A 60,948-nucleotide genomic window follows, 5' to 3' on the forward strand; every position below is an offset into this window, starting at 1 on the left:
TCAGGTCTGTTTCTCAGCGCATATCGGAGGAGGTGGAGGTGGAGGAGGATGAGGAGGAAGAGGAGGAGAATGTTGGTGAGACACAAGAGGGGACCATTGTTGAGTCCTTTACTGTTCAGCGTGTATGGGCAGAAGAAGAGGAGTTGGAGGAGTTGGAGGAGGAGGAAATGGACAGTCAGGCCAGTGAGGGGAGTGAATTCTTACGCGTTGGTACTCTGGCGCATATGGCAGATTTCATGCTAGGCTGCCTATCCCGTGACCCTCGCGTTCAAAGAATTTATTCCAGCACCGATTACTGGGTGTTCACTCTCCTGGACCCACGGTACAAGCAAAATCTTTCCACTCTCATCCCTGCAGAGGAAAGGAGTGTGAGAATGCATGAATACCAGCAGGCCCTGGTGCACAAGCTGAAACAGTATTTCCCTTCTGACAGCGCTAGCGGCAGAGTGCGTAGTTCTGCGGGACAAGTAGCGAGGGAGAGTAGGCGAGCAGGCAGCTTGTCCAGCACTGGCAAGGGTACGCTTTACAAGGCTTTTGCCAGCTTTATGTCACCCCAGCAAGACACTGTCACCTGTCCCCAGTCTCGGCAGAGTAGGGCTGATCTTTACAGAAAGATGGTGAGGGAGTACGTAGCTGACCATACCATCGTCCTAAATGATCACACAGCTCCCTACAACTACTGGGTTTCAAAGCTGGACATGTGGCACGAACTGGCGCTGTACGCCTTGGAGGTTCTTGCCTGCCCTGCCGCTAGCGTCTTGTCCGAGCGGGTTTTCAGTGCAGCTGGTGGCATCATCACCGATAAGCGTACACGCCTGTCGACTGACAGCGCTGACAGGCTGACGCTTATTAAAATGAATAAAGGCTGGATTTCTCAGAATTTCCAATCTCCACCAGGTGAAGGAAGCTCAACCTGAATAATTGATCCACTCCTCCTCCTCCTCATTTTCCTCCTTCTCCTCCTCTTTGTACAGTAAAGCAGAGGAAAATGGCTATTTTTTGACAGGGCCCACTGGCTCTTGCTATAGTACTTCATGCATTTAATTTTTCTGGAGGGCCACCTACCCGGTCCTCTGTTTGAAACAATTTTTGTGAGTGCCACATACAGGCACTCAATCTATTCCATTTTACTGCAGGGCCACCTACCTGCTCCTCTGGTTTGAAACATTTTTGGGACTGCCACATACAGGCACTCAATCTATTCCATTTTACTGGAGGGCCACCTACCTGCTCCTCTGGTTTGAAAAATTTTTGGGACTGCCACATACAGGCACTCAATCTATTCCATTTTACTGCAGGGCCACCTACCTGCTCCTCTGGTTTGAAACATTTTTGGGACTGCCACATACAGGCACTCAATCTATTCCATTTTACTGGAGGGCCACCTACCTGCTCCTCTGGTTTGAAAAATTTTTGGGACTGCCACATACAGGCACTCAATCTATTCCATTTTACTGCAGGGCCACCTACCTGCTCCTCTGGTTTGAAACATTTTTGGGACTGCCACATACAGGCACTCAATCTATTCCATTTTACTGCAGGGCCACCTACCTGCTCCTCTGGTTTGAAACATTTTTGGGACTGCCACATACAGGCACTCAATCTATTCCATTTTACTGGAGGGCCACCTACCTGCTCCTCTGGTTTGAAAAATTTTTGGGACTGCCACATACAGGCACTCAATCTATTCCATTTTACTGCAGGGCCACCTACCTGCTCCTCTGGTTTGAAACATTTTTGGGACTGCCACATACAGGCACTCAATCTATTCCATTTTACTGCAGGGCCACCTACCTGCTCCTCTGGTTTGAAACATTTTTGGGACTGCCACATACAGGCACTCAATCTATTCCATTTTACTGCAGGGCCACCTACCTGCTCCTCTGGTTTGAAACATTTTTGGGACTGCCACATACAGGCACTCAATCTATTCCATTTTACTGGAGGGCCACCTACCTGCTCCTCTGGTTTGAAACATTTTTGGGACTGCCACATACAGGCACTCAATCTATTCCATTTTACTGCAGGGCCACCTACCTGCTCCTCTGGTTTGAAACATTTTTGGGACTGCCACATACAGGCACTCAATCTATTCCATTTTACTGGAGGGCCACCTACCTGCTCCTCTGGTTTGAAAAATGTTTGGGACTGCCACATACAGGCACTATCCAAATTAAATTGTCTCCATAGCAGCCTCCACACGTTGTCTCCATTGCTACCTCCAAAAGTCGTCCATATAGCTGCCTCCATACATCGTCCCTTTATCAAACGAGGTGTGTCAGGCAGAAATTTGGGTTGTTTTCATGGATTACACATCAAAGTTGTTAACTTTGTCGCCACCCTGCTGTGTTATCCACAAAATATACTGGCAAACTTTTACCATTTAGGGATATTATTTCAGCGCTTCTTGCGCATCTGTTTACATTCCCCTCACCCGCCATATCCTAAACTTATAAGAACGCTACTACACTTGATCTTATACAAAAGGTTCTTAGAAGTGCTGTTTGGGGAGTAGCCTAGAGACAGGGGCTTGGATTGGCAAAAGCTCGCCTGGCTGCAGAGCGCCAGCTCCATCCCAAGATCCAACTAACATAGTTGCAGCACCTTTAATCTACTACTAGTTCACTGCCTCCATAATAATAATAATAATAATCTTTATTTATATAGCGCCATCATATTCCGTAGCGCTTTACAAATCATAGGAAACAAATACAAATGTATTGTAACAGAGCACAACATTTGTATGGAACAACAGGAGTGAGGTCCCTGCTCGCCAGAGCTTACGGTTTATGAAGATGATGGGGTAACACGAGGTAAAAGAATATTTAACGGTCAAGCCATTCTTCTTAGGGAATAGAACAAAATATAATAAATGGAATTGCTGTCGCTTGAACCACTCAGCCGTCATCTTATATACCAGGTCCAGGGTGAATGGGACTGCAGAGAAGTCTGGTGCCTGTTGGTTGCTGGATAACAGATGGGAGGACGACACAGGACGGGTTAGTAGAAGAGTTAAAACTTCATGCAGTTAATGAGTGTTATAGGCTTGCCTAAAGAAATGGGTTTTAAGAGCACGTTTGAAACTTTGGAGGTTAGGTATTAGTCTGATAGTCCAGGGCAGAGCATTCCATAGAATTGGTGCAGCTCTAGAGAAGTCTTGGAGACGCGAGTGGGAGGTCCGCACTAGGGTAGAGGTTAATCTAAGATCACTGGCGGATCTAAGAGCACGGGTTGGGCGATAGACTGAGATAAGAGAGGAGAGGTAGGGGGGTGCAGCATTATACAGAGCTTTATGGATGAGGGTTATTATTATTTTAAACTGTATTCGAAAGGAGACTGGCAGCCAGTGCAGCGACTGGCATGAACTGTAAGCATACATGGTCCCCTTATCAAACGAGCTGTGTCAGGCAGAATTTTGGGTTGTTTTCATGGCTTCCATGTTAACTTTGTCGCCACCCTGCTGTGTAATCCACAAAATATACTGGCAAACTTTTATCATGTACCGATATTATTTGAGCGCTTCTTGCTCACCTCCTTTGGTTCCTCTCTGACACCCATTGGTTTGAAGCCTGAGTCCAATTAGGGTATGTCGCCATGCCACTCTCTAGCCTGCTGCCGCTGCCTCTGCCTCTGCATGCCGTCCCCTATAGTGTCAGGGTCAATTATTGGATGTTTTACATGCTATCTAGCTTCATTCGGTCACTCTGTCATGGCCATGCTGTTGCCCATAATTTCGGCATAATGGTGCGATTAAGCAGCCTCAGAGGCATCCATGCATGCTGCCCCTGCTGTTTCCTGTCCATTTCCGTGGTGTTTCCATCCTTTTCTGAGGTTCCCAGGTGTTTGGCCAAGCTTCCCTGTGCAGAGCCTTGGTCCCCTTGAAAAATGCTCGAGTCTCCCATTGACTTCAATGGGGTTCGTTATTCGAGACGAGCACTCGAGCATCGGGAAAAGTTCGTCTCGAATAACGAGTACCCGAGCATTTTAGTGTTCGCTCATCTCTAGTGACAGGTCCTCTTCAAACTATAATTTATAACTTCAAACTTATAATTTAACTTTCAAAATTGTGTCGCAAGATCAGCACTCACATGCACCAGGAAGAAGAAGGTGAACTCCGGCAGACCTCAGCGGGGGAAGCGACACATGCAGGAAATTGGATGCACGATCTTAGTGAATCGCGGCAGCTCCAAATCCTCGTCAGACATGATGGATCGACGGCGCCAATGGGACGGGTAAGTAAATGTGCTCCAATGTGACTGATCTTGCAGTACCTTGTCCGGCCACTATACAGTATAGCAGACCAGTTCCAGTACATTGCAGCTGATCTGGAGGGTGTTGAACTTGAGACAACCAGATAGTGATAAAATACAATGGGCCATGAATGGTAGGGATGAGGAGGAACGCCTTAAATGTATTATTTGTTTTACCATTTGAACTGACAAGAAGAAGATTGATGTGTATTTCTTGTATCCGAGTATTATCATGGAGCTTACAATGGGTGGAGTGTAGTATGGGAATTACCGGAGCCTTAGTAGGTAGGAAGTCACACATCAATACAAGAATATCTGCCCCTTCAAGTATCCAGTGTTGTCCTAAAATAACCACATTCTGCTACATTGTATCTGCTGCAATAATGTAACATTCTGCCTTCTCCAAACTTTCTTCAGAAGCAGAGAGAAGTGTACACAGGGCTGTATAAATATTATTCTGCGCTATATTCTGGATTAGTAACGTGGGGATTATGTGCTGCTCGTATAACAGGGAGTGGCGAGCGGCAGGGGCTGAGGATAAAGTTCACTCATCTGGTGTAATATATGTGTCACGGGCGTGCTGGGAGCTCAGACATGGATCCCATTACACGTGTAATTATCCCCGTGTTGTTACTGTCATGTTGCTTATGGAAATCCACCTGAGGAGGCGCAGATCTCTGCACATGATATTTACATTAACACTGTACAGGCAGTCCCCGGGTTACATACAGGATAGGTTCTTTAGGTTTGTTCTTAAGTTGAATTTGTATGTAAGCTGAAACTGTATACTTTATAATTGTACATCTAGACAAAAAAAAAAAAATTCCCCAGTGACAATTGGAGTTTCAAAATGTTTTGCTGTAATTGGACCAAGGATTATCAATAAAGCTTCATTACAGACACCTTACAGCTGATTATTGCAGTCTAGGACTATAGTAACATCCAGAGAGATCACCAGAGGTCACAGTGGACAGAGGGGTCCGTCTGTAACTAGGGGTCATCTGGAAGTCGGGTGCCCTTAAGTAGGGGACTGTCTGTAGTATTTTTGAGGCTTGTCCCATCAATGATGAGAGACCTGTATGTGTACAGAGCCTCCGAAACACATAGGGCCAGATTTACTAAAGCCGCTGCGCCAGTTTGCTGTCCGACTTTGCAAACTGCTTGCACAGGTACTTAAGAAGTGTCCGCGCCACATATGAGTCCCACCTGGTTCATTTGTGTCCCGGCTACACTATACCCGGCGCAACACAAAATTCTGCACTAAAGGGGGCGTTCCGGTGCTCAGCCGGACTGTGCGCCACATTTATCATGCGGAGTCCGACAGAAGTGTGTTCCACGGCCCATGTTAAAGGTGGACCAAAAAAAAAATAGCTGATGGTATGCTGTCTAATCAGGTCACCCTTTAGATAAATAAGCTTTTTAAAAACCTGTAAATGTACCAGAGGCTCTCTGATGATTACTAATTATGCATGGCCCCACGGCCTGACAGTCTCCGCCCACACAGCGGTCAGAGAGCGGGTGATGTCACTGTCTCTCCTGCAGTTCTTGTGCTATGAGTGGTCAGAGCATTGCATCCATACACCCTGCTATAATCGTGCAGAGCTCTCTGACCGCTGTATGGGCGGAGCCAGCTGGGTCCACGGCCATGCATAATAAGTAATCCCCAGAGCTCATTTACATATTTTACAAAGCTTATTTCTCTGAACCTGTTTAGACATACTAAAACAAGCCTCGGCACGGGTCGGGGAGGTGAGTATTTAACATGAACCATCAACTATTCTGATGGTAGATGTCCTTTAAAGCGTTTTTTCACGCCGTGTTCTGCACGTGCAAGCGCAATGCGTTTTTTCACTGATCAATTGCGATAGAAAAGATAGACCTTGGTCCTGTGTTGAAAACACCAAAAAACGCGTGTGAAAAACTGAACAAACTCTGACTGAAAACTGATTGAACTCTGATAAAAATGTCAGTTTTTCACTGACCAAACCCTGATCGCACCCTGATCAAACTCTGACGTGATCTGCAACGCAAGTGTGGAAGGGGCCTAAGAATTTTAGTTACAATTTTGTATTTAACCTAAAAAACACATCTCAACCCTCATCCCTCAGTCCTGGCCTCCCAGCGTCCATTCCCAGCTTTCCATGTGAGTAATCTCTGTAGGAGTAGCACATACCAAACATTTCAGAACGATATGGACTCTACATGTTACATCTGCATGATACACGCGGTGATGCATTTCATGGTACATGTAGATGTCTATAAGCCACTCGTGTGCACAGTATATACAGTGTATGAAACACGGCTGCAGCCGATATAAAGGTGATGCTGTTTCATTAAAGGAATATCTTATATTTATCACAAATATAAGATGTAATGTGCGACTGACATATACAACAAACATCAAACATGAAAACTGTCCAATAGAAATACTTTCCTTGTTGCCCTTACCAACCCAACAGAGTGAAGAGCTGAATCTATTGGATCAGAATCAAAGTTGCTTCAATTGTCCTTAAAAATTGGTATATAGCCCCCTCCAGTCCACTAATACACAGATTTTCCATGAAAAAGGTTCTAGTTTCATTAATTTTTTTATTTTCCGTCACCTGAAAAATCCTACCTCTGTGTATGGAGTAGTAGCAGTAGGACTGTGAGATTTTTATTCTCGTGTAGTACTGGCAGGGCAGCCATCAGGAAATTCGGGGCCCCATACAGCAAAAGTGTCTGGGCCCCAACACACCCCAAAACCGAACAAGCCTCCTGCCCCCCGCAGTGACCTTTCACAAACAGGGTTTGAGGCCTGTTGCTACGACAAGGCACACTCTTCTGGTAGATTGCCAATAGGAGTCATACTATTGAACGTCACGTGCAATTTTTCACATTTTCATAAAAAAAGCTAAATCCTGCTATTGAGGGACCTGCTCAGGTTTCAAGTCACTTTGAGAGGCCTAAATAAAGTAAAACCCCATAAATTACTCCATTATAGAAACTACACCCCTCAACGTACGTAAAACAACTTTTATGAAGTTTGTTAACCCTTTAATTGGTTTACAGGGGTTAAAACAAAATCGGATGCAATTTCGAAATTACATTTTATTTGGCTAAATTAATGTGTTTTTCATAAAATGTACAAATTCTCAGTGGATAAAATTCCAAAACGCTCCTCAAAATTTGATCCCCCATCTCTCCCGCGTATAACAATACCCCATATGTGGTGGTAACCTGCTGTATGGGCACACGCCAGGGCATTGAGGGGGAGCTGCGCCATTCAGAGCAGATTATGCATTGTCACTTTTTATTGGCTATACAATCTTTATTTTTTTGGCAATTTGGACATTTAAGGGCTTATTTTTTGCGACATGAGATGCACTTTACAAATACTTCATTTAAGTGGGTCTATAGCTTTTCGATGAGATTTTATTAACTCTTTAATGTATGGAGGAAAAGAAAATTGTCAATTTGGGGTTTCTTTTTTTTTATATTTTGGGGGTCGTACACCATACACTAAAAATACTATAATATTTTCATTCTATAGATCACTACGATTACGGTGATACCTCATTTATATAGTTTTTCATTTATTTTTACAATTTTACTGTAGAAAAACTAATACAGAGGAAATCTTATTTGTTTCTGCATCGCCATCTTTTCGGGAACTTAACCTTAATATTTTTTGGTTGACAGAGCTAGTTTAGGGCTTATTTTTTACGTGTTGAGTTGTTCTTTCAATTGGTACCATTTTGGGGCACATAACTTTTTTTGATCACTTTTTAGAACATTTTTGTAAAGGGATTTTATGAAAATTTATATTTTTGGCGAGTTTTTCGGGTTTTGTTTTTACGGCGTTCACCGTACGGGTCCAATAATGTTTCTGACTTATTGTACAGATTGTTACGGACGCGGTGATACCAAATATGTGGGGGGTTTTGGTGATTTTCAGGTATTTTTACTTTATTAGATGTGTATAGGGAATGTTTGTGTTTAGGGGACTTTAACTCTATTTAATTAATTATTTTTATTAAAAATTGTGTTTATTCAGTGTTTTTAACTTTTTTTTCTTTACTTTTACAGGTTAGCTTGAACAAGTGATCCACTGATCACTTGTTCAAGCTATTCTTCACCTAATACAGTGTAATACAGATGTATTACACTGTATTATGTGAAACACTGAGCATGCTGCGCATGCTCAGTGTGTCACAGCCGGGTCCTGCCAGGAGGCACGGACCCGGCACCCGGAAAGAAGATCGCGCAGCCCCGGGCACCGGCAGTCCCGGGGCTGCGATCAGAGCAGCGGGACCCCCCCGGTAAGCGCCGCGGGGGGGGTCCGAATCCTGTTAAATGCCCCTAGCTGACCGCGGCGTGTTAGGGGTTAACACCCGCGATCGGAGAAATCTCCGATCGCGGGTGTTAGAGGAGGGTGTCTTAGAGTCCGGGCCCCCCTAGTGTCTTAGAGTCCGGGCCCCATAGGGCAGTACCAGTTGTACTGCCCTATCGGCGGCCCTGAGTACTGGGGATGTGTCCTCACACTGCTGTGCTCTGTGCAGCCACTATTAGGCAATAGACTTGGAGATGTGTGTAACCATACATTTGTGCATGTTGTTAGTCGCAGTAGGACTGTGAGATATAGATTTTTATTCTAGGATTGTACTGGGAATGTGTCCTCACACTGCTGTGCTCTGTGCAGCCACTATTAGGTAATAGACCTGGAGATGTATCATACCTTTGTGTGTGTTGTTAGTCGCAGTAGGATTGTGAATATTGCATTTATATTCCAGAATTGTAGCTTTTCCAAAGACAATAGTACACTGTAGTTCATCCTCACACTGCTGTGCTCTGTGCACTGAACTGCTGTACAGCCCCATACCACTAGTTAAGTAAAAGTTGTATTGGATAATTAATACCAAAGCATTCAGTGAGAGAATAGGGGAATGACTATAGAGCAGGTCCATGCAAAGAGCACAGCAGTGTGAGGACACAACCTTGGTGTAAATGTAAAAGATCTACTATCCTAGAATGTAAATCCAATTTTCTTTTACCCAGAATTACATTCTAACACCTTCCACTTGGCCTTGGTTGGGCAGACAGCACCCAGCACCCTTTGGGAACTAGACACGAGAAGGTGAAGCGGTACCTGTGGCCCCACCCATGGGACACTAAAATGGGAAGCAACATGATTTTTCTTCATTTAACCACAGATTTTGCTAGAAAAGGTATGATACAGGACACTTGACCTACAAGACAATAAGTTTAGTGTATACAAGACCCAGGAGCTAGCAATCTGATGTCTATTTGCAGCACTGACGGCACTGCTACATATTAGGTAAAGGTCACTTGCTTTTTATAGGCGCAGGTCTATTGTCATCCCAAAAGCTGCAATGTGAGGGGTAGGTGCCAGTAAGTGCATCACCCTCTCAGGAGGCCATTAGGACATCTCAGCCGCTGATAAGGAGTCTCAGGTCCTCACCAGGGACCACTCTTCTACACATTCCTCCAGGTTACAGGTTAAAGTGGATGTTAGGGTTAAATGTGGAGTTAAATCCCTGTGTCCCTGGTGGTCTGTGTGTATGTGCCGCCCTGTGCCCGCCTAATCTGTCTGCATTCCTCAGATAACAACTCCTGAAGTCCCTGGCACTGGCTGGGGGCTGGTAATGCCTCAGGAGTCCTAGCAGATTGTCTCTGTAGTCTGAACCTGCTCTACACAGAGCTGTCTAATGTCTCTAAAGAGAGCTGTCTAATGCGTCCTAGTCTAATGTATCTAGGTCTAAAGAGTGCAGTCTAATGGATATCTAAAGAGAACAGTGTTATGCATCCATGTCTAAAGAGGGCAGTCTAATGTATCCAAGTCTAAAGGGAGCTGTCTAATTTACAGAAGTCTAAAGAGAGCTGTCTAATTTACAGAAGTCTAAAGAGAGCAGTCTAATTTACAGAAATCTAAAGAGAGCAGTCTAATGTATCCAAGTCTAAAAAAGCAGTCTAATTTACAGAAGTCCAAAGAGATCGGTATAATTTACAGAAGTCTAAAGAGAGCAGTCTAAATTATAAAGAGAGCAGTTTAAAGTATCCAATCATAAAGATAGCAGTCTAATATATGCAAGTCTAAAGAGAGCTGTCTAATGTATCATGTCTTTCGACAGTGGTCTAATGTATAAAAGTATAAAGAAAGCAATTTAACGTATCCCAGTCTAAAGACAGCAGTCTAATGTATCTAAGACTTTCCACAGAGCAGTCTAATGTATCTAAGACTTTCCACGGAGCAGTCTAATGTATCTAAGACTTTCCACGGAGCAGTCTAATGTATCTAAGACTTTCCACAGAGCAGTCTAATGTATCTATGACTTTCTGCAGAGCAGTCTAATGTATCTAAGACTTTCCACAGAGCAGTCTAATGTATCTATGACTTTCTGCAGAGCAGTCTAATGTATCTAAGACTTTCCACAGAGCAGTCTAATGTATCTAAGACTTTCCACAGAGCAGTCTAATGTATCTAAGACTTTCCACAGAGCAGTCTAATGTATCTATGACTTTCTGCAGAGCAGTCTAATGTATCTAAGACTTTCCACAGAGCAGTCTAATGTATCTATGACTTTCTGCAGAGCAGTCTAATGTATCTAAGACTTTCCACAGAGCAGTCTAATGTATCTATGACTTTCTGCAGAGCAGTCTAAAGAATCTACAGTTAGTCCAATGGAAAAAGTCCTTGTAAATGTATCTTTAAGCCTCCACAGAACAGTCTTATGCATTTTAGTCCAAAGAAAGCTCCGTAATGTATATGAGTCTCTACAGAGCAGTCTAATCTATTAATGACATTCCACAGAGCAGTCTAATCTATTAATGACATTCCACAGAGCAGTCTAAAGTATCTATCAGTCTCTATAGAGCAGTCTAATGCATTTTTGACTCAATACAGAACAATAGCGTATATATCCAAATCTAATAAGAGCAGTCTAATTTGAGTCAATAGAAAATCTAATCTAACTAAGTCTAAAGACAGCAGTCTAATATATCTAATTATGAAATCTAATAATGTGTCTGAGTCCCCACAGAGCGGTCTAATGCATCTTCGAGTCTTTACAGAACAGTCTAGCATATCTATGTCTAAAAAGAGTCAAATGTATCTATGCGTCTCTATAGTCTAATGCAGCTCTGATTCTAAACAGAGCAGTCTACTGTATCTGTGTGTAAAGAGAGCAGTCTAATTATATATATATATATGAGTCTCTAAAGAACAGTCTCATAAATCATAGAGAATGGTCTAATGTATGTTCAGTATTTCTAATATAGAAGTGTAATGTATCTTCGGGGAGCAGTTATTACTCTATAATGTCTCATTACATTTGTATATGTCCCCCATGATCTGTACAACGCTGCAGAATATGGTGTTGCTATATAAATAACGATTTATCTACTTGAGGCTTTATTAATTTATTTTCTGGAGAAATCTCTGGAGAATCTCTGAGCGGGTAGAGAAATACATTGGGTTTTATGGTGCGCTGTCTCTTTAAGTGCTCCTTGATGACAATAGAGGATATTTTGGGGTCTATGGACACAGCTGACGCGTCCCATTAAATTACACGTTGGGTCGCTCATTGTTTGAGGACAACGGCCTCCATAAATCTCCTCGCTCCTAATTGTTTTCTCTCATTGATTCCGCTGTAATTGTTCATTAATGGCGGCGATTGGGGCAGGAATCTATTATTCACTTTGTTAGCGGCAGAATGATGTTGGAGGCTCAGCCACTCGTCTACGAGAGTCTATTCATCAACGTCCTGAAGGTATGTGAGCAAATCCACATGGACATTCCCAGTGTTTGCAGTGCGGAGAGGTTAGGACTAAATAAAATCGGAATATTTCTAATAACAATAAGTGTTAAATGTTTTAATTCTTGGATATCAGGGCTATAAAGAATACAGCATTTAAAGGTGATGTCACCCATTCTTAAATTGTAGTAATAAAGGAAAAGAGTTTTTTTGTGCTTTGGCTAAAAATCTGAATATTAGACAGGGTTCAGTGTGGAATTATATGGACCATACTATAGGATGAACTGCAATGGTGGAGCAAGGAGCCATTGGCTTCCCTCTACGATGTTGTGCCTTTGCCACTGCTGTGTATGCTGTGCCATATGGTGCGGGGTGGTGCTACAGAAAGGGAGGTATCAGGTGAGGGGAGGCATATGGTGGGGGCTACAGAGAGGGTAGCAAAAGGGTGGGGAGTGCAGAAATGGAAGTATAAAGTTGGGGAACTTTAGGCATAATGTGAAGGGCTAAAGAAAGGGAGGTATAAGATAAAGGGCTATAGGAAAGGAGGGATAGGGTGTGGGGGAGGCATGAACAAAGGCATAAGGTGGGGGCTACAGAAAGGGAGGCATAAGGTGGGGGCTACAGAAAGGGAGGCATAAGGTGGGGGCTACAGAAAGGGAGGCATAAGGTGCGGGCTACTGAAAGGGAGGCATAAGGTTGGGGGCTACATAAAGGGAGGCATAAGGTGGGGGCTACTGAAAGGGAGGCATAAGGTGGGGGCTATAGAAAGGGAGGCAAAAGGTGGTGGCTACTGAAAGGGAGGCATAAGGTTGGGGGCTACAAAAAGGGAGGCATAAGGTGGGGGCTACTGAAAGGGAGGCATAAGGTTGGGGGCTACAGAAAGGGAGGCATAAGGTGGGGGCTACTGAAAGGGAGGCATAAGGTGGGGGCTATAGAAAGGGAGGCATAAGGTGGGGGCTACTGAAAGGGAGGCATAAGGTTGGGGGCTACAGAAAGGGAGGCATAAGGTGGGGGCTACTGAAAGGGAGGCATAAGGTTGGGGGCTACAGAAAGGGAGGCATAAGGATGGGGGCTACAGAAAGGGAGGCATAAGGTGTGGGCTATAGAAAGGGAGGCATAAGGTGGGGGCTACAGAAAGGGAGGCATAAGGTGGGGGCTACAGAAAGGGAGGCATAAGGTGGGGGCTATAGAAAGGGAGGAAAAAGGTTGGGGGCTACAGAAAGGGAGGCATAAGGTGGGGGCTATAGAAAGGGAGGCATAAGGTGGGGGCTAGTGAAAGGGAGGCATAAGGTGGGGGCTACAGAAAGGGAGGCATAAGGTGCGGGCTACAGAAAGGGAGGCATAAGGTTGGGGACTGCTGAAAGGGAGGCATAAGGTGGGGGCTACAGAAAGGGAGGCATAAGGTGGGGGCTACAGAAAGGGAGGCATAAGGTGGGGGCTACAGAAAGGGAGGCATAAGATGGGGGCTATAGAAAGGGAGGAAAAAGGTTGGCGGCTACAGAAAGGGAGGCATAAGGTGGGGGCTACTGAAAGGGAGGCATAAGGTGGGGGCTACAGAAAGGGAGGCATAAGGTGTGGGCTATAGAAAGGGAGGCATAAGGTGTGGGCTACAGAAAGGGAGGCATAAGGTGGGGGCTACAGAAAGGGAGGCATAAGGTGTGGGCTATAGAAAGGGAGGCATAAGGTGGGGGCTACAGAAAGGGAGGCATAAGGTGGGGGCTATAGAAAGGGAAGAAAAAGGTTGGCGGCTACAGAAAGGGAGGCATAAGGTGGGGGCTACTGAAAGGGAGGCATAAGGTGGGGGCTACTGAAAGGGAGGCATAAGGTGGGGGCTACAGAAAGGGAGGCATAAGGTGCGGGCTACAGAAAGGGAGGCATAAGGTGCGGGCTACAGAAAGGGAGGCATAAGGTTGGGGACTGCTGAAAGGGAGGCATAAGGTGGGGGCTACAGAAAGAAAGGCATAAAGTGGGGGCTACAGAAACTGAGGCATAAGGTGGGGGCTACAGAAACTGAGGCATAAGGTGGGGGCTACAGAAACTGAGGCATAAGGTGGGGGCTACAGAAACTGAGGCATAAGGTTGGGGGCGGTTGGTTAAAACTTTTGTTTTTCAAGGCAATCCTTATGAGAAAATTGATTCTGGATTATAATTCTGCACTGCCTGTCAATTTCTGGGCAGAAAAAAATCTGCAATTTTTATAACTCCCATACACTAAAATAGTTCTGCACCAGGAGCCTTTCATACAAGCATTTCTCACGTGTGAGTTTGTGCCTCAATTGCTGAGGAATGAATCCTGCTGAGAGTTGTAGTTGCACAGTTCTGGATGTCCCTATGTTATAATGTGGTTACTCATTCCTGGCAGGAGCGCTGTTCTCTCATTTTGGGCAATAACATTTACATTACTAATGGCACATGAAACCATATGTATATAGCATTATGAATCAAACCAAGCCAAATTTTGATTAATTTAAAAAAAAAATAGGAACAATTTTTCTACAAGAAAATCCCTCACAGCTGTATAAAGTTACACAGAGGAGACAGATGAAGGATGTCCATGTAAACTACATCAATCCTGCAAAAAATCCCTCGTCTGATACAGAATATACTGGGACTGGCGAGAAATATGGCCGCCGGAGTCCATGTAAATACTGATTGTGTCACTATATCTGTGCATCTTATATAGTGCTGCAGTCTTGTAGTCCTCGTATACTATTCATGAACATGGAAGATCTGGATGAGCGGAGACATTTGTTCCCTACAAGAGGTAACAACAGATCACTGAACCGTGTAAAGACACAGCTAAAGGTAATTATATGGTACAATGAATATATATTAACCATCGAAGATGTTTCTTATAGAAAAGGTGTAATTCATTGTAGCTATTAAGCCTCCTTAGTGCTGCGCTGCAGTGACACTACGGATGCCCATACACATTGGATGAATATCAGCCAGACCTGCTGATTATAGAAGGAGCAAACAACCTACTAATGTGCATGGAGACTTAAAGAGAGGTCAGGGTTGTTCATTTTCAGCATGTCCAATCCTTTCGTCTCACAGGACACAAGCATCTACAGGCCGAGCCAGCCATGCGCGGAATAAGTAATGTATTTTTCGGACTATAAGGCGCACCGTATTTTAAGGCGCGCCATCAATAAATGCCTGCTAAAACGTCTAGGTTCATATATAAGGCGCACCTGATTATAAGGATGAATGACCTGTGCACAGTTCAACACAGCTGTTGTCTGTAAGTATGGTTCATATATAAGGCGCACCGAATTGTAAGGATGAATGACCAGCAGGTGGCAGACCTGTGCACAGTTCAAGGCAGCTGTTGTCTGTAAGTACGGTTCATATATAAGGCGCACTGGACTATAAGGCGCACCTTTGATTTCTGACAAAATCAAAGGATTTTTTGTGCGCCTTATAGTCCGAAAAATACGGTAAGGCTTATTTGTCTTATTTAGAGTGTATGAGCTGCTTTTGGGTGATTATTTTGGTTTGTGCGACAAACCCCATATAGATCGATAAATATTGGGAGTCCCCAATAACCAAATTTGAACATTTATCTTAAGCGCTCATTCACATGTTGCATTTTGGCCTTCGTTTTGATTGCGTTTGTAACGCTTTACAACAGCTGAGGAGAGGTAATTTGTCTTATTACATTACTGTTTGCATTTGTTAACGCAATGTTAATAAAAATGTGTTAACAAAACGCATGCATTAATGTGTTTCTAACGCATGCGTTAAAATTGCGTTTCCGATGCGTTTTGTAAACGGAAACGTTAATTGTGATGTAATTAGGCAAATCACCTCTCCTCAGCTGTTGTAATGGGTTTCAAATGCAATTTAAACACAGGTAAAAAAACAATGTGTGAACGCGCCCTTAAAAAACAAATCATCGGTCCCATCTCTTATGAGGCCTGCACATGTATTTACACCTCAGCTGCACTGTGCAGTAGCAGGAGCTCGGTAACCATGCTAGGGGGAAAATTTTTCGACTTTCAAAAGGAAAACTGGCAGATTTTTTTCCCTTGATGCACCTGTATTTATGAAGTGCTGGCGCCACAATGTTGGTGGTTTTCTGACACAGAAATTTTTTTGGGGGTGCCGCTTATGAGTCCGACACTTTTCTGGCGCATCCAGTTTCCAAATTATTTTTTAGCCGCAATCTTTGCCGCACGATTATACCTGCTAAAAACTGGTATACACAGTCCTATTTCGCCTTCATGAATGGGGAAACAGTTCTTGACATTTTAGTCCGTGCGCCAAATCATTAATCCCTTGCACATCAAACTTACATCCCACTGAAAATTACCTGAGTGAAGTTGGCCCCCCCACCTTGTTCAAATCAAACAAAATTGGTGTCAAACGTTTGTGCTACGTTTGTGCTGGTTTGTGCAGCAGAAATTTTTGTTTGTGCCGTTATCGTTTTTAAGATTTTAATGAAAGTTTCCAGAGGTCATCAGAGGTCAACCAGCCCTCCCACGTTGCCCAAATCAAACAAAACTGGTGCTGAACAATTCTGCTACGCTTGTGCTGGTTTGTGCTGCTCAAATTTTTGTTTGTGCTGCTATTGTTTTGAATATATGAACAAAAAATTTAAGTTCAAAAGTTCAGCCAGCCCCCCCCACATTAACCGAATCAAACAAAACTGGTGTCAAACGTTAGTGCTACGTTTGTGCTGGTTTGTGCAGCAAAAATTTTCGTTTGTGCCGCTATCATTTTTAATATATTTATACTTTTTTGCAGAGGTCATCAGAGTTCATTTCTTCCAAAGTACAATGTGTTTGCTAGCTCCCCCTGGTGATCAAACCAGGGAAGTGTCACTAGGTTTGTTTTTTACCAGTTCATCCTAAACACCTCAAACACCTGAACATAGCTTAAAAATTATAGCGGCACAAACAAAAATTTTTGCTGCACAAACCAGCACAAACGTAGCACTAACGTTTGACACCAGTTTTGTTTGATTCGGTTAATGTGGGGGGGCTGCTTGAACTTTTGAACTTTAATTTTTTGTTCATATATTCAAAACAAAAGCAGCACAAACAAAAATTTGCGCAGCACAAACCAGCACAAACGTAGCAGAATTGTTCGGCACCAGTTTTGTTTGATTTGGGCAATGTGGGGGGGCTGGTTGACCTCTGATGACCTCTGGAAACTTTAATTAAAATCTCGAAAATGATGGCGGCACAAACAAAAATTTCTGCTGCACAAACCAGCACAAACGTAGCACAAACGTAGCACAAACGTTTGACACCAATTTTGTTTGATATGAACAAGGTGGGGGGGCCAACTTCACTCAGGTCTGAAAATTATAGTTTCCTGCATCACCCTGCGCCCAGTTTTATAAATGCCTGTCCTAGTAGTTTAGGTTGGATAAAGATGCATCCGTCAAGTTCAGCCTATAATCCTACAGAATTGGACTCCAAGAGGAAGAGTGGATCGTCCTTTTAAGCTAAATAACTGAATGTATTGTATACATTTTTGTGTATTTGTGTATGTTTTTATTTGTTTTGTAAGGTATATCAATAACATTTGTGATGCTTTATTCATTGTTTGATTCTGTGGAATGTATTGTACACCAATCTGTGCAGTTTGCTTAAACTTTGGTGATCTGTCATTGTACTCTAATCCACCCATTTCCCTAGTTACCTTTGTACCCACTCCACTTCGGCTATGTCCTACACATATACTGGTGCTGAGAGGAGAAGTAAATCGTTTCTTGGGTTTATTTATATATTGCAGACCAAGACAAACTTCAGATACAGCTATTTGGTAAACTAACCTACCATTGTCCCAAAAACCGGTGACAGGTTCCCGGAATGTACTGTCAAACTCCATCTTGATGAACCAGGGGCACTTACTTATAGATCCGGGCAGCGTGACTGTGGTAATCTTCTTATAGATGTTATCCATGGCCTTCCTTCTAAAATCAACATTTTAAATTATGCTAATGAGCCTGAAGGATGTTGGGGGCAGCCCCTTCATGCTCTGACTGTAACAATGTCCAGGAAAACGACTCCCCTTTTCCCCAGCACTTTCCCCTCCCTTTGCCTGCTATAATCTCACACAGCGGGAGGGGAGAAGTGCTCCTGCACAGCCTGTGAAGCTACAGCATAAAGGAGCTCTGGTAACACCCTCAGGCTTATAGCATAACTTTAAAAGTTGATTTTAGTACAACGGATAACAAATATAAGAAGATTACCACAGTCACAGAGCCTGGAGCTATGAGTAAGTGTCCCTGGTTATCATGATAAATTTTGATGGTAGATTTTCTTCAAGAAGTTGTTTTTTTCACAGTACGCCAACCTAGCGGTATTAAGTGATTCACTGCACCCCGCAACACACAGGAATGTTAATAGGGATTCACACTAACATCCACATAACTATGATTCACCATGAACTCATACAGTCACATCATGAAAGATTCTGTGCAGGAGAATACGTTGGAGCGTTACTTACTTGTGAGTGTGATGGGTCCAACTCGTATCACTCTCACACAGAGGCGTAACTACAGTGGTAGCAGCCATAGCAGCTGCAATGGGGCCCGCAGTGTCAGGAGGCCCCAGCATCTGACCTAACACTCTAAAGAATATAGGATGTGCACACTTATATACGTAGGTGTATAAATGTGTGTAATAGTGTATAAATCTGTGAGTACACAAATATGTATATTATCTGAGGGGGCCCTATTCAGGAGTCTGCTATGGGGCCCTGTCTCCTAGTTACGCCCCTGTTCTCACAGCTTGTGCTGACTGGAACGCCCGGCCCGAACGCTGACAACTAGAACTGAGCCGACGTGCTGAGTTAAGTTCTGGTTGTCAGCTTTCGGGGCCGGACGCTCCAGTTAGCTTATGCTGCGAGGGTGATACGAGTTGGACCCATCACACTCACAAGTGCATAAGGGGCCTCGGTCCTACAAACACTCAGGTTTCTGTAGACAATGAACTCGGCAGAACAAAGTACCTCCTCACAATGAGTGCCACTAACACCTCTCCTCACACCGCCGAATAAACAGAAACCTGAGTCACATCACAAGAAGGACGTGTAAAGTGCATCGATCATCATATACTGTATGCAGCAGCGTCTACAACACACAACCCATAAATTCAACAGAAACAGGTGAACGGTTATGGAGAAACAGTAACATAGCAAAGCGAGTGAGATTTTACCTGCTGTGGTGTTCTCAGTGAGACTTCAGCTATTTGGTAGACTAAGCTACCGGTGTCCAAAAAAACGGTGACAGGTTCCATAAAGGAAATGTACTGTCAAAATACGTCATGATGAACCAAGGACACTTACTCATAGATCCAGGCACCGTGACTTCGGTAATCTTCTCTTATTTGTTATCCTTGGTCAACTTTTAAAATTATGTTAATGAGCCATAAGGACTCTGGGGGGGCGGTGGCGTAACCAGAGCCCCTTCATGCCCTGACTTCAATGGCTGTAACAATGTGCAGGAGGACGCCTCTCCTAACCCTTGGCCGGCGTGAGAGAGTAATATTTTACCTGCTATGGTGTTCACCTCACAGAGGTTGTCCTGTCTCAGCTGTTAGAGCAGAACTAGCCAATATAGTTCTTGTCAAAACTGCTTGAGAAAGTTCTTGATGGGTCATCAATATCAGACTAGTGGGGGTCACACACCCGAGGACCCCGCTGACCATCTGATATCATCGACATCTCGGCTCCTGAATACTACCAGAGAACAACGCAGTAAGTCCAGCCCCATTCCTTGTATGGTGGCAGGTGGTGGGAACTGCAGTTTAGCTCCTAATCGAGTGAAGTTAAGCCACAAATCCCAATGCTGGACATGATACAGGGAATAGAGCTGGACTTATGGCTCTGTGGTGGATACCAGTTTTGGATAATTTCGTTGGGGGTCCATAAGTGTCATCCTCTCTGTCTTCTGCAGCCTGCATGTTTTTACATACATCCCAGGCTGCTCTGCCCATTCAGAGGAAAACTGTGTGATAGCTCAGTACTCCGTTATCTTCATAAGACTTCAAATGAAATCCACCATCAAAATCAAAAGGATAAACCAGGGACACTTAGGCCCCTTCCACACTAGCGAGTGTGATGCGATGAACTCGCATCACACTCGCAACGCAAGCTGCCGGGAACGCACGGCCCGAACGCTGCACCGCGGGATTGAACTGACATGCTGAGTTCACTCCCGCGGTGCAGCGTTCGGGCCGTGCGTTCCTGGCAGCTTGCGTTGCGAGTGTGATGCGAGTTCATCGCATCACACTCGCTAGTGTGGAAGGGGCCTTACTCATAGATTCAGGCATCTTTGGTAATCTTCTTATATTTTGCTATCCATGACCTCCTTCCTTCTAAAATCAACTTTAAAAATTATTCTAATGAGCCCAAAAGGCCATGGGGCATGTTACCTCTGCTCCCTCAGAACATAAACGCCCAATGTAACAGCCTGTGAAGCCAGAGCACAGAGGGGCCCTGGTAGAGCCTTTCAGGCTCATTGGCATAATTTTAAAAGATGATTTTAAGAAATAAGGATGCAATAGATAACAAATATAAGAAGATTACCACAGTCGCAGTGCCTGGATCTATGAGTAAGTGGATGACACTTAGGGACCCCCATCGTAATTATCTCTGATTATCTGGATCTGTGAGTGAGTGCCCCTGGTTAATCATGCTTCATATAAATGGTAGATTTCCTTTAATTCTTTTCAAACTATGATATGATTATTATATGAATTTTGCTTAAGGGGGATCTCTATAAATATGGAAAAATAGCAGGGGGCAGGGGTAAGAGAAAAAAAGAACAAATACTAACTCTGTTCTGGCTCCTGTTTTGTTCCAGTACTTCCAGTTTCAGCCTAACTGGAGGTCCTGGGTGGTCATGGGCCCCGGTTCATCCAATAAGTGGCCTCCTCATCATAAAACATCACTTCCTATTTTGTGCACTGGTCCATGGAGGCCACTCAATGGATGACCACCCTGAACTTCTGGTTGGGCTGAAACTGGAAGTACTGGAACAAAACCAGTCCATAGCAGCGAAAACCCATTTAAACTATCTTTATGAGGTCCCAGGAGAGCAGAGATAAGCGCTGCCACAGACTGAGCCAACAAACTGACTAACTTGATAGATGTATTTTATTTCACGTAAGATACACATTGGACATGAATATCTATTAGGCTTTTTGTTACATTTTGTGCTCTTACCACATGTTCTATTTGGCCACTGACCGATCACCAGACTCGTAATGTGATCATTTATCACATTTGTCACGCTTGACATTGCCAAGTGATATTATTGAGTTACCTTACACAATGGACTAAAGGTTTGTACTACTGACCACATCGAATTTGCTGATTTTGAAAAAAATTATGTTTTGCTAAGTCAATAAATCACGTGAATTGTTACATTGTATAAACTATACCTTACGATAACAATGGTTGACTGATGCACATTGAGTATTGACTCATAGAGGGAGAATCATTATGCCTTCTCCACCAATTCCTGGCTTCTCTGATTCACATGATACTTTGGGAGGGGGGCAGGTTTTGGGGGAGTGTAAATTGATTAGGGGCGTGAACGCCCAGCCTGCCAAATTTGCTATAGCTTATTACTGGCGGAGTTTACGCCCGGTGTTGAGTCTTACTCAAATGATGACGTTATTTTTTTGCTTTACGCCAGTTTTTTTAGCAGTTTTTTTATCAGTTTTGTTGCCCTGTGTACCATATTTATTATATGTCGGCGCAAAAATTTTGATTGTTTTCCAACACGCATGCCATCGTTTAGTTATACTCATAGTTTATACAGTTGAAAAGAGACACATGTCCATCAAGTTCAACCAAGGAAGGCAGGGATTCCCGTTATCTTTTTTTTTTGTTGCTCAATTTGGGCTTTTTAATCCCAACATTTTTCCTGCAATTCTAGATTTCCAAAACACTTTTTGGCACAAAAATAGACCAACAAAAAGTCAACCAACTTCTAAACTTCTTCATGAATGTGGTTTCACATTTCTGATGTTCATTTGTGCTTTGTACGGTGCGCCAAATACATTGAGGCCGTGCTCCACAATATCACATCACACTTCTGTAAGCTGACTGTATGACATTGCTGGTGGGGGCCGCCTTATGAGTAAAGTGGTGTGGACCCCAGGATGCACGCCCTTGGAGCCCTCCCTATAATCCAGCCCTGCCCTCATGCGGGTAGGAGTTGTAAGAGTAGTGAGCAGAAAATGAGAGGAAGCAGTAATGTTGATTATTAAAGCAGATTGTGAATTATTATTAAAAAGCCTAAAGCAACCCGCCATTAGGTCCAAATGTGAAATCCTGGTGATAGGTTCGCTTTAAAGAGGCTTTATGGGTAGGACTTTTTTTATATACAAGCCACAGTAGGTCATATTGTCACCTTTCTCAGGTGCTTTGACTCAATGCAGCACTGCCCATCACCGCAGAGGCAGTATACAGAGGCTCAGCATTGACGTAGGAGTGACATGGTCCTTATACGGACCACAGCCAGAGGCAGTAGCTAAAGTTGGGCAGCGCCATGCTGGACTGGAGAATAGGTTCTTTGTTATTTTTGAACTTCCTGTGATATATAAAAAAAGCCTCATTCCATAAAACTCCATTAAGAAATTCCCCCATTATGTTTTGGTTTTGTTATTAATATACTATAGGGGGTGTTGTGATAGTAATACTCACACAAGGTGTGAGATATCGAAAGACCCCAGTACTATGTGTAGAACATGAGGGTCCTATAGATGTGCTTAGGCTCTTCATGTTACACCTCTGCTACGTAAAGACGCAACCAAAATCTTTGCCCCAAAGCTTATTTGTCTACTGAAAACATTACAAAAATAATATCTTCACCTCCTATAGAAACACATGTGAAACTGAAACATCAACCTCTGCCTTCATTTCGGAGTCTCAGATGACACAATGTAACGTATTTCACTTTTTTTCTTCTTCCTGGGAATCTCTGACCATTTGAAGTTTAGAAATGTATCTGGACCTCAATTAGATATGTCTTATCCAATTACAGGATATTACCCTGACGGGCAGGAGGGAAGACCTTAGCTGCGCTCTAACAAGGGAGCATTATTTCCCATTACAATCATCCGGCTGACTAAGGGGTTTGAAGTAACAAAGATTTGCTCTTAGCGCTAATCCGTCGCAGCTCATCATTTTGTTAGCTAGAAAAAACATGACTACGCAATCTGTCACAAAACATGAACATCGATGCACAAACTTCTCGATATTTGCTGGTCAGAGAGACGTCCGGATCATGGAGTATAGAAAGGTATAAAATACAATGTAGAGGAGATAATAAAGTGTTGCGCTCCTCACGGGTGACTGAGCTTCTATGTCAGGCTTTGTTGTTGCAGAGGGGTCACCGTCGGTTGATTATTAACCAATTTAAGTTAGGAAGTCATTAAAATCCAAGATTTTTGGCAAAGATAAGATAAAACCGTGTGGCTGTAAGACAAAACTATGGTCCTATTAAACAGGATAAATAAAGGTGTAAAGATGCACACAATGTAAGGTGTGTATCTAGTGACCTCAGGACCCGTGGAAAAATATGGGATGGGGCCCCACTAGAACATAAAGGGCACAGTTATCATCCACTGGGGCTAAGTGTGCCAGCATGTGATGGTACCCCTGATACCCCTGGACTGATAAATCCCAGCAGGGAGGCGCTTGACATTTATATGCCAGGTCTTCACAGGCTATAGACAGCACGTAGACATGAGGCAGCAACACACCGCGCTAGCCCACTGTGTGCCCCCCACTGCCCAACCAGCACAGAAGAAGAAGTAGGAATTGTGACTAAACTACAGCTTGTGCACCTGTATTCAGGTGTGCAAGCGGTGATAAATGTGGCCCCCAGGCATAAATAATGCACATTTAGAGATCACAATAAATGGATAACACACAGTGATGTCACAGTGCATGGATAATACACACAGTGATGTCACAGTACAGAGATAATACACACAGTGATGTCACAGTACAGAGATAATACACACAGTGATGTCACAGTACAGGGATAGTACACACAGTGATGTCACAGTACAGGGATAATACACGCAGTGATGTCACAGTACAGGGATAATACACACAGTGATGTCATAGTCCAGGAATAATACACACAGTGATGTCACAGTACAGAGATAATACACACAGTGATGTCACATTACAGGGATAATACACACAGTGATGTCACAGTACAGGAATAATACACACAGTGATGTCACAGTACAGGGATACTACACACAGTGATGTCACAGTACAAGGATAATACACACAGTGATGTCACAGTACAGGGATAATACACACAGTGATATCACAGTACAGGGATAATATACACAGTGATGTCACAGTACAGGGATAATACACACAGTGATGTCACAGTACAGGGATAATGCACACAGTACTGTCACAGTACAGGGATAATACACACAGTGATGTCACAGTACAGAGATATTACACACAGTAATGTCACAGTACAAGGATAATACACACAGTGATATCACAGTACATGGATAATACACAGTGATGTTACAGTACAGGGATAATACACAGTGATGTCAAAGTACAGGGATATTACACACAGTGATGTCACAGTACAGGGATAATACACACAGTGATGTCACAGTACAGGGATACTACACACAGTGATGTCACAGTACAAGGATAATACACACAGCGATGTCACAGTACAGGGATAATACACACAGTAATGTCACAGTACAGGCGTCATACACAGTGATGTCACAGTACACAGATAAGACACACAGTGATGTCACATCACAGTGGTAATATACACAGTATAGAGAAAATACATGCAGCTATGGCAGAATATAGCATGTAATATCCTGGTACGGCTATTATAAGCATAGTGATATCACAGTACAAAGATAATACATGCGGATATGTCCCTTTAAATCCAGAATATACCATGGAATATCCTGGTACAACTATTATGAACTTAGTGACATTAGAGTACATATATATGGCGAATATACAGTAAGTGAACGGTGTGCCGGTATAATTATTAGTGGCCCCAAAGTTTCGATAATTATTTCTTGTGTCAAGTGGTTTGTCCAGGATTATTATAACTTGGATCTGCGCAGCGCTGCTTAATCTGTGTGCGCTATATAAATAAAGGAATTATTATTGGGTGCTCTCCTCCTGAAATGCTACTACAGCTGGGTGTAGGGTGTGTGCAGCACCTAGTCAACCGTCACTTCAATGGAGTTGAGCTGCAATACCAGACACAACCTATTAACAAGGGGGGTGTTGTTTTTAGAATACAGCAGCCTTGTATTTCCTAGTTTTTGGATAACCACTTTAAAGCCCATTTAGCACCTTGATGCACTAGAAGTGGTCATTTGATCTGGTAATCTATGCAGAATGTATATGTAATTTTTTAAGCGTAAATATAGAAACAGCTCGATTCTGTCTTTGCCGTCGAGGCACATAAATGGATTAACCTCGATGTGCAGAGAAGTGTAATTACATGGTGTAAGGCGCATTGCTTGTTCCTTGCTGCATAAATTATAGTACAAAGTAATAAGTAGAACAGAAAAGCCTGAGGCTATAGAAATAGCGATTATAACAGCGAGTGTATCAGTAAACATCCCTAACAAATCGCTGCCGTTGTGTGATATCTCAATACACCCACACTGTGACCGGGGCGGGTGGCAATGGTGACTGATGGGAAGCTGGAGCGTCATCAATTAGCAGAGGCTTAGTCCATAAATCTAGACATGATATATTCTAATAAAGCAGCAACCTTAGTCTAAGATAGTATAACCTACTTTGGCTCTTTACCCCTGGGGTATTGGTCCAGATTACGAATATTTAAAGGGGTTGTCCAGGATTTGCACAACTTGACGTCTTTCTTATGTAAACAGCGCCACACCTGACTGTGGTGTGTGCTGGTATTGCAACTGAGCTGCAAAGAAATGAATGTAGCCCTAAATGCCTACCCGCTCTTCCCTCGGCCATCCTAGATTGAATGGAATTGTCCTGGATAACGGGGGCTACAAATAGGGGGCCATTATAGAGGAAATGGGGCATTTAAAATAGCGATTAGTGAAAAATGGGGCACTATAACGAAGGGGCTAGAGAAAAAGGGGCATTATAACAAATGGGCAAGAGAAAATGGGGCATTATAACAAATGGGCAAGAGAAAATGGGGCATTATAACAAATGGGCTAGAGAAAAAGGAGCATTATAAGGAAGGAGCTAGAGAAAATGGGCATTATAAGTAAGAGTCTAGAGAAAAGGGGGCATTATAAGAAGGGGGCTTGAGAAAAGGGGGCACTATAACGAAGGAGCTAGAGAAAATGGAACACTATAATGAAGGGGCTAGAGAAAAAAGGGCACAATAAGAAGGCCTAGAGAAAAAGGGGTATTAAAAGGAAGGGACTAGAGAAAAGGGGGCATTATAAGAAGGGGCTAGAGAATAGGGGGCATTATAAGAAGGGGCTAGAGAATAGGGGGCATTATAAGAAGGGGCTAGAGAAAATGGAGCAATATAACGAAGGGGCTAGACGAAAAAGGGGCACTATAAGAAGCGGTAGAGAAAAGGGGATAGTATAAGGAAGGGGCTAGAAAAAAAGGGGCATTATAAGTAAGAGGCTAGAGAAAAGGGGGTATTATAAGAAGGGGGCTTGAGCAAAGGGGCACTATATTGAAGGGGCTAGAGAAAAAAGGGCATTATAAGGAAGGATCTAGAGAAAATGGGGCATTATAAGAAGGGGGCTAGAGAAAAGGGGGCATTATAACGAGGGCGCTAGAGAAGAGGGGGCACTATAACAAAGGGGCTAGAGAAAATAGGTTATTATAATGAAGGGGCTAGTGAAAATGGGGCACTTTAAGGAATGGGCTGGAGAAAAGGGGGCATTATAAGGAAGGGGCTGGCGAAAATGAGTCATTATAAGGAAGGGGCTAGTGAAAAGAGGGCATTTTAATTAGGGGGACCGAAAAAATCATACAGTGTGAGGTTCACAGTAGCACCTTATACATGATAGGGGCCATTATATTGTGTGGGTCCAGTAAGGGGGCATTGTTATACTTGATGGGCACAACTGACTGGGTGGGGTGAGGGACAGGGCAAGGGTGGGGCTTGTAAACCAAAAAATCTCCATGGCGTACACTGCAACCTTTGTCCCTCCTTGTCCACAACAAAAGTTAGGAAGTCTGCCTAATAACACCACTGTACTACATGGGGAGCGGATAACTCTTTACTCAACTTTGGGAGCAGTAATGAGAGGCATCTAAAAAGATAAAATAGTACCCAAAATTTGTATAGGTAATATCAGGACTTTTTAAACACCTGTAACTGCTTTTGGCTTTGTTTCCTCTCATTTTTTTGTTCCGGGTTTAAAAATTCATCTGTAATGACAAGTTTGTGACAACTGGTACGAAAGCCGTAAATCACAGCTCCAGGGGCAGGACAGTTCAAAGACTTTCAGCTACTGCTGAGATTTTTTTCCTTTAATCGCTTTATGAACAGACTTGAAAAGTACAACATCTACCCTGTCATTGGGAACCCCACTAATGAGGAGAATTCATATTTACAGGTGACCTCTGCTCAATCCACCTGTGGGACATTGATTGCCAAATATCACCATTTTAGCCGTCCAATAGAGTAAGAGTGGTTTCATATTAGCGGTTTTTTCACATCAGTGATTTTCCACTGAACCCATTTTGGCTTATGGACACGTACATATATGTTCCTGGGAGTCCATATGTTTAGCATAATGCACAAAAGCTACAAAAACAAATGGGAACCCACATAGGATTTTGCTTTCGTTGTGAAAAACGCAATGCATGAACTTCTCCTGCAGAAACCTACTGAAGTAGCTTTGCGTTTGGATTGCATTTACCAAACGTGATGCAGACACAATTTTACTTTGATAAGTGATAGTAGTAGAAGTCTGTGCGTTGCGTTTGGAAACGCAGAGCAAACGCTTCACATGTGAACGTGGCCTAAGGCAGCGTATGAGTTAGAAAAATTTATCCAATCACAGTACAGAATCCAATTTGTAAACACTCTATAATGGATAAAAGCTGCTCTATGATTGGCTGTTGCACGTAACAGTTTTTGTTTTCAGTCTCTCCACATTATTTCATCATGTCTGGTTTAATTCCAACCTCTTTTTATTTGTTCTGATGAGGAATAATAAGTAATAATCAGATTTAATAGCTATGGGAGAGTTGACCCTGGAATCATTCACGAACTACAACTCCCAGAGTTCCCTGCCAGTCATAAAGCGCCTCTATGTGTCTCAGCCGTTACAGCCTGGGGCAGAGCACCTGTTGCACCAGCATCTGATTCCATATAGTTTGCGGCTGCCGCCTCTGAATGAGGTGAATTGCCGTGCTTTATCTCGGGCAGGTAGTGGGCAGGCTGGGAGTTGTAGTTCAGCAGGACAGGTGTAGTGTACACAGGGGTCATGTGACAGGTGCTGCCCTATCTCCTGTCAGTCATCACCCAGGACTACGGGGGGAGCAGGGAGTGTCCGGCCGGAAGTGACGTCAGCGTTCACCTGCTGCTGGCTGGGCAGAGCCGGGAGGCAGCTAGTAGTGAGCGGAGGGAGAGCGCTGCACGGAGCGGACCGGAGCCCCGCACCTCGGATATAGCAGAACCGCAGCGTGTGGATATTACCGTTACAGGAGGCTGCGGGATGGCGCCGCTGGACTCCGCACTTGTACGGCTTTTGTTCATCAGCCTGAGCTGTTACGGTAAGTACCCGCCGACACCTACCTGCCCTATAAACCGTTAGCGATCAGTTCGATATCCTCGGCTGTGTCCCATTATAAGTGTCTCCCAGTTTTCTTTACATGTCCCGGCACCTCCAGCCGCGGCCACATCTGTCCCATAAGTGGCTCAAAGCTGCGGAAAAATATCCACATTTTTCAAATTTTCCCAAAATGTTAAAAATTGGTAAAACTTCCTCGTTTTGGGGTCCCCTGTCACTTCTTATGGATCGCAGTGATGTATATGGAGGGACAGAAGTTTGATGTTGGGCAAAGTTTTGGTGATTGGGGTCATTGTTGTTCCCTTGGGGTCTCTAGTATGGGAAAGGGACAATTTTTGGGAGGTTTTTAGGTTGTTCCTTTATTATATGAAAGGTTTGGTCTTCCAGGACCCTGAATTTCAGATCCAATATTTATGGGGGAGGTAATAACAAATTTGTAGTATTGTAGTATCTGTTGCAAAACTACAATGCCCATCATGCGCTGTTAGCCCCCTACTGGGAGTTGTAGTCTTGTAGCACTTGTAGAATCACAATTTAGAGGTCAGTGTGATATGATGATCCAAGTAGGGGGATGTCTTCTGGGTTTTGTGGGGTGTGTACCCTACAGAAGTGAGAGGTGAATCCGGGGTGTGCTGAGCCCATTGCAGTATGAGGCGTTAATGTGGTGGTTCTCCTTTCTAATCAGAGGGTCCAGAGTGGGGATCTTGTATTCCCCACAGGATTGGGGAGTGCTGACCCTCCTTACTAATCAGAGGGTCCTGAGTGGGGTCTGCTGTTCCCAACAGGAGTTGTAGGTGGTTCCCATAGATTTTCTGAGCTCACCAGATCTATAGCTGTTTGTGTAGTCCTCTTCCTAATAAGAGGGTCCTAAGGGGGGGAGGGAGGGGGAGTAGCAGTTTTGTGTCTCTATTGGGTCATATAAAGATTTTTTTTTTTCACTATTCCCTTATCTTGTGGGAAGTTGGTAAGATTCTGATTGACTGACTGGGGGTCTCACTGTTGGGACCCTTCCCCCTCCAGAGATGAAGTGAATAGCCCTCCTCATAGATGAGGGTCTCTGATAACGGACTCCTCTGACTCCTGGTCCTATTTGTTTTTGGATCTGAAAGTTACCAGCCCCCTCCTCCTCCTCCTCCAGTGTCCATGTGCTTTCTTCTCCTCTATCTTCTTCCCATCTTCTTCCCAGTGGTGGGGGGTTACCCTGGGGGATGGGGATGGAGACCTGATCCTATTAAACAATAAATAAGAGGGGTCTTAACATGAGCTGAGGGTGAGGGGAGGGGGAGTTGCTGGTATCTGCTGCTGCTTCCTATTTCCTCTTATAAAACATTCATCGTGTGTCAAAAAGTATCAATTATTTATCTATTTGGGACAACGTTGACACTACAGTATAGCGAGGCGACATAGGGGGAGCGGTGACCTGAGATGGGGATCGGCAGCCTCCTGTCTCGTATAGAATTGTGGGGGTCCATAGATGTCGCCCAGGCGCTTAGTTGTGATGTATACGATGGAAAAATGTATTGAGTTGTGTAAAAAGAGGAAATGTGGAGTAATAGGTCCGAGGAAAATGTCCGTGTATCCAGGACAAGTGCGGTCTGCGTATTGTGATGCGCTATTTGCAATCGTGCTATAATAGACGTGTGCTCTCAAAGGGTTAAATTAATATATTTCATTTAAATTTATATATTTTATAATTTATATTGCGCCATTGTGTTCCGCAGCTCTGGACAGATCAAAGGGGGACATTTCCGAGTAATAACATGGTCATATGAAGCAATAATAAGAATAATAGTTCAGTTTTATTGAAGTGAATGTGGTTCGGCTGCAATACCTCCCCCAGTCTATGGAAACACTTGACACTGTTTTCGGAAGAATGCATCCGTGTTCTTCTTTAATGGTCTAAGTGTTCAGACTCATAAGATACTATGTCGCCGTATAGTGCCAAGCGATCAGACACTTCTGTATTGTGCACTGGAGCATTCGCTGATTTTGGAGATTTTAGTCACTGTCTGGTTCATATTCCATCAATCTGTATCATGTCTTGTGGCCTTGACCTTGTATCGATGCCTCTCGGATTATGGAGCCACAGAAAATTCGGTTTCCCCTAGTAGTGGGTTGTAATTTTGCAGCACAAGATGTGGCTCCTTGGAACTTTTTATCCTAACACTACTTGTGCAACAGCAACTCGTATGGGTGTTACAAGTGATCCCCAGTATTGAACTTTTCATCCAATAGGATGATGTCCAGGTAACAATGAACTGCAGAGCCGCAGACCCTACTGGTGCCAGGAATCAGACCCCTCCCCCCCCCCTCCCAGAAAACCCCTTATATGAAGGGTCTAATTAGTTCTTAGGTTTCCTACCGGGTAGAATGACAACATCTTATACCTCAATTGTCACTTGGCTTCTGCATGGTTCTATGTATATAGCAGCTGTAAGGCATTCCTTTCAGGGTTCCAGGAAAGCTGGGTAGTCCATTGTGGAAGCTGGCTGATAATGAGGGAAGAATCATGTAAGGAGATGCTGAGCGGGGTCGTACGATGAGTCTGGCTGTGTCGCCTCTCGCCCTGGTGCTGTGTATACGTGGGTGATCTGTGAGTATATTTAGGATCCTCCTAGTTGGCACGGTGATGTGTTATCCAGCTCGGGCGCCGGTGTTTACCCTTCTCTTCCTCGTACACATCTAATTATTCCTGGCAATGTTTCTCGGGGTTTATCACAGTTCTGCAGAGCACCCCCTCCCTCCTCCTCACTGATGTGTGATCTGTCATTAGTAGGATCACGTACACCTCGTGTTTTACCGTCCACCTCCAGTCTTATCTGCAGCATGAAGAGCTCCAGCTGCTGGAAGACTACAACTCCCAGCCGGGGCTGAGGGAAACTGCATGTTTTATTTATTCCTGCAAGTATATTTTGAAGGGGCTATGGTCTGTCCAGTTGAGCTATAGGCCTCAGGCAGCACCTCACACTAATAATAATAATCTTTATTTATATAGCACCATCACATTCTGTAGCGCTTTATAGAGCTTACAGTCTATGAGGATGAGGGGGTGACACAAGAGCTTACAGTCTATGAGGATGAGGGGGTGACACAAGAGCTTACAGTCTATGAGGATGAGGGGGTGACACAAGAGCTTACAGTCTATGAGGATGAGGGGGTGACACAAGAGCTTACAGTCTATGAGGATGAGGGGGTGACACAAGAGCTTACAGTCTATGAGGATGAGGGGGTGACACAAGAGCTTACAGTCTATGAGGATGAGGAGGTGACACAAGAGCTTACAGTCTATGAGGATGAGGAGGTGACACAAGAGCTTACAGTCTATGAGGATGAGGAGGTGACACAAGAGCTTACAGTCTATGAGGATGAGGAGGTGACACAAGAGCTTACAGTCTATGAGGATGAGGAGGTGACACAAGAGCTTACAGTCTATGAGGATGAGGGGGTGACACAAGAGCTTACAGTCTATGAGGATGAGGGGGTGACACAAGAGCTTACAGTCTATGAGGATGAGGGGGTGACACAAGAGCTTACAGTCTATGAGGATGAGGGGGTGACACAAGAGCTTACAGTCTATGAGGATGAGGGGGTGACACAAGAGCTTACAGTCTATGAGGATGAGGGGGTGACACAAGAGCTTACAGTCTATGAGGATGAGGGGGTGACACAAGAGCTTACAGTCTATGAGGATGAGGAGGTGACACAAGAGCTTACAGTCTATGAGGATGAGGAGGTGACACAAGAGCTTACAGTCTATGAGGATGAGGAGGTGACACAAGAGCTTACAGTCTATGAGGATGAGGAGGTGACACAAGAGCTTACAGTCTATGAGGATGAGGAGGTGACACAAGAGCTTACAGTCTATGAGGATGAGGAGGTGACACAAGAGCTTACAGTCTATGAGGATGAGGGGGTGACACAAGAGCTTACAGTCTATGAGGATGAGGGGGGGACACAAGAGCTTACAGTCTATGAGGATGAGGGGGGGACACAAGAGCTTACAGTCTATGAGGATGAGGGGGGGACACAAGAGCTTACAGTCTATGAGGATGAGGGGGGGACACAAGAGCTTACAGTCTATGAGGATGAGGGGGGGACACAAGAGCTTACAGTCTATGAGGATGAGGGGGGGACACAAGAGCTTACAGTCTATGAGGATGAGGGGTTGACACAAGAGCTTACAGTCTATGAGGATGAGGGGGTGACACAAGAGCTTACAGTCTATGAGGATGAGGGGGGGACACAAGAGCTTACAGTCTATGAGGATGAGGGGGGGACACAAGAGCTTACAGTCTATGAGGATGAGGGGGGGACACAAGAGCTTACAGTCTATGAGGATGAGGGGGGGACACAAGAGCTTACAGTCTATGAGGATGAGGGGGGGACACAAGAGCTTACAGTCTATGAGGATGAGGGGGGGACACAAGAGCTTACAGTCTATGAGGATAAGGGGTGACACAAGAGCTTACAGTCTATGAGGATGAGGGGGGTGACACAAGAGCTTACAGTCTATGAGGATGAGGGGGGGACACAAGAGCTTACAGTCTAAGAGTTTGCACAATAAAATCTGGAATCTGCATTATTTTTAGGTTTTTATTGGGAGCAGGGATAAGAAAAGAATGAATTGGACTATACTATGTGACTCTTAGTTGGTTCTTCTGGCAACTATCCTTCCAGTTGAGCTATAGGTTGCAGGCTGTGTCTCCCACTAGGAGTTTTCACTATAAAAGTCAAAATCTGCATTATTTTCTGGTTTTGATTGAGGCAGGGATAAGAAAAGAATTATAGTGTGTATACTATACGGGTCTGAGTCGGTTTGTGAGACTTGTAGGTGGGTCACTGGTCACTCATCGACCTCAGCTGACTCAGTGAGGCTTACAGCATAGTCACCTGCTAATGTTTGGCCATGTAATGAGTAGTCCGATAATACCTGATATTATTTATAGTCTTGGTCCAATATGTATTGGCAGTAAATATGTTTTTCCATAATAGTAGAGCGTATTCTATACTCTATTATTTCCGTAATAGTAGAGAGCCGCTTAAAGGGGAACTAGATACATACATACCTGCTGGTGCCTGGCGCTGATGCCTGTAATATGAGAGAAGTTTTCGTCACGCAGTGGTGTTGCTGCGGGCGATGGTCGGGACACACAAGTCATGTACAGCAGGAATACGTCCTGTGCGGCTGGAAACCGGTTTTCTTACACCTTGTTTATGTGTCTGCGGGTTATAGGCGGCTTCGGCTCCGTATGCTGAATTGGGTTTGTGTATAGAAAACAATGTTGCGGGGCAGATTTTCTAAATGGCTACAATGTATACATTGTATCCTAGACCTTGAAGATCCAGGGTCCTCTTCTTGAAACCCTCCATATACACCATAGAGCATCACGGTAGGGTTCAGGGTTTCTTATATGGCCACTGCGGATGTGCTGGGGCTGCGTCTCTGTAGTCTGATACTCTTATCTCTTGTCCATAGTGAGAGCAGCTACAAAGAAAACCTCTCACCATGGAGGACCAGTCCTGCCATAAAGAAACCCAATGATGTGAAAGGACGGTGTGTAAGATTTATCACTATGATGGCTCTTCAATAAAACGGACACTTAAGTTGTCCATAGGCGTCAGATTTATGTGCCTTATAGCCGCCTCTTTTGGTCCAAGCCTGAATTTGTATGGGTGGGTGTGAATGGAGGTTTATTGGAGGCTCCAGCGTATTTAAAGGGATATTGTCACAAGGTTTTACCCCCCCCCCCCCCATTAAACTGCCAACCCCCTCAGGTAGGGAATGACATGTATACCAAAATTCCAATATATTCTACAATTCCCTCTTATGTGAAATCTCACCTGTTTACTAAAACAAGAATCCCTTCTACATGTAAAAATTTAAGCAGAGAAGAGACATGTTTTACATTAAATGAGTCAAATTTGGAGACGGGAGGAGTGTCATTTCAAATGCCCAAATCTTTGTTTCTGTAGAGCCTGCTTTTGGTGTTATTTTAAAGATAAGAATCTAATCTTTTGGATTGCCTCAGTCTTACAGTTCTGTGATCTACAGAATCTGAGATGCGTGCAGGTAAAGAAATGGCTGCAAATGTGACCTGCAGGTAAAGAGCCGGTTAGTGTTTCTTTATTTCTTTAACTTTCTATCTCACAGAACCATAAACTGGATGTGATCTGAGACATGAGGTTCTTATCTTTAAAATGGCACCACTCGCAGCACATTTCTGGATCAGATAGCAGCAAAGAGGCATCTGAATTTATTATATCCCTGAAGCCTCTAAACTTGACTCGTCTCAGGCTAAAGCTGACTCTTCTTTGTTCATTTTCGCATGGGTAAGATTTCACATAAGAGGGAATTCTGGAAAGCACATTTCACCCCCTACATGAGGGGGGTAGTAGTATAATGTACTTTTTAGGCATGGTTCTTGTTGGTTGCACAGGTGGGCGTTGTTCCTGTATATGGAGTGCTGTTTGCTATGTGCTTGTATTGTGTAATGGTTTCTGTGGAGGCTGCGCTCGGCGCCCTTTGTCCTCCCGGTGTGGGGCTTATCTCCCAGCGCTGGGGCATCTGTTGATTTTCAGTGTTATGTGCTGACACACCACAGCTCACGCTTCTTATCTGCAACCCGTAAAAACGTCTGGAGACTGGTATCTGCACATCCCGGCTTTGATGGTCCCTGCCAAGAATCTGGACGACTTGTAGAGGAAACTTCCAGCATCTTCATATGCAAATGCCCCCCCCCCCCCCCCCCCACCATCCAGATTTACTGCCCCTTCCTGATGATGAATACAAACACTCAAACACTCAGGATCTCCCTTGTTTTATGGCTGCGGACAGTGAAACTATCGCACAGTGAGCGGCCCATTCAATGCAATGACCTTACACAATGGGGGCTGCACTTCTATGGGGTCAGGGGACAGTGCACGGCGATACCCGCAGCGTCCTTTGTCTGTATGATTCAGGTCACAGAGCACAAGGTTTAGCCCTGATCCGGCTATCCTGCTCTGCTTATTAAAGCTCCAGGGAATAGGATGTCACATCAATAGGAAGGGACCCAAAAAGTAACTTCAAGGAAATCCAACATAATAAACCAGGGACATTACTCATGGCTCCAGGCACCAGGACTGTGGGAATCTGCTTATATTTGTTATCCATGGCCTCCTTTCTTCTTAAATTAACTTTTAAAATTATGTTAATGTTCCCCAAGGAATTTTGGGGCATTACCAGAGCCTCTCCATGCTGCAGCTGGTGCGCCTTCTTCTCCCACTGTGTGAGATTATATCAGGAGGGGGGAAATGCTGAGGGAGCCAGGGGTTTTACAAGACCTTTGGTTTAGAAGGCATCTACGACCTCCTCCAAGCATGCAATAGTTTTTTGGGTTTTTTTTGGAGAAATTCCCAGTTGGTGCTCCTGAGTGTGTCCTCGGTACCTGGAGCACTGCTCTTCCTTCCTGTCCCATCACTGGCTGTCAGATGAGCAGGAGGCTTGTCCTTTTCTTGGGTGAAGAGGGAAGGGACTAAAGTCAGAATATCCAGTCCTGAGGACATGGCTCTGGGCTCACCAACTGCCTCATTAGCATACAGATTAAACTGGGGGTAACTTGGAAATGGCACAATGAGCAGAAACAAATGTATATTGGAAATCATTGAGCCTATCTATACCATTTATATTACATAATGACACCAAATTATATTTCTTGGAAGAGGCGGTAGACTCCCTTTAAGTGTCTTGTTCCAAGCAGCCACGTTATTCGGTGGTCTCCTGCCTCCGTGGCTTGTAGTCCTCCATGTACAGCTACTATTTGGAGAGCATGGTTTTCCTTCTTCTCTTCCACTCTCCCTCCATTGTGGACCTATTAGTCACAGCATTGTCGTGGGTAGACCCTTCCATTAGTCACCGGCTATAAGACAAGCGGCGGCCGCTCTGCTCATTTGCTGTAGTTTCCTGGAACAAGAGTGGTGATCAGACCCCCGATCATGTGAGACGCTCGCTGCAATTTCATGCTCCGGCTCTCTGCGCTTCCTGCCTTGTAACACATGAGTGGCGGGAATAATGAGGGTCTCACTGCTAGGTACCGACTCGTGTGCCCGGCACATTGCAATGTTATATACTACACACGTTCATACCCTCACAGATGCAGTGAGACCATAGGGATCTAGAAGACCACCGCACGTGCGTATCGTAATACATGGATAACATAGAGGGCCCCAGTGCACCATAACAAGAGCCCCTGCTTGGTGCCCGACATATGCAAAAGGATGGGGCAAACGCCTGCACGGTCATTCTGTATATGGCAGTGGGGTGAGGAGATTATATGGTTATTACAGGGTTGTGCCTGAGCAGGAGGTTAGGCGTCACCTGGACGTTACTCGGGAAATGTTCATCATCAGTCCTGATGGAAGACAATCCGGAAGAGGATCCTGCCCCCGGCTTCCTGCACATGTGATGGACCTGCAGAGCTGACAGATGTTGAGAATATATATATATATATATTCATTTTTGGTAATACAGGACGATACTTGTGTAAAGTTTTCAGAAAACAGTGTTTGGCTGCAGATCGGGGGGATTTATTAACCATTAAGCACCAGGTTTATCACCCAGCATCAGTCACTGCTGTATTACAGATTTGTTTATTCTGTCTTTTATTCAGGATTAGGAATTTGCCCCATTATGTATATAAGTGGGTGATTTATTGCACGCGTAGGTGCCGCTTATATTAGGACTGTGTGTGGGCAGGATAATCAGGACTCTCGCTGTCCATCACTCTGTGTAGGTGGGGTAATCGGTACTCTCACTATTAGGCTACGTGCACACTGCTGTTGCCCGCCGTACCGTAGCACGGCGGGCACACGGCAGCGCGCGGCGAGAGGAGGGGGTGGTGAGCGTTGCTCACCCCCGCCCCTCTCCATAGGAACATATGGCACACGGCGCCGTAAAATGGTAAGAGATAGGACATATCCTATCTTTCTATGGGTTACGGAGCGGTACGGTGCCGTGATCCCATAGAAGTGTATGGGGGGCGTATATCGGCCGTATATACGTCCCCCATACATATATGTGAATGTAGCCTTAGGCTGGATTCACACGACCGTTGCCCGCTGTCCCGTAGCACGTGTGCTGCACCGTACCACGCCCTTTGCCGTCTATGGGGGACGTATATCGGCCGTATATATGCCCCCCTTGCGGCAGTGTGAATGCAGCCTTACTCCTAAGAGTCCTGTTTGCAAGTTGAATAAACCTATATGCCCCAGAGCTCTGCAGCTTCCTGCATCTTATCCTCCTCTCCGAAAGGGTATCAAAAATAAGCATATTTTATATTTTTAGCATTTCTTCCACACTGTTTTGTGCTGTTTGAGGCATTTTGCTTACATCAGCAGAGATTCGATTAATTTTTATGCATCTGGAGGGGGATCACAAAGCCTATGCTAATTGTAAGCTCCACGTCCATCTCTTATACACAGGCGAGGCCTGTATGTACAATGTGTGGATGATGGATGTACAGTATATGGATGATGGATGTACATACAGTTCTCTCCTCATTTGCATGCGGGTATGCTGTGCTCAGCAGTGATGTCACTGTGTATTATTGAGGGTATTGATCACAGCTGGCGCTGGCTATTCAGGCTGGTGGTGCCCCAATCAGCCGCAAAAGAGAATTGTGCAGTAACAAGCCCTGATCCTGCCATACCCCTGCCCACCTACCTGTACCATGGGGCATCTGTTCTCCATAGACTTGTGCGCTGCATCATCCAGATCATCCTCTGCCATCGTCCGTCTCCTCTAGAGACTAGAAACCCCGGACGTGACAAGTAAAGTGACAGACAAATCTGAGGATTTGCATTTACGTGGGGGCCTCAAATATCCTGCCCTAAAGGGGATGGTAACTTTACCTTTTGTTTTTTGTATACTGGTAAATTACTCAATAACCTTCCCTGCACACACATTATGCACATTACATGGACAGCCCCTTTAAGGATGGGTGGGCAGTAAAGCAGATACAGAATGTAGGGAGCTGTGTCAATGGCTATATGGCTACGTAATGATTTCCCCAGTATAGTCAGTGGTTTGTTGTACTTGTTGCACTGGTTTCCAGTATATACAGTTAACCCCTTTATGGCAGGTGCAGCGCTGCAGGGTGTATGTGCAGTGTAAACACAGTGTGTAGCAGAGGTTTTGTGTGTTTTTTCCTTGGTGTCAGGGCGCTGCCATTGTCTGCCGCACTATTGTCCCGGATGATTGCTGTAATCCTTTGGAGCGGGGGTCATCCCTCCACTTGTTGCTTAGGAACCTGCAGAGCGGCTCCACGTGACTCCCAGCGCGGCGCCCCGGATCCTGACATCACGTCACCAGGTCCTGGTGCTTTATCCATGGATCTGTGCTGTGCACTGCACCTGTACCTGGAAAGTGTCGCCCTACAGACATCACCCATGTGATATGGACCCCGGTAACTTGTAAGGGTAGAGAATCCACAGCCGTCATCACACCTATCAGTCCTGAGGGAGATTTATGATGCAGATTCACCACAGATTTTCTCTGGATTTGGTTGCATGTGTCACCAGATTTTACCTCTTTAAACTACTAGCCCCTCAGGTAGGGGGCGAAATGTCTGTTCTTGAATTCCTTTTTTTTTTCTCACCCGTGTACCTATGAAAATATCTCCTCCAAAGTCGTGTGGAAAGAAGTAAAGAGTCATATTTGCCTGAGATGAGTCAAGAGGATGCAGAAAATACTTTTTTACCTGTATATCTGTTTTTGTAACTCGCAGGATCACAGGTCTGATGCTATCTGAAAGATGATGTTCTTATTTCTCTAAACTTGGTTCATCTGTGGTAAAATGTGACTCGCCTCTGCAGATTTTTCCCATGGGAAATATATATTTTTTATACACTGCTCAAAACAATAAAGGGAACACTTAAACACAATATAACTCGGAGTAAATCAAACTTCTCTGAAATAAAACTGTGCACTTAGGAAGCCGCACTGATTGACAATCAATTTCACTGGCAATTAGAAAGATGCACTCAATAATGGAGTGGTTCTGCAGGTGGGGACCACAGACCACTTCTCCGTACCAATGCTTTGTGGCTGATGTTTTGAATGTTGGTGCTTTCACACTTGTGGTAGCACGAGACTGACTCTACAACCCACACAAGTGGCTCAGGTAGTGCCGCTCATCCAGGATGGTGCATCAATGTGAGCCGTGGCAGGAAGGTTTGCTGTGTCGCTCAGCAAAGTGTCCAGAAGGTGGAGGGGGCTGACAAGACAGGCCAGTGCACCAGGAGACATGGAGCGGCCGTAGGAGGGCAACAACCCAGCAGCAGGACCACTACCTCCACCTTTGTGCAAGGAGGACCAGAAGGAGCACTGCCCGGGCATATTTGATTGAACGCAAGACAACGGGTGCTGATTGCGAAATGTGAAATCGTCTGCGGCCCGCCCTTGTGCGTTTTGACTCTTTCAAGACGGAATGATAACGCTATGGTGTGACGGCGCGCTAAGTTATCTATGCAGATTCTTTCTCTTTCTCCTCATTTGTTCCTCATCAGTGCAGTGCAGGGTCACTGGAGGAGGAAGTGTTTTGGGGGAGGCGACGCTGTTCCACATTGAAAAGACTCGTCGGTGAACGGAGACTTACGAGGTCATCACACTAAAGCGCTGCGGTCCGCAGATGGATGCGTCTGGTTTTCCTGGAATTAGCATCCTATTTTCCCATAGAGCATCGCCGCCTGCAAAAATAAAATCTCCATCCGCTGCTGTGAGTTTTCTATAAGAGCTTCTGCCCGGGAGTGAAGGAGTTAAGTGCAGCCGCGCTCGTAAAAGTTTTATTCGCTGGTTTTAAATACGGGATTAATGTGATTCATTGGCAAAACTATTCCGGCTCCAATTAACTTTTGCAGCGTTGCACTCGGATTACTGCTCCGAGGCCGGGGGAAGTATGGAGGAGCCGCACGGACGCTTCACCACGCGATTCAATAATTTAACACGTGCGTCTAGGCGACTCTGATAGTAGATGACAGAGCCAGGCCTATTTATCATGATAGAAATCTACTTATCCATAAATGTCTGATTGAGAAGACCCCCGATAAATGGAGGGATCATGAGTCTCCCCTTAAGCTGTCATATAGTGAGAAGGACTTCGAGGACAGTAGTGGAACTTGATCCCATCCCCCCACCAATCGGACCATTCAAAGCAGAAACAGCACCACACTTTTCTTTAGGATGCGTGTGGTATTGCAGCTTAGCCATGTTTAAATCTGTGGGGCTGTAGTGCCGGATGACACCCATGTGTGGCGCTGTTTCTGAATGGCTTCCTACTTAGACAGCCCCGTGCCCTATAACATGTGATGCGATGCCTTGGTTATCTTATCTAAAGATGCCATTACATGATCACTGCCAAAGACATATGCAGAGGAGATGAGTCATTTTTTTACCTCAGATGAATCGCACATAAAAGCTGTGGGGGGAGTATTGTTATCTCTCTGTATCTCTCTGGTCTCTGTAGTTCAGTCTTGTGATTTGGAATCATATTAAAGATTGGAGTTTCACATCATCTTTCAGATCACATCAGGCAGCGGGTTCTGCTACAGAACATGATGTAATGGGGAGAAAAAGCAGGAATCGGATCATTACAGCTATGTCTTTAACTGCACCTCTGGTTCTGTAACTCTCTAGTCTGATGCAATCTGAAAGAAGAGATTCTTATCTTTAAATATGATGCCAAGGTGCTATAGAATGTAAGGCAGGAATCTGATCTTTCCGCCTTTTGTCTTTGACTGCCTCCATCTCCTCTGGTTCTAGAGATCTCGGAATCACAAAGAGGAGGATCTTACACCAGCAGAATGTTTCTAGGTCCTATAGAGCTGAAGATGGACGTGTCTGAAGTCACCCGCCCACTGTAGTCTGTAAAGGTGACTCATCTCTGGCAAAAAATGACTCTTCTATGCTCATTTTTCACCTGCCAATTTTTTATTAATAGGTGAAGTGTAGAAATGTTATAATCTAGCTGAGGGCTAGCGGTCTATGTCTTGGTTCGCACTGTTTGTGCGGCCGCCATAACTTGGTATTTTTATTTGCTAGAAAGTCGTCACATTTCTTCCACCTCCATAACTGGATCAGTGTAATGAATACCAGCGTGATAATGAAATCTCTTTGTTGAGAACCGGTTCTTCCCTCTTGTACACACTTGCGGCTCTTGAGGATTTTGCCCCGGGAGCGCTGTGTACCCACTCACTGCCCGCTGTGTACATAACCGCAATCTCCTGTGTCCTCTCGCTACTTTAGTTGTGTTTTTTTTTTTTTTTTTTTCTTCTTCTTTTTGTCTTTGTTGTGGGGAATAGCAAATCCTCATTTTTTTGGAGAACGTGGTCCTGTTCAAGAGCATTAGAGAGGGTCCTGCATTCACAGGTTCCAAAATTTTAAAGGTGTTGTGCAGTGGTATAAAAAAAATGACTGCTTTCTTCCAAAAAAAACAGGTTTCCTGACCATGAGTAGTGTGCTGTATTCAGATTAAGCTCCATTTATTGGGCTGCAATACCAGAATGGACCATAGGGTGGTGCAGTGTATGATGTGAGTGACTCTAACCTCCAGGAGGACTCCCCCTGATACACTCATAGTACCACTAATAATGTAGGGATCCGTGGTCCCTTGTTCTGCTCACCAGCAGGGGGTTAAAACATTGGGTCTCAATCAATTATTGAAGGGTTTTTCATCAAACACAAAATTACCCTTGTCTGGTTCCTGTATCGCTTGAGTACTTCTGCTTTTTGGGGCTGCACCACGTAGTTGAGTTTCACAGGACCCACTTCTTACAATGAGTGGGCTCTGACATTTCCAATTGCACTTTATTTTCTGTGTTGTGCACCGGTCTGAGGAGGCTGCTTGTTGGATGAAGCAGGCACCGATCCGAAAACCGGAAGTGTCTGAGCACTAAGCACACCCTGTCTACTGCCCACCCTGTGCTTAGAGTAATCTCTACCCTAATTTGAACATCTCCAGGACTTCTCCAGAGCTGCACCAATTCTCTGGAATTGCCTTCCCTGAACTATCAGGCTAATATCTAACCTCCAAAGTTTCAAGAGAGCTTTAAAACCAATTTCCTATTACACCTGCTAACTGCATGAAATGTCAACTCCCTTTACTAACCATCTGTTATCCAGAAAACACCAGATTGCCAACTCTGGGCTTTTCTGCAGTCCCGTTCACCTGTTTCACCAATTGTTATTTATGAAATTAATTTAATTTGTTCCCTTATAAAGAATGGCTTGACCATTATACAAGCTCTTATACCTCTTGTGTCACCCCCTCATCCTCATAGACTGTAAGCTCTTGTGTCACCCCCTCATCCTCGTAGACTGTAAGCTCTTGTGTCACCCCCTCATCCTCATAGACTGTAAGCTCTTGTGTCACCTCTCATCCTCATAGACTGTAAGCTCTTGTGTCACCCCCTCATCCTCATAGACTGTAAGCTCTTGTGTCACCCCCTCATCCTCGTAGACTGTAAGCTCTTGTGTCACCCCCTCATCCTCGTAGACTGTAAGCTCTTGTGATCAGGGTCCTCACTCCTATTGTTCCATATGACTGTTTGTTCTCTGTAATGTAATATATTTGTATACGTTCCCTATGATGTGTAATGCGCTGTGGAATATGATGGAGCTATATAAATGAAGATTATTATTGGCCCCCTGGAGGTTTTTCCATATTCACGAGGATCCCCTTTAACTGAAAGTCTGTGGATTTTAAAAGGAATGTGTTATAATTTTTGTGTTCAGTTATCCCAATCCTGTAGATGAACGTTAAAAATATATATACATTATTATGATAAACCCATATACTACGCGGCTGCCCTGTAATCGTGTAGGTTGATGTTGAAGACTTGTTGTGGTTATTCCTCATAGACCTGAGTCTTCTGGTAATGGAGAGGAGGATCTTGGGGGAATTCGGCTCCTGATTGTAGTCAGTGGTGACTCTCATCATCCTGCCCACAGAAGACACGACCGAGGGAAACCTGCGCCTATGGGTTATGGAGTTCAGGCAGGTTTCTTGTAAAAATGCAGATACAATGATCGTGTTTATTGCACTTCTAGAACTTTTATTTCCCTTCTTTTCATGCAATATGATGGGATTCTATTAAAAAAAAAAAAAAATTCTATATATCGATCCAACTTATCCACATAAAACAAGTCCTCGATAAAGCTGTTCAAGAGAAAAAAAAAACAGGTGCCCCAGTTACAAGTAAAAAACAGAAGGGGATAAAAAAAAAGTGGAAATGTTCCCTGGGGGGCTTATATGGCCTCATGGGGGGACATGTAAAGTTAAGGCACACAAATGCATCACATATTAATAAATATGAAAAAATACACATTATTAAAAAAATCCCCCGCTACACAATAAAAAAACATTATCATAGTCGCCCAGTTTGCCCCAGACTATACATATAGTATATCAAAACAGTCACACACACGGGAATTAATGTATAATGGGCATTTTGCATTCATTTGAAAACTTTTTCCTTCTAAAATCAACTTTTAAAATTATTATAAAGAGCAAGAAGGCCTCTAAGGAAGTGTGTGTGTGTGGGGGTTACTAGAGTCCCTCTGTACAGTAGGTTGACAGGCTGTAACACAGTCCCTTCCCCCTACTCCTCCCTTGCTTCTGTACCACAGTCACGGGGCCTGTATCTATGAGTAAGTGTCCCTGGTTTATCATGATGGAGATTTTTTTTTGGTTTCACAAAACTTTATTGATCAGGAAGCATAAAGACGCATAAAAGCGGCAAAACAAATGCCCCTTGCAGGGGGAAATATAACACCGTCTCATCAGATACATAGCGGCTACTGTATCAATTGCGTGATAGTGTAAGGGTGAAGGGGTGGGGAAGGGGCACCCGGGGGGGGGGGGGGGGGGAGAAAAAGCCTTCAACACTAGATTGATGTAAGTGTAGTAAGTGAGGGCGTTGCTGTGATGGAGGACTCGGATGAGCCATGAAGTTACTGCTGAATCTTTAGGGTGATGGTAGCAGTAAAGATAAGAGAGAGGGAGCGCGTCCCTCTGCCAAACGCATCATTTATACAAATATTTTTGAAGGCTGTACAGGAATCCAAGGATGTCCCCCGAGGTATAGAATGTACAAAATGTCAGTTGATTGAGCCTCAAGACTTCGGAGGGCGGGACCTCATATTTTACACTAATTTGCAGAGATTTGCCCCTGGACATCAGGTGCCACACACGGACAATGCCCTTTGCCCCCCTCCATCTGCAGTTCCCTTGTTCTAGTCCCGGAGGAGAGGCAGGATTTTGGGATAAGGGTAACAATAAAGGGTTGAGTGGAAGTTTGTTGGAATCTAACAGAGTGTTAGTTCCTTTTTAAAGGGGTTGTATGAAGTTCTGAAGCCATCAGTTCCTGGTCCTGAGCAGCGGGGGAGGTGGGGTCTCATGACACCCCATACGGATGGTGCAGTTGGGCAGCTGTCATTTTATTTGTCTTGAGGGGCTCTCATGGCCATCTAGAATAAAGCGACCACATGCACGTACATTTTTAATCTGGTTTATAGTGGAGGGGGGGTATGGGCCCCCATAGCTCAGGTAATACCCTATAGATAAGTGCAGTAGGTGTGAGATGATTTGTCTCCTGTCTTTCAGCCGCGTTGAACGCTCTGGAACTCGCTCCGTCCGATAAGAAATATGAAGGCATCCAAGGAGATAAGATCGTCCTGGATTGTAAGTTTATTCTTGCACCGGAAGATATCGGAACCCTGGACATCGAATGGTTCTTAGTGGCTCCCGATGCCCAGCAAGCGGATCAGATGGTAGGTGAACTAATCGCCATCACGTACATGGAAGATGTTGTTATATGCTGCAAGGTCTCCAAAACACTGCATAAATTCCATAAAGGGGTTGTCCGAGACAAACAAAAGGTGGCTGGGAGGGGGCTGCTTAAAAAACAAAAAATTAAAAAGTACTCACCTCTCTGGGTGCTGGATTCAGCCACGTGTGTCGGGGATGGCCCTGAAGCTGAATCCAGCGGGACACCCAGAGCCGAGTATTCATGAGGGGGCGGTGTCAGGAGGCGGAGACTGCAGCATCAAACCAGGCATTCACCGCCGTCACCTGGTGTGGATGGGAGTGGGGAGTGCCTGGACTGCCCCCTCATGAATACAAGCTTTATAGTATGGTCCAGTTGGAGGAAGGCTGGGGATCCGTTTTCATTAGTATGCGCAGCGCGTTTGTATTATTATGCTGACAGGTATTGGCCAGTTTCCTCAAGGAAATATTATTGCTTGTATTAGGAAATACAATTTTCCGATATACCTTTTTGTATAATTTTCTCAATCTCTGCTTGCTGTCACTTAAATTTATAAAGCATGTTTATTGGAAAATCGTCTTCATTCACTTTTACTAAACAAACAATATTAATAACTTTCTGAAAGTAGACGACCCCTTTTAAGTGGTCAAAGCTGCCAACAGAAATTTGCTGGAAAATATCTCAGATAAGATGATATTTCCAGGTTCGGGATGTATGGAGGCTCCTCATCCGGTGGCTCCGGTTTTCTTGCCTTGATTATAATTATCCATTTGTTGCAGTTTTTGCATTTGCAATTCATGGAGCGATTTGGCGAGATCTGTGCAGCGCTGTGTAATCTGTGCAGTGTATATATATATATATATATATATATATATAAAGCTATTAATAATTTATTTTTTTTATACTTTTTTTTTTCGTCAGATAATTGCTTTCAATGGCAAACCCTACCCTCAGGACGGGCCGCTGAAGGGCAGAGTGGATTTTGTGTCTCCGACTCCTGAGGAAGGCGACGCCTCCATAATCATCTCTAATTTGAAAGAATCCGACTCTGGGACCTACCAGTGCAAGGTGAAGAAGATGCCCGGCTCACAGAACAAGAAGGTGACGCTGAATGTCTACGGTAAGTTCTCCCCATCACTGCAGGACAAATGAGATGTCCGTCCAAAGAGCATACACTCGATCAGGACCCTGTTCTGGTGATCGGTGAAGGTCCCGTTTTTCCCATTTTGGGCAGTTATTGCCCATGACTTAGGTTGCCTAACCATAAAACTGTGATACAGAATAATAATCTTTTTATTTTCACAGTCAAACCTACAAAGACGCGGTGCTACGTGGAAGGAAAGCAAGAGATTGGCCATGACATGAACCTGAGGTGCATGGCCACCGAGGGGTCCTCCCCGCTCAGCTACAGCTGGGTAAAAGTCAGTGGTCTGGAGAAGCTTCCGGCCACCGCTACACTAGGTACGTGCGTAGCCGTGTTCATGAGACCCTTTCGTCTTATGATCATTTTTGATGTCCATGATGTTTATACAGACAGGTCTTGACTTTTATGCTTTCCTTAGATGCAACTACCGGGATGCTTCACGTGAAGAACGCCTCTCAGGAGCATAGCGGTACATACAAATGCATGTCCAAAAACAGAGTGGGCACCGACGAATGCATCGTCATGCTCAACGTCGTGCCGCGTAAGTATTACAGATTGGCTTGTGATACCGCCGGGTCCTGTGCAGACCAACACGTCGCCTTATAGCAGCTTTACTTAGATAAGTGGATTTGGCTGATGGCCACCATATGGCAACATGAAATGAATCCACGTGTCCCCCTCCCCTCTGACAGATATTTACTATAGTCTGCTGGCACAAGATGACAAGTCGTACATTTGGTGACCTATTTGCTTTGTCTCCTCCAGCTTCAAATACAGCAGGAATTGTTGCCGGAGCAATTATCGGGACGTTGTTATTCCTCCTCGTACTGGGGGTTTTGATCTTTTTCTGCTGCCGGAAACAGAAGGAGAAGAAGTACGAGAAAGAAATTCAGCATGAGATCAGGTAATGGTAGCACGATGGATGAAAGCCCTTCAGGGGGCATCATGGCCATTTGTGGTGAGAATAAAAAATGAACCCTCTTCCTTCTCCGTACAGGGAAGACGTGGCGCCCCCGAAGAGCCGCACTTCAACAGCTCGTAGTTACATCGGAAGCAACATAGGAAGCAACCACTCATCGTTAGGCTCTTTGTCCCCATCGAATATTGATGGTTACTCCAAGGCTCGATACAACCACATACCCAGCGACGAGATGGAGAGACCACCCAGCCAAGTACCAACCTACGTACCGCCCAAGGTAGCTGGTCCAAATCTTAGTAGAATGGGAGCCATCCCTGTCATGATTCCAGCACAGAACAAGGATGGCTCGATAGTCTAAGTCGTCTTCCTTCAGACTTTGTCGGTTGTGTTCCTCCCCTGACGTTCCCTAAGGGCTCCTCTCGTTAGGTCACTATGGACAGATCCGCTCTTTCTCTGCAGTCACATGAATGCTGTTTTATAGACACGTCACATTATGTTACTTTTCTATGTTTGTAGATAGGAATTCATTTACCAATTTATATCTCTGAGGGGTGGGAGGACGCACAGTCTGACAAAAGCGAGAGGTGTGCCCATAGGTCCCCGATTTCTTTCATGGGAGGTACCAGTTGAGTATTAGCATTTTCTTGTATAGTTGTATAATTTTTTGTCTTTGGATAATTTGTAGTGTAAAAATAATCTTGTTTTGTAGAGAAGCCTTGGTCCGTAGCATAGCATGTTTCGGAGTCTGTGTACGTGCAGGAATGATGCGTGTTGCGTTCTTTATTTATTTTGCTTTAATACTGAATTGTTGGTCTATGAAGTTGTTGTTTTTTTTTGTGGTATCATTAGACCTCATGGCATGAACATATCAAAACGGAGATGCCACCTAGGCCACGTGCAGTTGGTTGTTCAAGTAGATTGTGGTGGGCTTGTACCATAAAACCAACCTTGTATGCCTCGATTTAGGTCTTTGCTTCATGGGAAAGCACGGTTGGAGTTGAGTTGGAGACCACCTCTAGTGCTTTGTGTTAAATGTATGAAGAACTGGTCTGCTGAACTTGGAGAAGGCAGATGGGAAGGTTTGACCACCTAATGTGTTTGGGGTTCTCCTGCCTTTCCCTACATGGAGTAAATACTGTTGGATCTCATTACCCAAGTTTTGGTAGACGCTTACTCATCTACTCAACTTGAGATCACCTGCACACACAGCTATGGTATACCAGCATGTTTATGTAAGAGAAGTGGTCGTGAGGTATAGCCTTTGTGTATGGCCAGCGTGTGCCATGTTGGTATGTGGAAGTGCAGTGATGGAGCTTTGCACAGGTTTGTCCATGGACTACAGGGTCTTGTTGATCCTTGTTCAGCTATGGTCTCCAAAATGGTATTTGGGATGAGTTTGCCAAGTTCAGACAGGTTTCCACAGTTTGAGTGTTCTCTTCCTCAATGAGTAGCTTCGCTTTATGACGGTGTATATATATCAATTGAGTCGTGGCCTCCATGGTCCAGCAATGTTTTCTATTTTGTTCGTTAACCACTTTGGACAAAAGCCTGTTTCGAGCTTGTCCATCTAGTGGTGAGGGTCGGCAAGTCTATTACATATCAAGACCCCTTCATGGATCTGTACCGATTTTGTCCTCGGTTGGTGTTGTCCTCAAGCCACCAGAGATCCTTCAGGAAGTGCCATGTTGGGGATATGTTCCGCTACATCTGCCGTGTCGTGATCTCCCTATGACGGTGCCTTTTATTACAAAAATGACCCTTCTGCAGGAATGTAACTCTCTGACCACGCTCGTGCCTACGGTAGTCTTTCTTAAGGTGCTTTTACATGTGAAGGCACGGTCTTCAAGACGGGAGCTGACCTGTCTACCATGATTCATTGTCTCTTTATTGAAGCCATTTTCATACCCAAGTAAAAAAAATATTTGATTCTCTCATGAGGAGGTGATGTTCACCGACAGCCGGGCCTCCAATTTTCTTGAGCATGACAATGGCTTGAGTGTTTTTTCCTGCTCTTTTTGGCACAGTTCATCACCGATTCCTAAAAACTTTAACAAAAAATTACCGGTGGTTGCTTTAGGACCTTTTAGACTTTTATCCTTATTGAGATGTGGGGAAATGTTTTGCGGTCCTCAAACATTTTCCGCCTAATGTAATCGGTGTCACCATTTTATGTTGGGGTTTTTATTTGGGGTCATTGCGTAGCCGCAACCCATGTGACCCAAGTTGACCACCAATTATCTGGGCCTCTCCATTAGAAGCAGCAGGTGGGACAGAATCCTACAGCTTTATAACCTTTGTGGAAAGTGAGGGAACGCAATAATCCACGCCACCGTAGTCATCCTTCTTAAAGGGGTTGTGCCAAGTCAGATCGGTGGATCGATGAGTAACCGGTCGAGCATTTGTACTGCCGCTCCGTTCCGTACTATGGGAGCGTTAAATTGTGCAGTACAACGGAAATTGCTGAGCACAACTGCAGTGCTCGGACACTGAATGGGAGCACCGTAAACACCAAAATGCTGTGCTCAGCAATTTCCGGCACCCCCATACTACTGAATGGAATGGCAGTATGGATACTCGACCTGTCACGTCAATTAGTGAGGAAGGGAGCCGCAGTATTGTGAACGGTGGAGATCCCGAACCTGGTGAAACCAATAAGAAGACGTGACTTCTGCCCTCTAGTGGAGCTCGCCTCTAATGTGATTCATTGTCACTTCATTAAGTAGCCTCAAGGTGGCGCCACTGTACGTAACCAACGCTGTGATGGGCCGTGCCAAATCTTTATTTTTCTCTAAAAATAATTGGGGTTAAAAGTGTCTTGTCTGATTCCGCTGTTTTCCAATCCTAAACATTTTGTTTTTCTGTTCCAAATATTTCTGAAATTGTAAATTTGTCAGATCTATAAAAAAAGAGAAAATACAAAATGAAACTGAAGCCTTTGTTTAATTTTTTTATTTTCCCGTTTTTATTTTTGACCAAATTACTGAATTCCCAAAGCAATTGTGTAAATACAGAATTTAGCGAGTGGGGGGTGACATAGAGCGAGCAGGGGCGGTGTCATATCCTCTAGCCATGAAAGCCGGGGCACCACATTGCAGTTGGCTCACAGGATTATCATTACACAAATATTTTTTTTTATGTGTCCTTAATCGAGTTTTCACTTTAATGTGAACCAGTCGGTAATGTTGACCATACAAAACTGCAGACGGTGTTCGGTTTTGGCCCTGGAGATCTGTGTAATAAAAGCTTTGTGTGTGTTGGTAGCAGCAGGACTGTGAAAATGCATTTATATTCCAGGGTTGTAGCTGGACTTGGAGCACTGGTTGGGTGTGTCCTCATACTGCTTTGCTCTTAAAACATAGATGCCTTTATTAAGTTCTGCACATTAGGCTGTTGGCAACTCTTCCACTCTGTCCTAAGTCCTGCTACAATCTTGGAATAAATCTTGGAATATTTTTTTTTTACAGTCCTGCATCTACTAACAAACACAATGGGATGATTACACAGATCTCCAGGGTCAATGCCTTACTATATTACGTTGCAGACGTTGTAAGAACTGCCACAGATTCTCTTTTTAAATAAAATAAAAAGTGGAACCTGCGACCCTCCTGCAATGTTTGTACCTCTCCTTATAGTGAATCTCCACCTTTTTGTTTAACCAAAATCCCATGACTTTGTTGTACGCCAAGCGCCTGCATAGAACATGATAAACATGTCTGAAAGAGCATTATGTGCCCCATAACAAAACTACTACTAAAGTCCTGCCCCCATTATTGGCACAGACTTTCACTCTGATCCGAAACATGGCCACTAATTGTCATGTGACCAGGCACATTCATCATCTTATAATCTTCTTATCTCTGGCCTCCTTCCTTCTGAAATCAACTTTCAAACTTATGCTAATGAGCCAGAAAGGCTATGGGGGTGTTATCAGAAATCCTCTGTGTTGTAACATCACCGTGTTGTTCAGAGATTACATAAACTATATTGGCCAATGCCTTTTTCTGAGCATTATGGTAAACATACTCCCCTCTCCGGAGGTCGCTGAGGCGGTTTTCCATCCCGTCTCCATATGGTCCCATCCCTGGCCCCTTTGCTCATGACACGGCTGAGACCTTGTGTTGATGCACTGTTCATGTAAACACAAGTGCTCAGGTTCGGATATGGCTCGGTAGTCACATGCACAATGAACTTTCAGTATGAGGGGGCCACTATCTGTGGACAGCCCCTTACAAATCCTTCCCCATCAGCTGTTTTTCTGATTACTCAAAAATCTTACTTGTGCAGCTGCCACTAGAGGGAGCTTAATGTATACAGATGCGTAACTGATTGGAATGCCTAACCGTATGCCATAAACTCCCTCTAGTGGTGAGCTGCAACCACTACAGATGTAGCATTGCATTATTTCTCTCAGATTTTTGATTCTAAAGCAGATCTAATTATAAAAGGTGGAGATTCCCTTTAAGGCCGTTACCTATAGCCGCACCACTCAATAATTTTTTTAGATGGGATATAATTTCACAAGAGCACGACGATTCCGCCTCCTTTTTATACATGGCTTCAGTTCTTGCTTTTTACGTTTTTTTTAATGTACACGAAGGGCTTTCCAACTTGTAAAAAAATTTTCATAGTTTTGTGAAATAATTGTACTTTTTAAAATAAAAATGACTGATGAAATCCGGATGTGTGTCAGCTTTGTGTCTGTGATTTTCTCACTTTCCTTGGGGTGGAGAACACTAACCGGGTCTTTGTCTTGCCAATTCATTTATTGTTGGTGGGGGGTCTTTCATGGGTCTGTGGGGGTCTTTCATGGGTCTGTGGGGGTCTTTCATGGGTCTGTGGGGGTCTTTCATGGGTCTGTGGGGGTCATGGTTGTTGTTTGATTCATTTATAAGGCATTTGAGCTTACACTTCAGACTCCTGGGGAGGGGGAGGGGTCAGTGTATGACATAAAGTTTGTGAACCCCAAACATAGTTTGACTTGTAAAGTCATCGCTTTACGAGTTGGTCTCTGAAGGTGAAAATGAGGCCTTGCAAGTATTTTTTTTTTGTTTGTTTTTATCAACGAATAGTTAATTATTTGTGCCATGTGTTTTGTCTCATTACCATCTCTTATATGTATACATCCTACTTCCGGAGACTTGTCATCACTGATGAAGGAGGATAAACCTGGAACTGTTCTCTAAGGACTGTAGTGAGAGCCTCTATATCCATGCTATATACACTGCGGCTATGGCTGGATATTTAAAACCAAAGGATAACATTTTAACCGCACTCCAGATAATTATACCATATAAAGCATCTACAGCATTCGCCGTGATTACCCAAAGTCCTTCCGTTTGTATCCCGTTGAAGTGCTACTTTTAATTTTCCTCTTGATGCGAAGTTTCCTCAGTCCAATAGGTTCCTTTTTCTGGGTACCGGTAGAACCCGGGCTGACGGCTATTTCAGAACGAAAAAAAATGGACAGAAAAAAAATGGGACGCGTTTCATAAGAAGAGCCTCTTCCTTCCTCAGGGAGGCTGTCTCCTGTCCTCCTGGGTCATTAGTGGATTAGAGCGCTCCAACTTTTTGTTGCTACGGAGGATAACCGCCAGCTGGGGCTATACCGGTACCCAGAAAGAGGAACCTATTGGACTGAGAACTTTGCATTGAGCGGAAAATTAAAAAATGGCACTACAACGGGATACGAACGGGCGATCCGAAGGAAAAGGACCTGAGGTAATCCCGGTGAGTGCCGCTATAAGGATTACAGAAGATGCTATATATATGGTATAATTATCTGGAGCGCGGTTAAAATTTTATTCTTTGGTTTTAATGCACATGTATTGTACCTAAATAGGGAGGTGCATTTTTAACCTGCAGCACCAAAAAGTATAGGGGGAACCAGCGCCAGTGAGTTTTATACATGGGTGGATATTTGGCCACTAGGACAAAATTGTGAATAATAGTTTTATATTTCAAGATTGTAGATTGTCTCAAAGCACAAATAAGTATAAAAAACCTGAAAACTAGAATGAATTGGTGTAAGAGGCAAGGGGGCCCTGGCCATGAGGGCTCCCGGTCTGTATGGAGGGGTAGATGGAAGGCATGAGGCGAGCAATGGGCTTATTATATATTGTAGGGTTTTCATGTTATGTTTGGAAGGTGGGGACAGTCTGACACATTTTGGTAAGAGTTCTGGACGATGGGGGATGCACGGGAGAAGGTCGGGAGACAGTTGTGAGAAGAGCGGATGGCGGTAGAGTGAAGCTGAAGGTCCTGTGAGGAACTGAGATTATGTATTGGCTGATGAGTCCAAAGGTATTTGGAGGGGACAGGGTCTATACAGAATTGTATTGTGTAATGGGTAACCACTGGAGAGACCGGCAGAAGAGAAGCAAGAAGACGGATGGATGAGTTTGGCAGCAGAGTTGAGGATGGGGAGGAGGGGGGTTGGAGTTACTTCCTGATGATTAAGAGGACCTGTCACTCATATAAAAGGCAGTAGGAGCTACTAAAGTAGGCAACTCCTAGTGCTACAACAGATGCCCCAGAGGTACACTGCTAGCGTTATAGGAACCCTCCAATAACGCCAGCAGACACTGCCACCCTGTACAAAAGGAATGCCGGGCCGCGCTCAAAGCGCCGGTGGTGATTGCCAGGCTTGATGCAGCAGTCACCGCCTCCTAGTCCCGCCCTCTCATGAATACACCGGACCGCTAACAGCGCGGCTCAACGTTCCTATTGTACAGTGTGGCAGGGTCTGCTAGCGTTATCAGAGGCCTACTTTAGTAAGCAGCTCCTAGTGCCCTTTTTTATGGGTGACAGGCCCTCTTTATTCTATGGCTTAGTCTTAAAGTTAAAGGGGTTGGCCACTTTACCTCATGTATTTTATAATGTGTAAGTGTGGAGGGCAGGATGTCTCCTAATATCCTGCCCTGTGGGCAGCCTATAAAACTGGTTGTAATTCCAGCTTTTCCTCATAATACCCCACACACACATACAATGCATGATGAGTTTAGTGGTTATGTAATTGCTCCCGGTGGTAGTGAAGCCCCCTCTTGGCCGTTGTCATAGTTTCTGTAGACGCCTGCCTGTACTTATATGGAGACATTGGTGACCTATGGATTAGGCCACATATTTCTTGGTATAAATCCAGATGGGGGCTTATACCTGTGACCTTTAGTGAGTAGGCCATAACCTATAGTTGAACCGGTGAAAGGATGCAGAGTGGCTCCTCCGCCCTCCATTAATTTTATGAGGGGGTCTGGGTGATCACTGCTGGGTTGTTGATTGTCCTGCTCTCCGGTCTGTGCTTAGGTTCTGTTTTAATTTAGATCTTATCACAGATTTGATGGTAAATAACATCCTGCCCCGCGCTTACAGGTTACAAATAACATGAGGTAAAGTGGCCAATCCCTTTAATGTAATTTTTTTTCCCCCAAACGCTGTAAAAATTTAACCTGTGACGAAAGTGGCACAAGTGTATTTTTTTTTTTTTTTTACCTCAACGTCATTGCACAACTTCTTAAAGGGAACCTACCCCCACATATCTACCTATAAAAGTACAATGGTAAGAGACCCAGCGGCACAAACAATAGTCCAAAATGGTGGGTGCAAGCTCAATAAGGACCAGGCAATGGACCTTCAAAAGTATCCAAACGAAAAAAGCAGCACTCCCACAGGCAAGGATGAAGAAAAGTGGACCCTTTATTCCATTAAAGTTGCGACGTATCGGCCCCTATGGAGCCTTTCTCAAGCCATGAGAAGCCTTGAGAAAGGCTCCATAGGGGCCAAAACGTTGCAACTTTGATGGAGTAAAGGGTCCACTTTTCTTCATCCTTGCCTGTGGGAGTGCTGCTTTTTTAGTTTGGATACCTATAAAGGTAGGTAGACTGGTAGGTGGACCTATAGGACGTGAGGATTAGCCCTTTTAAGGGCTAATCCTCACGTCTCTGCAATCTTTAGCAAACTATTATTCAATATAATGTGTATGTGCGCAGTGGCTCCGGGTTCGGCTCAATGACCGCGGGCCCGCTGTTCTGCGCATGCACAGACCGAAGATTCATCGGACAAGTGCGCGCAGCTATGACGAGCTGTGCGCCGAAGATTTTGGTAGGCGGAACAAAAAGGCTACCGGGGTGTGCAGTAGCCGCGACGTGTGGCCTCAGCTACGGTTACTCCACACCCCAGTAGCCGTGTACGGAAATTTACATATATACTGAATAAAAGTTTGCTAAAAATTGCAGGGACATGAGGATTAGCCCTTAAAAGGGCTATCCTCACGTCCTATAGGTCCACCTACCACCTGATCTACCTTTATAGGTAGATATGTGGTGGTAGGTTCCCTTTAAATTCCATTTGGAAATCCAGCTCCGTGAGGGAGAAATAGAACTTCTGGGTTTTGGAATTGCATCAAGTAGAATAAGCAAAACCCAAAAACGTAAAAGGGTTGCGATAAAAAGGATCTAACAGCAGAATACCCCACTGGGTTACCTGAAGGATCGGTTTTTCTCACCGGATAACACCACTGAAACGGTCACCCAAAGAATCGGACATATAGTTTCATGTGTTGAGGTGGATACACGTGCGGTGTAATTCTATAGACCACAGACAGATGCGCGTCTTATGGGCAAGTTGTGATTCCTCTTTTCCATGTACGTTTTGATGCATTTGACTTTTTTCTCGTGCCAGACACGTGACTGATTTACCACAGGTTCTCTAAGGCGTTAAATGAGCTGAAGCAGCGTCCAGCACCAGAGCTCACCATCACCCGAACCCGTCCATTTACCTTGTAACTACAGGGTCACGTTATGTAGATACTTGATGTTTACGAGGACGGCCGCCTCCTCCATAAACCTCAGCATTGATTTATAGATCAGTACTGGCTGCACTCACCTCCTGTGATGTAAAACCTCCACTATGCAGTACTAGGATCACCTCCACACCGCTCCTGGATCACTACTACTACTACCACCACCATCATCATCATCGGTTTCCTGGCCATATGATACCTCAAGGATGATGGAAATCTGCAACGTTCATGTTGATACAAGGTGCACTTGTAGTGGGGCACATCTGGTGTTGGGGGGGGCAGGATATTAGGTAATTTACCAATATACATCTGTTAATAGTTCTTCTCTGTTTTCCTGATATGTAAAGTGAAGCCTCCTGTCTTCTACCTCATCAGCCAGAGATTCCTGTCCATAAAATGGCCGCAGATGGAGGGTCATGTGATCTCTAACTGTCCATGAACAATCGCCCTGCCAGGACCTTATTCCTATGTTAATACTATAAGGTCCTGGCAGGGCGATTGTTCGAGAAGAGATGGTGATCACAGGAATCACTGGCTGATAAGGTAATAGAACAGGAGGCTTCACTTTACATATCAAGAAAGCAGAGCAGAACTATTATTAAATGTATATTGGTAAATTATCTAATATAACCCCCCCCCCCTTCCATTTCATACACTACAAAATACATGAGGTAAAGTGGCCAACCAATTTTATTGTCTCCTTAAATGGCTGCTGTCTTTCTGAGAAGCTCTATGCAAGGGTGGACTCACATTGGTGTTTCCTTTCACGTCAGTGATTTTTCACTGCAGCCATTTTGGCTTATGGACACGTACATATCGGTGCTCTCCTCCTGGCTCCAGTAATTTGTCACTTATTGTACATTTTTCCATGGGCTTTTTCACACTTCAGTTTTTTTTTTCCTGTGTTTTTTTTTATTTTTATATTTTTTTTTGGTTCAACAACACTGGATCAGTGGAAAAAAGTGTGAAAAAGCCCTTTGAAAAAAAATTTCAGTAAGGGATCAGCGACAAATCACTGGAGCCAGAAAGAGAAAACCAATCTGTACGTGTCCATAAGCCAAAATGGCTTCAGTGAAAAAACGCCAATGTGAGTCTACCCTGAACCTCTCTACAAGGCCAGCCATATACCGAAGTGGCTGGATCAGCAGGTCCTCCTGCCCCATATCCAAATTGGACTCAACCAACCAAGTATGTATGTGTTCTCTGTATAAAGAGGGGATGCGCCGGACCCCTGAGAATGTAAAAAAAGAATCAGACATTGAAATCGAATGGCGTGATTCCTACTGGGAGTGGGAATAGATCAGACATTGTGAGGTTTGACACCCAGGGTGATGGCTCATACAGCATCTTCCAGGCTGCGGCCCTACAGTATGGCGTATTAAAGGGACCCTATCAGGCAGTTTAGGACCAGTCGTATAGTCCCTATTTAAGCTTTCCTCTGCCAGTTGCTACTACTTGGAGAAATCTGGGCTGACTGGTACCAGAGGTACACATGAGGCCTCTGGGGCGGCACACTTTGCCTCATACAGACCCATATGTCTGGCACCCTAAACCCACACAATATAAAACCATTCTGGTCCCAAACTCCCTGACCGTTCCCTTCAAGGCAGTACCCCCGGGCAGCTACATCCTAGGTTGGCCTCGGGTGTGTTGTTTGCTGTGATCTTGCAGAGAATATTGAGTTGTGCTCCATTTCTATAAATATATGTGACCATTTGTATGGATGTTTCTATTTTCGGATGATTTTTCGATCACTGGCGGACATTGGCATCTCCTTAATTTCCTGTATATTGTATAAATGAGTAAACAGCTGATAGGTTATCGCAGTAGATTAGTGATATCAGCTCCTGACGGATTGTTTAATTAGTGACTGGTAAGACGTGACCTGAGGTGACATCCGGGTGGCGGCACATTGCACAGTGTGTACAGGGATCATGGCGGTCAGGACTACAGGACTGTTCATAGGGATGGGCTCAGGGACTTTACAATTTGTCTACAGATTATGGTTTTCGGGATTTCATCAGATTTCAAAATGTTGCTGCCATCTAGTGGAATTTAAGGGATATCCCACGTTATTGTGATGTGATATGATATTATACGGCCATACCCACACGTTTCTGTGGAAATTGATTTGCAGAAACTCGTATTTCCACTCAAATTCCATGATGAATCTTAAGTAGATATGTATGGTTACACATTACATCCCATGTGAAGGCCTTATTCCCAAAGGTTTATGATTAAAAATATTAGGCCGAAGCCTGAGGCTGCACTACTGCTAGAATCGTAGGACACTTCCTGTTCTGACATCGGGTGCACTGTCGTCATGGAGATCTTGTATAGCTTCTTATAGTAATATTCAGTCTGTAGGAACTGTATCACGGCCTTAATTTCTAGATTAAAGGGAACCAGTCATCAGAAAAGGGCCTAATAAACCACTACCGGTATGTTGTCAAGTAGCCAAACACATTCCAGATCATGTTTCTCTCATGACCCAGTGTGGTGGCATCATCCAGAAAATCAGCTTTGAAGTGAGATGTTAATTGGTTTTGACTGAAGTCAAGCTCTCTCTGCCTTTACAGTTCACTGGTCCTGCAGCCAGCAAAATCATGGACCAGATCTCCAGAAGTCCATGGGATTTTGTAAATTCAAATGTGAGGAGGAGTTCAGAGGCAGGGAGAGCTTGACCTTAGTGTTAAACTCTTGGGCTCCCTGTCTATATGCAACCAATTAACATCTCACTTCAAAGTCAAGGAGGCGGAGAGTTTAACACTAAGGTCAAGCTCTCCCTGCCTCTGAACTCCTCTTCCTCCCATTTGAATGACATAATCCCCTGGACTTCAGAAGATCTGGTCAATGATGTCTCTGTCTGCAGGACCAGTGAACAGTGAAGGCAGAGAGAGCTTGACTTCAGTCAAAACCAATTTACATCTCAATTCAAAGTTGATTTTCTGGATGATGCCAACATACTAGGTCATGAAAGAAACTGGATCTAGAAGCTGCTCAGATGCTTGACAACGTGCTGCTAGTGGTTTTGTAGGCCAATGTCTGATGACAGGTTCCCTTTAAGCATCATAGTTTAAGATATTTTTTTTTTCTGACAATAGACTCTACAAAAAATGAAAGGAGCGGTACTCGCCCCTGTGCTCCGCTCCCATCCTGACTTTTTCTAGATCCTTCGCGTCTAAGTCTTGCACAGATGAGACGCTGCTCAGCCAATCACTGTGTGAGGAGTGTAATTACTGGTCATTGATTGGCTGAAAGGTATAAGAAGGAAAACGGGAAGTAGAGCTCTAGGATCGGCGGCTGATCGGAGAGGCGAGTATAAAAACTCTAAACCATTGTTTCTCCTGATAAATGTGACCCCGTTATCATTCGCTCCCCGTTTCATCTGTCATGTGTGAGTCTGTATTCTGCATGCCGCCATCTAATGTCATCCATTTTGTCTCCTTCATTCAAGTACCATGGCCTCACAGTGGTGTAACCGGACCTCCCCTCCATTACGAGCAGCGACTGGGACACGAGATTCCCTGTACTGACGCACTTTTACCCACATTACAGACTTGTGCACATTACACTCAGGCCTGTCTTGTTTACGTGGCTTCCATGAGGAGTTCTTGAAGATTGGGCAGCGCGTATAGATGAAGAAACGACGCCTTTACCCCGGAGACCTGTAATATCAGGCCGCTATTCAGGGGTATAACCCCCATCATCACAACATATGACTTAATTTTTACCTCATGAAAATTCCCTTTTGTCTCAATTGGGGCCTGGAAGCTGAGATTTGGGGTGCTGCATGGTGGGCTCCTGCTGAATTACCACAGACTAAACATCGTCCTTATTGTGACCTGAAGACCCTGACCCCAGGTCCACGCTACCAAGGAACAGAACGTGCATAGAATCTTATAGTCTCTGGGGAAAGGATTCGATTATTGCAGTGAAATCAGTTTTTTGTCTCCAAAATGTCTCATAATTGTCACATCTGCCAGTTTGCGCCATCTTTTTTCAACACACTCCACTTTTCACAAAAGACGACTTACTTCAGATTACCTACGAACTGGTTGTGATAAATTTTCATGTTTTTTTTTTTTTTTACTAACTTTAAAAAAAAAAAAAAAAAAAACCTTTATTAACTAAAATGTATCAAGCTGCCTAAGCCCCTAGGATTATCCCATGTGGAAAGAACAATCAATACACTCTAAAAACTGTAGTAGTGATAACTCTATCCCAAGGCTGGGTTTGGCCAAGTTTTTTTCAAGAGCTCTATGAATGTGCCCTCACACTGATAAGCTCTGTGCCATGGACAGCTCCACAGCCACTACCCTCTGCTCTGAGTAAAATCTGTGCAGCAGTCACTCAGAGCACAGCGGGAAGGCTTGTAGAGCATCCTACAGCAGACAGTTTAGAACTGTTAACAATGTATTTATTTTCTAGGATTGTATCTTCTCCATGTGCAATGGGGATATCCTCACACTGCTGTGCTCCTTGCTTTCTGCATTAAGCTGCACCAGACTTTCCCCTCTGCTCTGAGTGCCTACTGTGCAGCTT

The 60,948-nt window shown here is 44.4% G+C and overlaps 1 protein-coding gene across 2 annotated transcripts; it reads left to right on the forward strand.

Annotated features, from left to right (window-relative positions):
- Positions 1–28,464: 28,464 nt before the first annotated feature.
- On the forward strand, positions 28,465–60,483 carry CXADR (CXADR Ig-like cell adhesion molecule). 2 transcript variants are annotated; one of them, XM_072138578.1, is made up of 8 exons: positions 28,466–28,729; positions 45,384–45,550; positions 46,468–46,666; positions 46,852–47,007; positions 47,109–47,231; positions 47,456–47,594; positions 47,688–47,886; positions 59,861–60,483. In XM_072138578.1, the coding sequence occupies exons 1-8, from the start codon at positions 28,672–28,674 to the stop codon at positions 59,882–59,884; spliced, it is 1,065 nt and encodes a 354-aa protein (XP_071994679.1). In that variant the 5' UTR covers positions 28,466–28,671; the 3' UTR covers positions 59,885–60,483. The 2 variants fall into 2 exon arrangements, with proteins under 2 accessions (XP_071994678.1, XP_071994679.1); XM_072138577.1 differs by lacking the exon at positions 59,861–60,483 and having other exon boundaries at positions 28,465–28,729; positions 47,688–52,287.
- The last annotated feature ends 465 nt before the right edge of the window (positions 60,484–60,948 follow it).

This window comes from Engystomops pustulosus, chromosome 2 (assembly GCF_040894005.1).
Source record: "Engystomops pustulosus chromosome 2, aEngPut4.maternal, whole genome shotgun sequence".
NCBI lineage: Eukaryota > Metazoa > Chordata > Amphibia > Anura > Leptodactylidae > Engystomops > Engystomops pustulosus.

Coding starts and splice junctions, on each gene's coding strand:
- CXADR (XM_072138577.1), top strand. CDS start 28,672: ATGGCGCCGCTGGACTCCGCACTTGTACGGCTTTTGTTCATCAGCCTG. Junction 28,730..45,383: donor CATCAGCCTGAGCTGTTACG/GTAAGTACCCGC, acceptor CCTGTCTTTCAG/CCGCGTTGAACGCTCTGGAA. Junction 45,551..46,467: donor CCCAGCAAGCGGATCAGATG/GTAGGTGAACTA, acceptor TTTTTTCGTCAG/ATAATTGCTTTCAATGGCAA.